This window comes from Ischnura elegans, chromosome 6, assembly GCF_921293095.1.
Source record: "Ischnura elegans chromosome 6, ioIscEleg1.1, whole genome shotgun sequence".
Taxonomy (NCBI): domain Eukaryota; kingdom Metazoa; phylum Arthropoda; class Insecta; order Odonata; family Coenagrionidae; genus Ischnura; species Ischnura elegans.
In genome coordinates, this window is record NC_060251.1 from 14,573,359 (window position 1) to 14,645,447 (window position 72,089).

General features: G+C 38.1%; 1 protein-coding gene across 2 annotated transcripts; it reads left to right on the plus strand.

Annotated features, from left to right (window-relative positions):
• Window positions 1-14,297: 14,297 nt before the first annotated feature.
• On the plus strand, window positions 14,298-42,336 carry LOC124160727 (ctenidin-3-like). Of its 2 annotated transcripts, none has more exons than XM_046536715.1 (3): window positions 14,298-14,443; window positions 29,024-29,159; window positions 41,663-42,336. In XM_046536715.1, exons 1-3 carry the CDS (start codon window positions 14,426-14,428, stop codon window positions 42,169-42,171), a joined length of 663 nt encoding a protein of 220 aa, XP_046392671.1. In that variant the 5' UTR covers window positions 14,298-14,425; the 3' UTR covers window positions 42,172-42,336. The 2 variants fall into 2 exon arrangements, with proteins under 2 accessions (XP_046392671.1, XP_046392672.1); XM_046536716.1 differs by having other exon boundaries at window positions 41,675-42,336.
• Window positions 42,337-72,089: the final 29,753 nt, after the last annotated feature.

Below are 72,089 nucleotides of genomic sequence, written 5' to 3' on the forward strand. Positions count from 1 at the left end.
CAATTTTTCGGATGGGCGAGGACTACATGGACCTGCCAAAGTTGGTTTTTTCATGGTACTAGTGGGCTTATGTTATTATGGGCGTATATTATGTTACTCTTCAAACTCCATTATGGATAACAGTACTAATTTTTCCTATCCTACCCCTCCAATGTGTAACGCTGCCTCTACAAATTAAATCAGTTCAAATATCTTTGAACGACATTCCCATTACATCGATGACCCCTGTGACGTCACCAGATAGCTATTTCATCTGCGAGATGGATAAAAAGAAGTAAATTTTGTGGCATAATTAATCGTAACATTGTAGATGCAGTGGCTCAGTTACATTGAATTAAAACAGAAGATTGGCCAACATGAAACACTCCTTGCACCTTTTTGTGTTCAATTTTACAGTATTTATTACGCTTGGCGAGCACAAAACGTAAACAGGTGCATTGTAAATGCTATGTAACTTTTAGTTGATCCCATCTCTCCATAGGTTTTTAGATGACGTCCTCCCCCAAGTTTGTATCCAATGCCTTCAAGGTCTTTCCAAATACCGTAATATACTGTAAAAAAAGGGACGAAACCAATCGGCGTGCTGAAGAGCTTTATTTGGGTGCAAGTGCGAATGTAGTAGTGCGTCTCTGGAGTTATATTCCACAACATAAATACCATAAGGTGTTCTTTGACAACCAGCACATATCATTGCCCTTGGTGGTTTACGTAAACAAATGAGGAATTGAATCACTAGGGACATTACGAAGAAACAGAGTACAATGTCGGAAGCTCTCTTTGGAAATAGATTTGAGAAAAAAGGGACGTGGAACTTTAGAAAAATGTACCACGACAGAAGAGGGTGTAGATGTGTCATCTGTGCAATGGATGGATAACAAAGATTTCACTCTGCCCTCAAATTCATTGGCCAGCAGTCACTCAATCAAGTCAAAACAAAAGAAAACAAACAAAAAAAAACAGAAATACACGAGAAAAAGAAAACATACTGCCCACAAACGATAATGATATATAACCATCACATGGGAGGAGTAGATCTCCTAGACAGCATAATAGGGGGATTAAAATGTAATAAAAAAGTGGTACTTTCGCCTATTCTACCACCTTCTTGATGTCATTGTGATCAACTCACGGCTATTATATGGATGAATGTTCATTCATAAGCATATCGCAAAATACACATCTCTAGCAGACTTCAGAACTGAGCTGAGGATTACTCTGTGCAAAGGGGAAGAAAATAACTTTTTGCCGGGGTCCTCCCTAGGTCACCATTCCTGACATTGCTTGCACAGTCAGACAAAAGCAAGAGGGAAAAGGCAGTAATCCTCCATCCAAAGATGGAAAAAAAAATGATGAAGTTATGCAATCCGCAGCACAACAAAACGCCATCAGTGCTCTTCATCATAGCGAGGGTGTAGAAGGGCCCATTATTTGGATTGCGGGGTGCATAATATGCAGGAGTTTTCTGGTACTTCCCGTTACTAATATCTCGAAAATTATTGAGCGTTGGTGGCGGAACAAAAACTGCATCTCATGGGTAACCATTTCCTATCACCTACCCAAATTTGAACGAGATCTGGTGGTGACACTTGAATGACTTCCTTTGCAAGTCAAGTCGTACACTATTTGTATAATTTCTCTCCTTTCCTTACAATTACTGAGTGATCAGGGCCGGCGGCAATGAGAGACAGGTGGGGGTATTCGCCTGGTGGCCTGGATCAAAAATCGATTCAATTATAAATTTGACTGAAAGCAAGTATTAAAAAACTTATATAAGGTACTTACGTATGAAATAACCTGAAAGTGCCTATATCTCGTCTAAAGTGAGTAAGGGGTGGGGGGATTTAGGATAGGATTTAGTGGCTCACATGCATCAGTAATCCAGGGGCCCATGAAAGCCATCACCGGCATATATGATATCATTTAGTCTTTTAAAGAGGTAATCTGTGCTTTACATAGGCTTTAGAAAGCACTAATAAAATAGGGTGACCACTGCATGGTGTGCCATATATGGAACGGCTACTATTTTGCAACTTTAGTACTCAAACTTTTGGAAAAAAATTTTTTCATTATTTTTTCCATGAACATAAGCTTAAGGTACGTACCTATGATTTATTTCATCAATTTTGAAAAAATCATGCAGTGAAGGGTTAAAGTTGCTCAAGGAGCAGTTGGGCTGTATCAGCGCTGAGATGACGGGCGTTGCCATGGATCAGAACACTTCCGGAAGTCGGCATGTCTCTTCTTTTGTTTTGAATGGGAATGGGTGTAATGTTTCACTCTGAGTAGCTGCATTAACGCAAAAACTCTCTTGTATCGGCATAAAGGTGAAGACATGTAAATGCAGAAGCCATTCGGGGAGTTTTCTGGCTATCGCTCCGCAGTGCACACTTGGCGGGAGAATCAATTGAGGCAGTGTAGTTAATGAGATTGCTACTAACTTGAAAACTAACAACTCACGGTCAGAAATAACTTCAACGTGTGGTGCAAAGAATGCGCAGCTGTCCTATCCGCTCAGTACCCGCCTGTCGCTTTTATGTTGTTTTTGCCGAGCGATCGAAGGTTGAAAAAATCCTCCCTCGTAGTTATATTCAATAACTGATTTTAGTAATTGATGATTGAAATTTTACATATTTTTATTGCAATCACAATCAATGATGCACTTCAGAAAACGTTGACGATTGGTGATAATCAAGAGGAGACTTACGTCATAAAGCCCACAGCTGACAAAAAAAACGAGCAATCAGTACGAGTTTAAAAGACCAAAATACTCCAGCAACACAAAATATTTTTTGCACCCCTAGGTATTATGAAGGCAAACAAGAAACAAAAGCCTTTTCTCTTTCATCTACAAACAATCTCATCTCCAATATAGCCCCCTGTTTATCCAGCATCTCTGTTTACTTTTGAATTCTCCAAAATCCGACGATTCGGAATCAAAATAGAAAATCGTTCTCCTACGCGAAGAAGCACTAGCGGGGGCGGGTGGGAGTTTGGGGGGAGAATTCCGAAAACCCTTGAGGCCAGTCCACCGCTTAACATTCAACGCGGGAGATCGCAAAGCAAGCATTTCTTCAAGCACTGCCGTTAAAGGTAGCCGAGGAGGAGATCAAGGAAATGTAGGAAAACTTTCAATACAACCCCGTTTACGATCACTGGCGGCTTGCCCATAAGAACTCTCGGGCGCCGCCCCTCCCAAACATTTTAAAAAGGAAAAAAAATCCCATTCCATTATAATTATACATGTAACTAACCAAAGTGTTTTTTCCATCGCATGCATCGAAAATGTAGGAAAAACACGCAAAAAAAGTGCGAGAAGTTCGCATTTGTAGCCGCGGGGCGCTGGCCACAACGTCCCAATCCATCACCGTGCAGTTATTTGAAGAGTGGTAGTGGTGGGGGCTGCTGGTGCTATGACGCGTCTAAGCTTGTGCCTTATGGAAGTCTGGGCAAGGGGGCGACAGAACTGCGATATATCGTATAGAAAACCTGTTTCGATTCGATTTTTCCGGAGCCCCAGTGGTCCAACGGCCTACCCAACATAGAGGCGCTGGTGTAGCCTGTTTTTCTGAGCAGTAATGAACTGGGGGCTGCCATATTGAATCTCGATGTAAACAAACGTGATATTGAGGCTTATTGATAGTCATTAGTGTTAACTGCAGACTTTTTTTTATTGCTTACAGTGTCCCTTACGATTTTGGAATGTGCTCGATGAAGGATACGAGTCTCAATGATCTTGGTTATTGCTAAATTGCGTGGGTATGAAATGTATTTGGTGATGAAAATGTGAGTAATTCTGTTTCCTTCATTATTCCATTTTGATTTCAACCTGTGATTAGCTAACCTTTTCTCATGTTTTCAAAATTTTATGGTGTCTTGTATTCCTTATATTTCAATATGTTTGTCATTGTACTTGCAGTTTTTCTAGTGTTCAAACTACTCATTTATCGCTAGTGCTATGCTTTCGTTTGTTTAATGCTAATCATTTTGTTGGTTATTTATGTAATTTGCTATTTCAACTCTGTCCTTTCAACTGTTTAATTGAGCATTATTCATTAAGTGTTCTACGATGTTTACATTTCTTAAAACTTTAATCTCTTTCATTTTGAAGTAAGAACTTAATTTCTACTACATTGGTATAAAATATTCTTCACTTTTCTCGTTTTCTACTTTTGGAATACTTTCTTTCGTATAAGTGATGGATATTAACTTATAAGAACCTTTCATTTTAAGACTCCTCTGCCAAGATATGTTGTATATCTTAATGGGTACTCATCATGAACAACTTCCTACGAAATAATGTCCTCCTTTCATAATTAAATAATTATCTTCCATGAAATGATATCCAAACTTGCATGCTTATTTCTAGTGAAGTATTGTTATTGTCTATGGTTTCAGGATTAGCATTATTTTCCCTGTACCAGAGCTATTGCAAGATACATCTACCTCAAGGAAAATTGGGTCACCCTCTTTGTCTGTGGAGTGTGGAGTGTTTACTTAAGTAATGGAATCTTTCTCCTATTACGCAAAGGCTGCTCATCTCATGTTGTCATTGATATTTGTTGCTTGTGCATCTCATGTGCTTGTAGAATGGTTAACTTCGTCAGATTTCATCTCTAGTATGTCATATTGAAATTGTTATTGTTGTATTTATTTTGCCAGTTATTGTATCAATAAATACTAATGTCCACTGAAGTAAGTTTCCGAGATCATTATTCTTACCAACCACCAGATCGCCAGTTGACTTTGTACATTAATCTTGTATTATGGTTACTGCTTTAGTAACCTGGGAAGTTCTTCAGGAAGATTTTCCTACATTCACTGCTTTTAAGTTTCTCGCAATTGCAGTATAATTATTAGGCCTGAATAGCACGCTCTATCGTGACGCGTAAAAAAAATTAAAACACGCGCCGAGATGTGCATTCAAACTTCGCGGCAGCAATGGACCACTGGCATAGATGGCACTGATGTATCAAAACCTATACGCATTATCCTTATGGGTATGTCGCCCCCTTGGTCTGGGGACGCCGCCCGAGCATGCGCAGAGCGACGTATCTAGTGAGGTGACATCGCCGCGCCGGCCGGCGGCCGTATGATCTTGGTGTTGCAGTGTTGCAGAATACCTTGTTATGGTGACCAGTCGACTTATTATGTGTAAATAGTTTTAATGTAAATAGACCTAGTTACTGTTAGTGATTGTTAGTGTTTTAGTGCGGTGATTGTATTGTGTTTTAGTGCGGAGATTGTATTGTGTATTAGTGAGTTGTATTGTGTATTAGTGAGTCATAATGGTCTCTGGATTGCCTTAAAAACTCACTAAAATATTCAAAAATTTGACCCTCCGGTGGAGTGTGCCCCTCCTAGCATTTGACTCACGAGCCGCCACTGTTTGCGATTATCCCAGAACTTTCCGAGCACTCGGCTACCTGATAGCCACTTGGGGAGGGAGGGGAGGGTATTCTTCCCACCCCATTCCTCCTAGGGTGGCGTGGGAAGCGCTCCCGCCCACTTTTGAATCACACAGTAGGTATAGAGTGGAATCGGCGATGAAGGGGTAAGAAAGCGAAAGTAACGGATACGGGGGTTGGGTGCCTATGACCTCACTTTTAGACCTGTGCGCTGACCTTACAACTCCGGCGTCCCGGTGGTATTTGCTCGGCGCAATGGTCCAGAGACCAAGAATAAAGGGCATTGACCCAAAAATAAGCTTTCTTTCCGAGTAATTTCATCCGTAATGGGCAATGTCTTAAGCACTCTCGTAGTTACCTACTGGTCTGACCGCGTGTCGTTGTTCTGAGTGCTTGGCCTGCGTCCGGCGAACGAGCGCTTGTCTGACAAAGGCAAGGATGAGTGCTGCATGCCTGGTTAGGCTGTCCCAAAAAAACATTTTTTTTTAATTTCAAAATCGTCAACCGGATTTCGATGACCCTCGGGAATACAAGGATAGGCAAAAAAATCGAAAACCTTATAGTAATTAGTTAGCGAGAGGCACCTAAATACCAACACCCTTAACTTGTCATACGATTCCCCGAAAACTGCTAAAATAAGGGTAACCAAGGTAAGTTATGACCCGTAGGACAAAAATTTCGTCGGTTTTTGCGTATCTTCCACCGTTTAGGCTTTGCGGCCCGCGCAGCCTGGCGCCAGGAGTGGCGCTAAGCGATGCGGTTCGCGCGACGCGGCGCAACAGACGGCTGGGGCCGTCCCCTCCCCACCCCTCCTCCTCACCCACGGTCGCCCGCCATGTTCACATGCTTCAGTGACACTCTCTCTCAATTTCAGATTTTGAACTCGTTTCGTAGACCAATTCATGTCGGCAAGTATGGAAATCGACCTTAGCTTTATTTTGGAAAATCGTCGCAAATTTATCAACCTACTGAGAAAATTATTCAACAAAGCTAGATTTCAGTTGAACTATCTCTTTCTACGCACCCTCATTTATGATTTTTCGAAATTTGGAAACGATTTGCAGCAAATATTGATTTTGTTCTTCGTCGTTAGTAATAGGGTGGTTTCCTATTATTTTTATTGCCTAAATCGAAATTTGATTATTACCCCTGGAGTACGTATTTCACACTTTTAGATTTTTAAATGACGATATCTATTGTTCGCGATTAAACGTAAAGTGAAAATTTTCAAGCGCGCGAAAACGCGACGGCTAAGTAGGAATGATGGGAAAAGTCCGTGTGACGTATTTCTGGTTCCCGCAGCCGCTCTGTGAGGTGACCTTGAGGTGAGGCTTGAGCGCTGATACGACGCAGGCTGCTAGCAGGTAGCGCTTGGCTTAAATAAGGGTAATAAATGCCCTATCAAACGAAGGAAACTTTCCGAACTTAGGCATTCTTAATGGGTGATTATTAAAAATGTTTCCCTGAGGTCTGTGCCTCATGCATGCATTGGTAATCTCAGACGATGTAAAACTCCTATCTAGTCGTATAGAAACTAGGTCCCTGTGACGTCACGCGGAGTGGCATCGCATGGGCGCCAATCTGGCCTTTTTCAAATGAGGTTAAAATTGACCATTAACATTCGTCTAAACTGGGATTTCTAAAACTAAATAATTTGTATATTATGAATACACTAATGGTGGGTAAGGAATCGCAATCAATGCATTTCGTTTTTTTGATGAAGGAAACTACCCTATTGTGCAATTGAATTCTGTGATTAGGACCACCACCCTCTCGGCCACATCATTCACCACCTTCAACTGCATGATATGCTGTCAAACTGGGATTACCTGGTGTTGGCTTGCACGGTACCTCGTAGATGTGGTTGGGACAGGCCATTCTGAAAGTGAGCGCATTCGATACTGCCAGCGTATTCTTAGGACGCAGCTAAATCTCCTCATGGATAAAAGGAGATTATCGGAACAATGTACTACATAGAGCGGCATGTTGTGTTCTTCATGATTTGAATGAGTGGTTAAATAACGAAAATAATAGCAAGATGAGTGAGTTTGTGTCCTGCGATACAAAGATGTACAAGTTTAAATGTACCTAACCATACAGAAAATCTACTGTGTAGCAAATCTGCCATTCAATTGAAAAAAAGGAATCAGGTAGAGAAATTAAGTCGATTAGTGTAACCGGCAGTGCGATTCCTAAACCTGGTCTTGAGGTCAGTATTTCTCACTGTTGTGTTCACTAAATATAGGTTGCGTGATTACCTGGCAGTAGATTTTTTACGCTGGGAAGGGTCCTCTTGGTATAGACGTTGGGGACAATTACGAAATTGTTAGTTCTGAATATATTAAAAGATTGCATCATATCTTGAAAATATATCCAGGTTGTGAAATGTACTTGATTTGTAAAGATTATTGGTTGGTGATTCGAGTTAAAAATAAAGGTTTTAAGCAAATTAACCGTCATAAAAATGCATGCATTGTATAAAGAAACACCTGGATTGGAGTGGGCAATAAGTAGAGGTATGTCGTTCACAAATGAATCGCTCGAAATGAACGATAGTGGATAATCGATAAACAACAGGTTCCTCTAAAAAGGCTAAATATCACCAAATTCATTGAGTTTCAAAAGCCTGAATTTTGTGGCCCGAGTGAAAATTTAACATTTAGGATAAAGGGTATCTGATTCTCGTTTGCTTTGAATTGCATAGAACTAAAATGTATTGCAAAAGCATAAATTTAACCTAACATTTCGAAAAATAATAATTATAATAAAATGAATACAACCAATTAATGATAATCTTTAACCGCACTCGTATGCCTGCGGATGCTGGAACTAATTTGACCGAAACTCTATCATTATTTTTTCCAAACTAATTTAAAAAACAACTTTTAATGCTACGAAGTTAACCAATTAGACATCATAAGTGGGAAGGAACCGAATGATTGAATCGTCACTCTGGAATTAAACTGTTCAAAATTGTATGAATTAATGATTAAAATTAATCCGTTGGTTGGTTGCTGGAGTGATACATCTGCATGCCGAATCCGCCGTGCATGACTCGTTCTTTCGAGGTGATCCACTCATCACAATTTCCTTTTCCCAATTCCCTTCTTCATGAACCATCAATGTTCACCTGAGTCAGATCGTACCAGATTCATCAGATCATTGTATGGTATTTTTAAAAGGCAGATTGGATGTTTCCAATGAAGGTTCGGTTGCTATAATTAATAAATTTCTATCTCTATGAACTAATTTTGACTCAGTTTGGTAGATGTATTCGAGGTTGACGCTGTTGAAATATATTTATGTCTTTGTCCATTCAACTATGATATGAAGTCAAAATAACTTTGATCATATACGCATGCGTCTTGGAATCGTGCATTTGGTTCAATCCGAAAAATCGCGTATTTCTGTGATTTCCTTTATTAGTATTATCAAATATTATTAAAAATAAAGTTACAAGTCGACCGTTCAGTTGTTTGGAGACACACTCCGCGCCATACCCAAGTTAATAAGAAAGAAACATATGTATGGAGAAACACTTGAGCAATATAAACTTTACTTCGAACATAATAACATACAAAAAAGACCCTTGCAATTCAATATTATTTAACCTTCTCATGAAGGCCTGCAGGTTACGTGTGAAAGATACAAAAACTACCTTTAGTAGGCCGTTCCAATCCCATATCGAAAAAAGCTTGACAAAACTAATATCTTCATTATTATTCAACGTAGATCCACGATTTTTTTTAATTTTGATTATTTTTACCTCCATAATCCGCATCTAATGTTATATTTGCTCTAGAACAATCAGGGGTCTCTCTAAAAAATGACGGAAAGAGTAAAAATTCACTAATTTTAATATTAAAAGCGCTGCAGGTTAGATGCTTATTATATTCATACAAGTACTATCAATGACTTAGAAACTTCGATCCATCACCCTAAACAACTTTACCGTGATGTCATGACGCAGGCAAAAATATTTCACAGAGTTAGAAAGCTGTTTCAGAGGGTCTATTTTGTGCTTGTGATCTTTTCCTGATAGATAGTGCGGCTCTTTTAAATCTAATCGTGATGCCTATCCGCGCAGAACTCTACAAAGACTCTATTATGACCGATTCGAAGGATGGAATCATTTTCATGAACCGCGAAATCCCGTGAACCGAAGCCTCAAAATGAGTCGTGACTCCCACCTTGAGCATTTGTAGCGTGCTGCTTCTTTCGTGTGGGTGGGAGGGGGAAGAAAGCGAAAGTGATGGGTTGAGGGGAAGTGGATGAACTCACTAAGGAGAGGGATCCGACGCGAAGCCCACTGTGGCCGTGAATCACAAAAGTAGACGGATTCTACCGCGCCCCAATGTCGCACGGAGGGAGGTTTACAATGAATGCAGCGAAGGGGATGAGGGGGTTATTCTTATGGAGTCGTCTGGAGACAAACGTGCAAGTGCATAGAGATGTCGTCTTATTCAAAGAATGGAGGAAGCTCAGACTATGCTGTCCTTACTAAAAGCTATTTCAATCCGTGGACCCTCGCGACAAATTTTAACAATTAACACACATAATGAATTTTTTAGAACTAAATAATTTTACATATACTAAAGTTTAATACTTATTAAGGTGGGTTCCCATGATGTATTTAACCCATTATTCCCCGGACCGTTTGTGAAGCTTTTAACTTCGATTTTTTCTCGTATTTTCAGGATTATTTTGGGCTAATAAAGATGAATTAAAATAAATATATTTTGCATCATACCATTCTAGCAGCATCCCCTTCCTTTATTTGCTTCCCTCTTCATTTCAAAGTATTAACTTCTAACTCACATTTTACAGTTGTATTTTAAACAAACGCCTTTGACTTTAACTCATACGAGCTCGAGCATTACCCCGAATAATTTCCTAACTCTCATTCAGGGCTTCAACTCGAGCGCAGCTTAGATAGTATAGGGTACCGCTAACCTCAGACTAAACGAGAGGTGATTCATCACACATACGATACGATCACCCTTCTCACAATGGTAGACGTGAGTACGAGAAGAAAATAGGGATAGATGCTAGGCGAGTTGGGAAACTTTAAGGACTCCAGACCAAAGTACAGCCTTATTTTTCTAAGTCGACTCGGAGTAGTTTTTTTCTGATGACGTGAAAAAAATCCTCTGTTTACCTTCTCACAATGGTAGACGTGAGTACGTGAAGGAAATTGGAGAAATAGATTGCAAAATAGATTTGAAATGTCAATCTTTCCTCGTACTATCAAGGATAGCGATGGTCTCATCATTGATATAATTTATGGCGTCTGTCGCTAGGAGGGCTCATTACATTTTTTTTTCTTTTTCACCGTCATAACTTTTCATAAATTAACTATATGAATTAATAAGCGTTGGAAATTTTTGCATTTTCATGGATGTGCACGTATTTTTTAAATTACGTGTAATATTTTTATAACCGTGTGGTGCTCATGCGGAGATCCTCTTGAATATGAACATTTACTGAAGGAAACAGTTTTATATGTGATAAAGGTATTGGAAAGTGTTAAAAAGAATTCTATTACTATGAAGTTTTCAAGTTGATATGCTGAAGTTTGAAACATGGATAAGAGACAAAGAAAAAGTGGTCAAGGGGAAGTGATGCACTCTCTTAAAAATCTCACTTCCTTAGTGCTTAATTTTCATCGATGAACTTTTCCTCACAACACACTCCGGAACGAAACAAAATGAACAATGCACGACCATTCAAGGAAGCGTAACAGCTCACTTAGCGACCCCGTGCGAGGCCTTGACTGTGACAACCACCGGAGAAATCCCACAGACAAGGATTGCATCAATCATCCGAAACCTCAGCTTTACAGACGGAACACGATATTCTGAAGGTTGAGCCAAGACAGGTCATAAAAGGCTCCAATTAACTCCACTGTGTCAGTTGGTTCCACTGCCAAAAAACGTTTCCATGAAGAAAAGCGAAAGAGCTGAGGTGTATTACTTTACTATGCCTCAGCGCCTGTGAACCCGGAGTTTTAAGGCTTTTGTGAAAATATAGAAAAAAACTAAAGAAATAACCACTCAACTTGATATATTTGTACACATTGAATTTATTTATATACTCATGGTTTTTGCGTCCTTCGATGCAGGGCCTTTGCTATTACTCCGCCTGTATCTCACGTATAAATTTCCCGACTAATCTTAGTGTTCCCCCTTACATGATTACGGGACATATTACTCCTAAAAACGACAGAAACTACGTCGTCCCTTCTTCAAAGATACAAAAAGCTACCCTTCTTTGAAACATAACATCAAACTCTCTTATTATAATCCGCCGCTAATTAATTGTATGCAAACAAATAATTTTGTAATTAGAAAACGTCATATCAAATATTTTGATCAATTTCCCGGAGCAGATCATCACGTGGTTACAAGAAATGATGAAGAAATAGGGAAGCAGATCAAGAAGTGATGAATTATTCTTAAATACGTGTTATGACTAATATATTAAAAAATTAATGGAAGAGTAAAGTCAGCTACTGCATTTGCACATTATCATATCATGGTTCAAGTACTTAAATAGCAGCGATGGTAGTGCAGAAGGCAATGATCAAACTTAGACATGGGAAACTGCAAGATCATGCCTATAAATGTGAATTCAAATGTTAATTTTAATGCATGACCTTTGGGCTAAACAAATAGCTAGCAGAATAAAACAGCCTACGACTTATCCAAGTTGGTCATCGCATGTCACTCTTTCGAGCCACAAAATATGTAATATTAGCCAAGATACTCAGGTGGAGTCCTAAGTAACATTGCTCATCATGACTGAAAAATACCGACTATCAGTGATGCAGCTGCAAGGCATAAAAAATTACGTAAAACACGTATTCGATCTCTTCTGGTGCGATAAAAAACGGAGAAATAGATTAGGTAAAAATTTATCGGAATTAAAAACGAAAAATACGCTAACTGAAAACAAGAAGAGATCAATAGAGGTGAAAGAAAAAGGAACGTTTTGTGAAATAAAGGGGAACATTTTGTGTTATCTCTGTGAGATGACGTTTGACAGTGATTAAATTCATGATGGCGTGAGTAGAGTAACATTTATGCAAGCAGTCTATTCACAAAACAATAAGTTTACTGCGTTTTCCTGGATTTCCCGAATAACCAAAACAATTTAACCTCTAAATCAATTATCTCTTCTTAAAAAGTTTAAGCCCCACTATTTTATTCCCTCTAACCCAGATAGTTCTAAGTGTGCAATAGTACATTTGTTAGGAAAAATGAAAAACTGTGAAAAGTCACATATTATAGACAGTAGCGTAGCCAGGAATTTCGTTCGGGGGCTCGAAAACCAGGGGGGAAAGTTTTTGAAAAACAGAATACTAAGTAATGAGTTTTTAACTAATTTTAGCACTTTTCATAATCGAAAAAATTTCATTTTTTAAAGAACTATTTTGTAAATTTCTGAATTTTCAATATTTTGTTTCCTTCTATAAAGGAAAATAATTGTATTTGCATATTTCGGTTGGGGGGGGGGGGTCCGGACCCCCTGGACCCTCCCTGGCTACGCTACTGATTATAGATATGTGTAAAAACGGTTTATATTGCATCTAGTTCCTCCAATACGAAAAACCAATCCTGCAAAGACAAGGATACGTAGTAAAAAAGCGCGTCATGCTTAGCTGTACACTACACAGTGGTCGGAAATCTGGCCAAAGGGCGCAAAAAAAAACTGGTCCAACCCTCAAAAATAATTACATGAGTACACCAGTTGAAACTTTGCACATTTATTGACAGTATATTAGTGCACCTTATGATGCATACAAAATTTAATTACCTAGCTGTTTTTCTAAAAAATATATTACCTCAAAGTTGAACAAAATGTTTAAAATGCCAGTAAAGAATTTTTTCATCCAAGATTCATGTTCAAAATAATGCTACCCTTTTTAGCATTTTCTTTTTAATATTTTCGTAAATTTCCCGATTTTATTGGCAGTCAATTTTTTTAATTAACATCAACACAAAAATTTGACAAAAATCAGGGTCTTCTATTTTGTCTTGAACTTGGATAAATTGCAATGATAAGATTATAATTTTCAATTACTACTGATAATAATGAACCGTTCGATGACCCTTAAGATTTTTGGTTGCATTGCAATTTTACACAAATCGTAGCATTTTCTTTAAAATACTGAACCTCCGAAAAAATTTCACAATCAGCCATTTTGCAAAATTAGCTCAATTTTGAGGCCATGTACTCTGAAACAAAAACTACAAATGAAAAACGGTAAACGTAATAACTTGCTTTGATATGATGACAACAACTTTGAGGATTTTCACATACTCAAAAATCATTTTGGAGGAAAATATTTTTTTTATGGTGACAACAAACGTGAAAATTTAAACTCCAGTATTCATAAAGCTATTTTTTTTTAGGTTTCTGCCAACTTTTTTTCCGATTTCAACCCACCGTTCGTCAGGTGCCTAAGGAGAGGCCAGGGAATGAGCGATTGCCGGAGCAAGTATTCGAAGGCGTAGCACGAAAAGTGAGAGTATTATTCCTGGGCTTGGATGGGAGGGGCACTTGGGGAGTAAACTGTTGAGACAGCTGAAGGCGTTGCTCCGCATAGGAAGTTTGTATTCGATTCGGTTTATCATACTCGCGCGTGCGTGCAACGCTGTGTGTAATATTATTTTTTTATGCTCAACTCTTTCTTTCTCTCTCAAGGCTCGGGAAACTCCGAGACGACTCAAAGGTGTCCTTAAAGGCATTCCCCTCCACCTTTACCTCCCCTCCATGTTTAACACTTCTCCCCCTCCCTCTGTTTCAAAGCCCCCCCCCCCCACCTTTTGCCATCGGGGTTCAACCCATCCGTGCCCACGGTCGCGGCCGCCGTATAAAAGAGAAGCTTTTCGCTCAAGAACCAAGCACTCGACGCCAAAGATTCGTCGAAGGAAGTCCACGGTTTTTCTCTTCGTTGTCGAAAGAGGATACGCTGAGGGAAGATCGTCATTTGGGTGCCTTAACAATTCAACGCAACCATGGTTACCACGAGTCCGGTGAGTGCAATCACTTTGGGGTACTCCATTTTATTCTCATATCCTATCCGAAAATTATATCACCGAGACTGGCTAGAGAGATTTGTTAAGTTTTGCCCAAATTAAATGTAAAACACTCCTAATTTTCTTTGGCTGTACTAATATCGCGGCAGAGTTCAGTGTCCTTGCTTTGTTCACAACTGGCATTAAAAAGGTCATAAAATTAAATTACGGGTGAGAAATTCCCAGAGACTTTATTTTTGGCAGAATATAATACTTTTGCCAATTCTGCTGTAAAATCAAAAAACGCAACACGAGTTTTTCAGTGGTTGGTTATCAACATCACAATAAGCCAAGTAAAAGCCTGGATAGTATTGCTTTTAAGCATAAATTAGGAAAACAATTATATATTGATAAAGTATAACAGAACGAAGTAAAAAACTATAATTTTTCGGAAATTTTTCTCAAAATTTTCGATTGGCTAAATGAGTATCTATGAGAAAAAAGTACTCCCCGGGGATAATTTATAGAAAATTGTGTTCCGTTTGAAAAGTATGTCTGTCAATTCATTGTTTTGATAGACTTATTTTTATTTCACCTCTATTGCCCTTAAATAAGAATCAAAAATGTCTATTCAAGTCGCTTACATTAAAAAAGTGAATTAAAAAATGAATTGAGGTAAATATGCGACTCATTATAAGTATTAACCTACATGATGGGCATAAGTAAAATGCGTATTATGTTAAGATAAAGAATAATTCGTCTTTTATATGCGCGAAAACCCCATTTAAAAGCTGAAGATGTTTGAGAACGTGCAGATAAAATGCATGTGAGACATTCGCGTCTAAAATATAAATGATCTAAACCAAAATCACTGTAAAAATACGCGATATTTGTAAATTTATCTCACAATAGTCTTTAAAAGAAAAGGTCCGACTAGGCGTGTGATATAGGAAACACTACATCTACTATTTATCACCCCCTTAATAGTTTTGTCTATTATACTCATAAGGTATTCTCATCCGAAAACACTTCAGTTCGTCTCAAATGACTCACAGTTCTCTCTACGCCGGCAGTACAACAACAACAAGGTTTTACTCTTCGTGTTCGCTGATCGTTAAAAGTGGACTAATCTACTCGTCAAATTACGCAAGATACGCACCTGGCCGTTAAAGACTAGAAAAAATTTGCATCGCCAAGGAAATGACCACAATAGGGGCCACTGGAGCCACGGGTCGTTTCGACATCCTCGGTATTTCTCTTCTTTGTCTTATCCTTCATTGTTACGGCGGCGATTTCTCACCAGAGGCAAATCGGCGTGAAATCTCTCAATCTAACCCAATAGGCGCATTGCATGATGGGCATATTCATCTACATCTGCATCTACATACTACTCCGCAAGCCATCAAAAAGGCGCGTGGCAAGGGGTGTTAGGACACCTGCCGTCTTGCATAAAAGGAAGAGCTTTTAGGAAATTAAGAGTAGCATTTATTAAAGTCCTTCATGGTTCGGGGGAAAAACAAATTCGCATATATATCCATTTTGCGAAATATCTCTCTTAATTTATCGCTTCTGTCAGACCTGGAAATATAGTGGGGCTCTAATATTAAGTTCTCCGTGTCGCTTTTAAAGATATCCATTCTCAATAGTTCAAGCAATCTAAACCTAGTGCGCAGCCTCCGAGTGTCCAGCGGCTCCCAGCCTAATTCGCTTAACATCTAGGTAACGCTGTCCGCACGGCCGTAGCAGGTTTTGACGAATCGCGTAGCCTTCCTTTGTATTTCATTCAGTTAGCGGATTAAGTATTTCTGCACCGGATCCCAAACGCTCGCAGCATTTTCAAGGTGCGGTTGGACAAGTTCGAAATAACACCTTTCTCATCACTTTCTCTTTCTCATCCGAAAATATTCCCGGGATACTCTTCTAAATCCTAACTTATTTAAGGGTCTATCACAAATATTCCTTGTAAGTGTTCTCCGAATTTAATACATTGTTGCAGTGCGCTTATATTTTTTTAAATGGACTCATATTTTTCCCATACAGCATATTTATGACACGAATAAAAATTCATTATCGAAATAACTAAGCATGTAGTCACTGAATCCCACAGTATACTCGTACCTATACTACCTTGTTCGATTGAATTTTCTCGTAAATTCGGGATCGGTTGATAAATCGGTTTGGTGGTCAGTCACCACGCCTGGTCGAAAAACTTGAGAACGGGAAATTCAAAATTAAAAAAGAGATATTTAAAACACTGGAAACATGACGTTGAAATACATTTAAAAATCTGTGCAAAATATACGATAAACTAAAGCAATTATCGGCATTTTTTCCTAAGTCAATGATCTCTTTAAAAGAGGTTAGAGGGGGACATCTTTTGTATCAATGACGTAGGAAACACTTGCTATAACAGACTTCCCCAGATGACCTGAGTTCGAATCCCGTAGAAGGAAGAAATAATGCCCTAAAATACTATGGTTATGAACAGCGTGTATATTATGCATTTCACATAATCCTTTGCGAAACTTAAAGTATTCTTTTCAAGTATTCAATAGGTGTTCTTACGGTTCATTCTCAGCAAAAATGTCGGGCGATGAGGGACTAACTATCCGTATTATAGCATACCATAAGAACATCGAAATACCCGGGTTCGAATCCCAGTCGATTCCAACGATTCTTTCGAAGCAAACTATTATTTGATATTATTCAAAGGAAATATATATAACAAGTTTCATGCGAACAAGTTCTGAGAAAAACGAATACGGCAAAAAGAAAAAAAAAGTGCTGCAAATAATTCCAAGTAACAAAGGTTGGTACGCAATGATAATTTTAATTGGAGTTACATGGAGAGCCTATGTTGCTCATTAGGAAACATTTCAAAATTCCTTTTTGCTTTAGGGCCTTTGGAGTTTTTTTAATCATTACCATTCGTCTAGAATATAAAATACAGCTTTCTTCTTGATTTGAAATCAATGACTGCATTACAGCTGAGTGAGTTCACAAATTGTACGCGAAGTCAGGCACCCACGCCATTTCGCCCTATAGAGGTTTTCCCGTAACAAGCACTCAAAGAGCATTCAAACGCTGCATTCGTCTCATTATTTGCTAGATACAAACATTCCTTTCACGTAAAAGTCAATTTTTTTGCTGCCTGAAGGTTTTTTATAAATATTAAATGGAATACTTTGAAAGTGCTCATAAAGGTTGCTAAAAATATCTATCATCAATATAGTATGACTGGTTTGAGTTGTATCTGTTGTATTTATTAACTCAAATAACTCGTAAAATTCACTCCATAAAAGTACATCCTTCCTTTAATGTGCTTTATCGGACTCAATTTCTTGTTACTTAGGCCTTATGAGTATGAGAGATTTTTATATAAAAATAATTTCCCCATAACAATTTTAGTTAATTAGTTGAAGGATATTATTTCCTCATCCTCATTACAGCATTAACTATTTATTAAATGGAGCTCAAATAATATACTAAACACGACATTTTGTATCAAATAAACTTTAAATCTTTATGGGACTAAACAGAGAGCGTTGTCGAAGAAAATAGTTGGAAAATATACTATAGGTTTTGCAAAGGACCATGTGAAATGCTTTGCATCCAAACTGCTTATTATTAGACTGTTTTAGGGTATTATTTCTACCTTGGCAGAAGGCGGTAGGATGTCAAAAATTACATTAATTTAATGGGTGTTCTACTAAATGTTTATCATGTTATGCAATCTTGGTCCTTTGATCTCATTGCAATTAAATTTACAAAAGACACTAATAATGATATTAATGTCCCTTTTGCAATCTTAATATGGTGGCAAGGTTTGACTAGTTGCGTATTTTTAGCAATTTTTTACCATAAACTCAGCATTTTTGCAACCGATAACTGCAAAAAAAATTTAAACTCGTCTACCACAACACTACACCGAAGTATACATCTGTATTACGATATTAAATTTATTTTTCAAAGCATTCAGTGCGTAAAATGTCACCGTCATCAAAATTGCTTATAATAAACATGCCAAAATCATAAACTTGCAGCAAAGTTTAGTCAGTCATTTTTACCGATTTTGAATGCAAAATTCAACTGTATTAAATCGATAAATGTAAATTGTATGTATTTAACTGGTACACGTAAACTCTACAATGGTGCAAAGGTAAATAAGGGAATTATGAACACATTTTTTTTAAAACGAGAGTACGCAAATTGGGACCAGTAATGAGGCTATTCCAACGTTCGCATGTTCGTTACATTATTCAAAACGATAACGATCTCGCTTACATTAGAGGACAGGTACCTTTCACATTTCTTCGTTACATCATCCGGAAACGTAATCCACGTGCGTTGCGAAATTAAAAAATAAATCAGCGATACATATACGCATTCGAGGCTTCCCCTCAAATTACGTCGTCGACGTTTTCCAAAGGCTTTCCTTACACACCGGCGCTTTCAATTCTCAGGTCGCCCACGTGAAGCTCCCAACTCGGAGGGATCCAGTGACCCCAATATTCGGGTGTAGTGATGACGACGAATCATTGTATACTTCCCAATTTTATTGCATAGAATATATAAAACACCTTAGCTTTGATTTAGGTGCTTATTTTTTTCCAAAGACGGTACGTAAAGCACAGAGAACATTTCAACAAACGGCGTCCTTTCCGCTAAAATTATCCACATGTATAAATTGAAGCCGTTGCTAACACATACTCCTTTTCTACATCATATGCAAGGGTATAAAAATAAGGGTATAATATATCTAATACATTCTTCTATCTATCAGGCATGGGTGGCTCTACAGGGAGCAAAAGAAAATCCCGCCACTGTAGTTCTACGGGTCATAGGAACGCGCAGGTCTTTCCATTGCGACAGGGTTGTAGCCCAAGGAAAAGGGATAGACTTGTGGCGAAGTGTAATTTTTAAACTTGCCAATGTGTTTGGGGATTCCCATGTCTAGAGTTTAAGGTAGCCGACGGATCCTTTGCCGGAGATCTATTCTGGGATTAAGGAGCATCATCCCTGAAGAGAACACCGGTGGAGAAAAGAAACGTTGGCTACTTAAACTTTTAGACGCGGGTATCCCAAAATCAATAGCAAGTCATACATGATGCGCGAAAATTTTAAGAATTATGTAATAATAATAATATCATACTTATTTATCCTGGATAACGCTCAAAGCAGCAGAATTTACAAATCGTTTAAAAGAGATTTCACTTCAACTATCAATGTAAAAGTAATTCTAAATATAAAATAAATGTACAGAAATATGTTGAGATGAGAAAAAAAATATCAAGTGGATAGAAAATAACTAAAACTATGAACCTCAAAGCTAAACTCTTATGAGCACAAAGAACAAGGTAATTAAACTGCGTCATCACGGATTAAAATAATTTTAGGCCTACATTACAAAATAATATTGCTATGCAAAAGGTATTTTCAAAGTGGCTATTTAAATTTAAGTGCTTCGCATTTTCTGGGAGGAATTTCCATATTTATCAAACTAAAAAATACTACTTTGTACCGAAGGTAAATATTATTAACGGCAAAGGAAAATTTTCATTACATATTTTAGGGAATTTGTGATTCCAGAGTCAACGGTTATTACGGTTAATTGTGTAACTTGAGCTTTTCTGTCTAAACTAAAGGTCTTTTATGGGAATTATTTGCGCGCATTTCCATTATTTCATACTTACCTATAGCTGAGGTGAATCCCAGTTTACTACAATCTGGTGTGACAATGACAAGCGGTGGGTCGTTCACACTAAAGCGACGTAACTCGCCTTGGGATAAGTTAAACCGATTCATGCGTGATATAGTAGAAGTTTGGCGTATTGAAATGAAAAGTAGTTGCGCCTTACAGCAATCATTTAATTCGCACGACTCGTTTCGGCTCAAAGGGCCATCATCTGGCACAAGACCACTAGATTACTAGAAACTCGTCGTACGCATTGAAGACTAGAAACTCGTCGTACGCATTGAAGACTAGAAACTCGTCGTACACATTAAATTATTGTGGACACTACAACTACCTTTCACTTAAATACCACTTTGGGGTGGTCATTAGTAGATGAAGATTTGATTTATTTTTTGATCAAGCCAACGGGAAGTAGGATAGAAATATTATACTATGCAGTCGAAACCCGAATTTCCTCCGAAATCGTTTCGCTGTGCTGTGTCCGTCAACATAAAATAATGAATATGCGTTCAAATAATTCCAAAGAAATTGCAATGATGTACCATCATTCGACATTTTCACTCGTACATTTTCGCATACTCCTAAGCACTGTTTTAATAAGTATAGAAAAAATGTAATAGAGTTCAATGAAGACTATACTCTCAAACTTTTAATTAATTTCAATTGATAGTTACTGCTTAAAAAGTAATTTTTCTGGTTACTTTAACGATCACATTTACTTATTATTTAGCTCCTGTACGTCATGCAATCGCTATCAATATTTCCATAAATTTTCATGGAAATTTCGTTTATTATTCCCTAAATTAATTATCATCAAATGTCCGTCTCGCAACCTGTTCAACTGTTGTTACGTCGTTTCCCAACGAACGAAATAAAGGTAGGTTCATGCTCACGCAGAGAGACAGATTCCCTTTTCACGTCGCCCACGGGATAATGCCTTGCTGGGTGGGTGACCCTAATTCAGGTCGCGTTATGACGACGCTTTATACCTGCCTCCCTTCTGCCCACTCAGCCATCCTTCCTTGAGCGCGTTATCGCCGTTTGCCGCACGCCCACTAGCCGCTCTCCTCACTCACACATGTGCACGCCTGGGAACAACGCTTTCCCAACCCTCCCCCGATGGCGCGTCGCAACAAGTAGGTGTACACAACGACCTCTCAGGGAACACAAGGGTGTGGTACAGACGTCGACGATGGGTTAGGAGCGGAAATGTGACGTAACAACGTAAAAGTAAACGAATTACCGTCAACCGATTTTATCGGTGATAAAGCGGAGGTTCAGCATATTGAAATGAAAGCTAGATGCACTTTTTGTTACAAACATTATTAAATTATTGTGGAAAAGTACTACTTACGGATATTGCAAAATCATATTATTTTACACCGTATGCAAATTATTACATTACTATTTATTACATTCAACCACCCCTCATTACACAATAACATAATTTTGCAAAATTATTGTGGAAATCCCATATGTCCCATTGTGGAAGTCCGCTCACCAATGCTAATATTATTGTGGAAAAGTGCTACTACCTTTCATTTCAATAAACGATTTACAGTTTACGATTACATATTTGGTAAATATTTCTTGTAACCGAAACCTATTTAAAAAATAGGAATTTTTACTAGCATTATGCAAATAATCTCGTGCTAGTAGTCCTCACATTCAAGCAAGCACTACATTTAATAAACAAGAGTGAAAATATTGATTTCACGCGATCTGATCGAATCAAACACCATATCTACAGAAGTAAATTTTTATGGAATATTATTTTTATGTCCAAGGTGCCTAAATTAAATATTAATATTGTTATTTTATGCAATGGAAATAGGGAATAATCTAAATATTTGCTTGCATGTTAGTACACCCTATTTGAGGAAATATTGGCAGCGATTACATCATTTAAAAGAAAAATAACAAGTAATTGTAATCGTTATAATAATCCTAGAAATTAATATTTAAAGAGTGATTTGCACTCGTAATCAATGCAACATTTGATATATCAATAGACCACGATCACATTTTTCAATGCTTATTCCAATACTGGTTAGCAGTATGCGATGATGTACGAGTACATATCTTTATAGAAAGATGACACATTTTTTCACTTCCTTGGGAACCATTTGAACGCATTTTCATCACTTCATGTTTACGGAGAGCTAAAAATTAATACGGGAAGCTTCGTGTGCCAGTGTTTAGAGCGTTTGGCGCCCGATCGAGGAGATCGAGGATCGGGTTTCAGTTCCCGTTTGGAGCCTCCGGACTCCCTGAATCAAATCTTCTGATTGCAAGGTGGTCCACGGAAAAGAATTCACCCTCAAACTTGAATGTATAAAATTCGCACGGCATAAATGAGCCAAAATAGGACGCGATAATCAATTTTTAGCAAAGAGCATGAAGGTAAGAAAAAATATATTATTTGATTTCATGCTTTCCCCTCGGAAGCTGCTTCAAAAAATTTTCTCGGGTCGTCCACCGAGTCAGGGCATTCATTTGACCGGAAATATGTTCTATCCTCCGCTGACCAATCGTATGTCACTTGACCCTTGATGCTACCTCTAAAAGTCGGATGAAATAACAGGGATTCATCTCGCATTAAAAATGTTCCTCGAATCGAGGATCGAAACGTCGTTTCAAATAAATGCCATGGCCCGAGAAAACTCCTTGCAGTACGAAAAATAACTGTAAATTTAAATAATTAAGATTAGACCGGAGACACGCATCATCCATTAAAATACTAATTACTTATTAAATAAAATGACAATTAAATACTAAAATCCTGGAAACGCTGGAATTTTCCCCGTTTTCTTTTAAGATGGAAAAAAGCTACTATGGAGAAAATAGTTTAAATACGTTCCATATGCCCTCCTTAATGAGGCCAAATCCTGTAATATATATTCACCAATAAATCACTGGTTACAGTAAGTCACATGATGCCCAAAGGAGGGAATTATCCTCGAATTTATACGTATCGCGCTTATATGGAAGAGCTGAGATTGTCATAAGCTAGTTTTATTCCGAACAATACCCGGTGAAAATAGCAATCCTTGAAAATGGGCGAAGCTCCCGAATTTCAACATTAAATTGGAGGCGAAAGCGACGAAAATGCTCACAAATATTGTACTCTATATCAATTCCTTCAAAAAATAATGAAAAAATAATTAGTAAAGCTCAGAGGTATCAGTCGTCAAAATAATTAATCACATTTTGCTCTTGTGAGTGATCACTGGAAAACGTATAGTTACTTGAGCCAAATAATTGGATGAAAAAAATATTTAAAATCACACATTTTTTAAAATTCACTGCTTACTTTCGTTCACTGTCTACGCTCGGAAGTATCTCATGATTAAAAAACGGAGTTTTGGAAACAAAAAAAAATATTCGGTCGATGTTTCTGAAGCAAAAGATACAAAAATAACTAAAATAAGACAAATTTTTCCATTCTTTAACATTGTGTGCAGTTGCAGTGGTGATAATTATGATGTCACTATAAACAAGAGGGAAAAATTTTTATTGGAGAAACGAACTAGGGTGACATAAAATATCTCACAGAACGAACCAAATAATGAAATGTCCATTTCTATTTCACAGATTCAAAAGAAATTTTTTTGTCGAACAGAGAAATTTTCCCTAAATTAATTAGCTCGAATTAGCCAATTACATTGATTCATCTCTATATTTAAAGCCTGCTTGCTCATAATTCAACGAAGTTATCAGAATATAATCTTGGGGTGTTTATTGCTGTGATAAGCACCCACCTTGTTCACCTGAAAATAATTTGAGTCGAATTCTCACACTAAAAAAAACCCAAGTTCGACGTATGTGGCTTAATTGGTACTTTTATGACCGTCTTGAAGATATTTTTACGTCATACTAAAATCCTGAGGCGCCGAGGTATTGATTTCAGCTCCAGAGAAGACCCAACGCTCTCATTAACGCACTTCCCTCGAATGATCTCACTGTTAAATCCCTACAATTCATCGACCCATATAAACGCCATTCTCCCGATCAATTACACACGTCACTTATGCACACTTAAACGGGTAAATTTATCCACTCATCGGTCATATGATGTTGATGAAAGGCGCAATTAGCTATTTAATCGTGTATTCGGCGAGACTAGCCAATTCGTTTGACTTCAGCGGCACTGTAAATCTACTCTTGCGTCAGATATTTACACGAATCATGCGGATAGGCCGTTAATCACTTCGCCACTGCGTCAATGACTGCCAGCGGATAATTCCTCCCATGGTTCCTCACAACTTTGCTCGGCGAACTAAAAGCGAGATACCAAAAGAAAGAACCCGAATACTACCCATGCTATCATCAAGTAGTCATATTCGGATTTCTGGGGGGGGGGGAAGGAGGAGTCTTGCCCTCCAACTTAAATCCTAATTTATCCGAGCAAAGTACGAAACTTGCAAATTCAAGTACGATGAAAACAAGTATGTACATCGAAAGCTTAGATACAATTTAGTCTGCTTAAAACGCTGTTTTCAGAGGCTGATTTTAATTTTTCTGGAGCATTTAGGGGCTATGAAATATTCCGGTTTCACTGGCGGTCTTTCAATAGCTCCTAAATCCGTGGCTATTGCTGCACCCCCTCTCCCCAATACAAGACTCTAAGCTTGGTTCAAGCAAATAGAGCATTCGAAAAAAGTCAAACTACATCGTAGGTAATATTTCAAACTTCGTAAAGGAGAAAAGCTTTGCAATAACCAAAGATGAATTATTTCATGAAAAGAAAAACATTTTTTGACCTCACCAGGATCCGATAACGTACCTCAAGACTTGCAGAAAATCAAACCGATAATCGGGAGATACGGGTTCAAATTCTTTCCTCATGATAAATGTTAAATGATTTTTACGGTTTTACAGTTTTATTCTTGGATTCGGTGTTAAATAACGAGCCATCATTCATAAGGTCTACAAAAATGATGGATAAATCAGTTGAAACCTAGGTTGCGTAAGTTTTGTTTGAGTGTAGAAAATTACAAACTAGTGTGTTTATCCATCATCATGATTGAAAAATTCCACCAAATTAAACCCGAGGGTATATTTTATATCTAGCGTTAGTAAGTATTCGAGTAAAAGTAATTGCACCACTTATGATGATTACTTTTGCAGTAATTTGTGCTTGTAACGATTAATTTTAACTTAATGTAATTTTTATTTCTAATTCACTCCTTACCCTGTAAAAGGAATGGTTACTTTCGTTGTAATAGTTATTTGCTCGTAATCGACGATTATTACAATGATTTCACCGATTTACCTAATCCTTAGGATAATTCGAGTCCCTTAGTAACATAATTTGCTTTTTTGAGTTGATCCACTCTTATTTTGTAGCCTACCTATGATGGATACAAAGTATGAAACCCCATTACTTGTTACAGCAGTTATAAATTTTACGTATCGCAAGTTAAATTGCTACTTTGGCAATTTCTATGACTCAAATATTCCACATTTTTACTTCAATATTTGACCGTTGCCAGGTGATCACAAGAGTGAATAGTCTTATAGGAAGAAATCGTTATTGTAATTGTGATTTTACCGATTTATTTTTTAATTTGCACTCGTAATTGATTACCTGCTTTATGAAGTAACTGTCATTGAGCCCAGTTGCCAAAGCCTAGTTTGCCATTGTATTCTCATACCTAAATTTTTGGGCTCCGTCCAACTTCTAAATGGCATTTTTCCCCATTTTGACCCCACGCAAATTATACATGCTCACACTGCTGCTACAGGCGAGTGAAATGTCAGCTTCACCAAAAAGGCTATTGGGGACATTGAACGCCACCACACTGATGCAATTTTAGTGGAATGTGACTTTCATATGCACAGCACTTAGCAGCTCCATTTGGAGAGAACTACGTAGAGATTATCCATTTCAAAATAATTCCGGCATAGGTAATTACGGAATGCGTAGAGCAATGCAGAAATTACTAGAAAAAATTATTTTTTTGAAATGACAAAGAGAGCACACGGATTTGACAAAGGCTTAAACTGGTCACAATTATGTCTACAAAAAACTTTTTAATTTTAATTTGCGAAATGTTATTCAACGTTCGAAAAGGAAGCATGACATTACGAGTGAAAGGGATTAACTGTGAAAGCTTTTCCCACAGATAAGACATTTTCCCCCGTACTTTAGTTTTTGCGGTAGCGTGTGCTAGAATGTCACCCGTCAATCACGGCAATTGATTGAAAATAAGGCATTGCTGTCTTTCAAATAGATAAAATGATAAAAAAGAATGACAGAGAGTGGCAAATATACGATTATGCTAATAAAACTCACACGTTCAGTGGTTCAGCCATAGAATAGTTTTGCATATGTGCGTGTTCGCATTGCCATTTCTCGGCATGTAAGAATCAAAAAGGAAATAAAGATAGGTTAATCTTTTTCGATAATACATGAATTAATATATAATTGATAGATTTAATTGTGTCCAAATTCTTCTAAACTTTGAAATCTCTGAGCTTAATGCAAAAAATAAGCATCAGTTTATGGAATCCATGTCACTGTCAATCTATTCGATATATTAGCTTAACTAGGAGTATGATTTGGGGGATGGGATACCTGAGGGGGTGCTCCCTCCCCAGGCAACGAGGGTTCCCGGAAAAGTTTTGAAAAATGACACACCTGGAGATACATTTCACATCATTTTGGCACTTAAAATTTAACTTAAAGCAAATGCATTGTAAACCAAAACTAGACTAGTTTTAAATATTCTTTTTATTTCTCTGAGCCTTTGGGGGAGAAGATCTATCCCCTCATCCCCCCATAGTTACGCCACTGATTCGATATATCCGTAATGACCAAGTATTCATCATCATATTAATCACGGCACGGTTCCTGTTGACGTGAGATTCGAATTGAAAAGGGCCAAGTGAACCATACCTTGATCGCAATAGAATAGTAATCAATTTATAAGGGAAGCGATATTCACAGAATTCCAAATGACCTGCGCTAAAAAATTTTAAAAGCGAATACCTAGAATTTGAGGCAGGATTCTCAAACATGAGGAAGATTTGAATAAATGTTCGTTCATATCGGATCAGATCATACTTCGTGAGCACGAAGAGAATTAAATTTCAACTTGCATGGGATACCATGAATGCCGCAATAAGCATTCGGATTTATTGACAAACAAGAACGAGAACTAAGCTGAGGATTCATAGAGAGTAGTCAACACAGAATCGTTGAGAATTTTATTTCATACTACACGACAAGAGAAGGCATGGAGAATAAAGATATCTTCTTGTTGTATTGAAGCAAATATCCGTATTGAGTCAGAAGTAATTTGAGATGAATAAAACCGGTGAATATCACGTACAGATATACTTCCCTCCGTTTATTGTTAGGCTAAAAACTTTTCCTAATTGCAAATAAATCGGTTTTGAAGTAAAAACTAAATGCAGGTAAGTTTTTCAAAATCTAATACTTTAACTTTAGATACAACTGGTCATTTTTGGCACTATTATCTTTTTGTTTCCCGCTACAGGCACATGATTTTATGACCTTAACGATTAATGCAGAACCTTGTCAATAATTTACTTCCTATGCATTGAATTTGTAATTTATATCTCCTTCCATATTAACTCAAAATCACATACATACATTAATAACAACAGTCACATTGGCTTCAAAGCGTGAAAGAAAATATTCCCACGTATATGGTTTCCCACGTTAAGTTTCTCCTTGAAAATCTTTTATTTTATTAGCACACGCTACTCTCAAACAAAAGACAGCCGTTATGGGACGGAAATGATTCGCAGCGTCACAGTAAGCTCATTCCATAATTAGAAATATCACCCTTATGATACGGTGATATAAGTTAGAGTTAGGAAACGAAATTAGCATCGCTATAATAACGAGACTAACTTCTACTATGACAGGTTTTCAGAATAATAGCAACGGTGAACATAAATTCCCAAACTGCCTCATTCTCCGGATTTTTCTATTTCTTAATATTCACAGTAAAACGAATGTTCTTGCCTTAATGAGTTACCTAAGAAATATATATGCTAAGACTTCCCCGCCGCTTATTATAACACTAAACGATCAGAAAATGTTTTTTATTTTATCATATAATTCCGAGCTTCAACCTCATGATAACTGTGATTTCAAAGTTTACATGAGAGAAACGATGAACCACTTCCTCTAATTTTCGAATAAACTTCATAAAGTAAGAAAAATGAGTGATTAAATACTTAAAAGAATGCAAATCCTATTTAAAACAGAATGAAACACTTCACAACTGAAATCCAACTCATTAATTTCAGCAGTAACCCATAAATTACGTTTCAGAAATATATCCCCGCTCTGTGACTAAATTCTTTTATTTTTTATTAATCAACTTCGGCCTCGACAATATCTTTACATAGAGGCAAGAGAAAAAATCTTAAAAAATATATCTACATGAAATATGTCGTCGGGCAATACCGATGTAGTAAAATCAGAAGATTAACTTAAAAGAGATTTTCAGTCCACGAATACGGTCGCATGGATACCTACAGCAAAAAGAGGTTAGAATTCAAGGTTACTATTTCATTTGAGCATTGATTTAACCCATTGAATCACAAATATCGAAGTTAAATCATACGCAGACTAAGACATCCTTGTAAAAATTCCACTTATTACTTCCCCGGTAGGTACTTCTACGAGCAAGCCTACCAAGTATCTCGGTATCTAGTAATTGGAAGAGCATAGAATGACATAAGGCAATTAAGTTTACTTGTTGTAACCTTGTTCCCGTTTTCTCTGCCTCGCATGCAACAATGAAGTCCCCACCGCTTAGCTTAATTGACCAACCTTGTATACGGATCGTAGTGTCCAGGAGTTCCTCTTTTAAGCGGTCATTACATCATCATCACTATCTTGTTCCCCTACTCTGCCACAGGTGCTGCTGATGGCGCTAGCAGCTGCTGTCTGCGTGGCCGCTGTCGAAGTCCAGGAGAAGACGGCACAATCATCCATCGCCAGTGCAAATTACGACAAGGCTAACGACGACCTGGAAACACAACCGACCGCAAGAAGTGAGTATGGAGGGGTCAAGTATGAATCAATCCCCAAGCGCCCCTCATAAGGGAACACAGGGTATCGTTAATTGTTTGGTAATCGCTACTAAACCGGAGATCGTTCCGCCTTAAACACCTTTAGTGATTCAGTGTTGACGTTTGAACGACTATAGGTGGGCTTATTAGGGGGTGCGAAAGTTCCACAGAGAAAAAATCATTCGCCTTGACCGGGATAGTCGTTCCCGATATTATATTAGAGCCCTTTAAAGTATCTAAAGGGCTCTAATATAATATCTCGTCTCGCTCTTAAAGATACCTATTCTCAATTGCTCAAACAATCTAAGCCTATCTTCGCGAAACCTCCGTGTCTCTTTTGGCTCCCAACCTAATTTGCTTAACATCTGTGTTACGCTTTATCAACGCCCGTAGCAGTTTTTAACTAACCGTGCATCTTTCCTTTGTATTTTATTTTGTTCATGGATTAAGTTTTCCTGCACCGGGTCCCATATGCTTGCTAAATATTCAAGGAGTGAATAACGCTTGCAAATACAGACGTCTTATCTAACAAACCATGAATCTGCAAAGAAATTTGGAAAAAAAGTTGATGTAATATTTGAATGAGGCGACGACAACTTAGGTCATTTGAGCTAGAGGGAAGGGTAGGTAAGGAAGGGTGTAAGAAACCCGCGTCGACATTACCTTGCCCTTAGCGATAGGAGCCAAGAGGTCCACGGCTTGACGTCCCAGCGAATGAAATGATCTCCACACAACACTCAAAAAGCAGGCGTAGGGAAGCCTCTGAGAATCCTCTGCCGCAGTCGGGATTGGAACCCAGCCCCACGGGGTGTAAAACCAACGCTTGAGCCACAAAACCAACCCTATCAACAAGGTAAAAAAAAGTTTACATAATAACCAACATTATAAAGACATTTGATTGATAATTTATAAAAAATTAATTATCATACCTATTTTTCGTCGAAGCTACCTGGAAATACGAACTATGGTAAGAATCAAATGATAGTGGCTTAAACATGAGCAGCAAGTGCCACTGCCAAGGCTGATGTCTAGGTAGCCTAAACGATGGCCAAATTTAAGCATTAGGCCAATGGGCTAAGTTTGAGTTGATCCCCACGAGTGTCTCAAAGGACACAAAGCGACCAGGACCAACTACAAAGGGGCTTTTGAGACAAACCTCCACTAAGATATCATAGCTTACTATTAAATAATTTAGGAGGAAAAGGTTCAATTACTCTTGTTTACCAGCTAACCAAAAATTACTATGGTAACTGATCGATTATTTAATCAGAAGATTAGTCACATTAACTATTTGTCAAAAAGGTTGACCACTTGAAGACAAAAACGATGGCAAAATTAAGTAATAGGACCATATGTTAATTGCGAGCCGAGTGCCGCATGCTTTGCTGAAGCTACGAGACAATTAATGCAAGACGTAAACAGAATCCTCCCTAATTATGAGACAATTACTAAAGACTGTGAGATCATACAAACAAATCAGCTTCAGAGAATCATAATTTGGGTACGACCAACTACGGGGAAGCTCATTAGATAAACTTTGACTGGAAAGCATGAATTTTGGGTAAAACAGTTTCACCACCCTGCTCTACATACTGCGAGGAATCAAAAATGATATTTGACTTATCATTTAGTCAGAAGACAAATTACAACACCTCTTCACCGACAAGGATGAAAACAAGGAAGCAAAAAGGAAAGCATAAATTATGTACCACTGCGTTAACTATGAGTCTAACTTCACAAAGTGCCTCCCAGCACTAAAGGCTGAACGAGTAAAGAGGAAACAAGGACCGGTTTGTCAGTTAAGCGGTAATTATACCGGGTTCAAGGACCTTACAAAAGCAACGCAGCTTCAGCTAATCAACGCCAGAGTATGGAGAGGCAAGTTAGGAGGCAAACTTAGGGTTAGAAAACACCGCCACCGAAATTTAAGCGAATTGTTCCATTCCTCAAGTTTACATGCTATCCAAAAGATATTGTTCTTTTTTTAGTCTGAAGAATAATTATAAGTACTCTCAAGGTATGAAGTTTTCTCGCGAAATCTACCGTCACACATAATTATATTCATCACCAGCGTTTCAAAAAATCGAACAATCAGGTTACTCCTGATCAAACAAAGTAACCTGAGAGTAGCCTGATTGTCGTATCTGTTTATAACATCTTAACGGTTTCTTTATTCACGAAAACTAACTCATTTGCCTTGATACTACTTAGTACTCTGATACGTTAGAGCATCCTGCAATCATCCCATTTCTAATTGCCCCAGTTAATCATAGTTCCACCCTGAATTTATGTTCACCCTGAATCATAGTTCCGAGGGAAATGAATGAATTTGAAGTCTTATAAGTACTTGCCCACCCACGAACACAATTATGCATAGTCTCATGGAATGTAATTGAGGGGATTTTAGGCGGCTTTATCGAGCGCAAACAAATAATTGAGTCTGAAGGATGACCGAAACAATGAAAAGGATCGCAATTAAAATATTAGGGTGACCATCGACTAAGGCTACGGCCACCATTTGGAAACTGAATAACCATATCCGCCTACTAATCGGCAGGAGCAACATTCTCTTTTGTTGACCACCTCTCCCCACGAAATGGACACTTGCAACCACTCATTGGTACCAAACATAAGCTGGAATGCTAAATTCCAACGCAAGACGATGCTTAAGGTGATGCGGTAGTGAACTTGTGAAGAAATAGAAACCCATGCTAGGCTTTCATTTCTGTCTCATTGCTCGAGAAAAAAACATAGAATACATAATACCTTACTCTGAAATGAACGGTCTTGTAATTCTAAACGAAAAAATAAATAAACGAATAATATACATAAACAATGAAATAATAAAAAATGGAATATCTAAACCAAAATGATGTATTACATGCTCTCATAGCGAAATCATTTCCAAATTATTATTAACGTAGTTTACGAGTTCGAATAGGTTTCCATGGAGTATTGAAAAAATAATCTCCTCTCCCTTTGTGGACTTCCCTCTTAAATTCACAATTAGACCTACTCCCATTCATTTTATCTAAAAAATCCTATTCTCTTCCTTCCTCTCCTTAGTTTAATTAAAATTCCTCGTTTCACAACGGAGTTCATTAAAATGCACACGTAGGTTATTTCACAAAATCTATCATATGCTTATGGGAATCAAACCACAAAATTAGAAGCTTGTTGCAGAACCAGAAAACAGACCCATATCGCAATCACTTATTGGCCGGAATAATTAATTTCTCCCCAACTGAGATACCAGATAAAGTTTCATTAATATCGATGATATTAATACGAATGGTTAAGGATTCGTGCAGGAGTGCCGACTTACAAAAAATATTGGGGGGGGGGGGCAAACCGGGGATCTTGCCCCAGGGAATTTTATAAGTAGTGAGTTTTAAGTTTTCTAAGCATTTTGGAAGAGTCATATGATCAACATTAGAACCCTGATTACTCGAATCTCGATATCTGGACACTCCGGGGAAAATCGACAAGCCTGACACATTTTTTCCTCACACCCATAACGAATTATTGAGGGGGCTCGGGCCCCCTCAGGCCCCGTGGAGTCGGCGCCGCTGGATCCGTGAAGAAGCATTCCATGGATGCCAATTTATCTACTTGGGCTGAAAAAATCATTTTTCCACACGGCCAAGACGGTAGCATCACTCCGGAGGGAAACCTTCCAATATGCAAGGTGGAGAAAACTTGTGCCATGGCATTTTAACCCTAGATAGCCGATGTCAGGATGAACCAAAATTACTAATGATGTTTTAGACGATAACTCACTATTTTCAAACTACAGGAACGTTGAGCCAAGCACTCTGATTGGCCGCAAGTATTTCCAGTTGCCAAATCGGAGCACTTGGCTCAACGTTTCTGTAGTTAAAAAATTATCTCGTTTTCGACCTAAATATGATTGGTAATTTTGAATAATACTGACATCTACTCACCACGGTTAAAATTTTGTGAGAAAATTTTTCTCCATCCAGTATTTTGGACGAACGGGAGGAAATATTATAAAATTAATATCTATGACACACAATCCACATGACTGGAATGACCAAATTTTTAAAATAAAATTCATATAATTATATTGGGTAATTAATCGTAGTCCCTAGGCTGAGGATCTTGTTGTACATGCACCACGCTAGACCCAGTTCACGGCCCCTGAGTACCCGAAATGATTAACTTGTTCGAGCCTAATTAGATGCCAGATCACGTTCCGTTAATATCCACGACCTTCGTAAGGAAATGCACGCACTCAGTGGCATATCCTTGAGCATATCAAAGTTTTCACTCGAGAAAATAATTTATACCGAGGACGGAAGCAGCACCACTCGACTGGGAAATCCTTCGCATAAATTTTCCACGGGGGTAAAAAAAGGAACAGGGATGAAAAATCACGAAAGAGTTCAGGGAGCGCACCGTCCCTCAACGGATGCGACGTCCGCGAAAGACTCTGTATAATCTCCACACCCTCCTACGGAAAAAATTTCTAGGATGAAAAATCTTCACATAGAAAAGGAACATATTTTTTCCGGGAATAGGATTCATGTAGTGGCTAGAGTGTTGGCTTCCCACCATGCGGGCAAGGGTTCAAATTCCGGCGGTGGTAGAGAATGCTCGATCCCTGCTTGAATGCTATGTGGCGGACAGTGGATGGAGGCCCTCCCAGAGCCTCTAGAGGATACAAACACAATGGCTGGAAACCAAGTACCACGAACGTATTCGCCCAGTCATCCTCCCAGTCGCAGAAAAGTTTCTCGGGTTTTCCACCGGTTGATGTCGTCCATGTCTCCCGACGTTTCGATCCGCGACTTGCTGATCATCCTCAGGGGATCTTCCGAATCGGAAGATCCCCTGAGGATGATCAGCAAGTCGCGGATCGAAACGTCGGGAGACATGGACGACATCAACCGGTGGAAAACCCGAGAAACTTTTCTGCAACTGATACGCCGGGAAAACCTAAGATCATACATCCTCCCAGTCCTTTACGCCCAGTCATCTTCGGGAGGTGATAGGGTAGTTTCCTTCATCAATGAAAACGAAAGGCATTGATTGCGATTCGGTACCCACCATTAGTTTATTCATAACTTACAAATTATTTAGTTTAAAAAATCCCAGTTTAGACGAATGGCAATGGTCAATTTTAACCGCATTCGAAAAAGGCCAGATAGCGCCCATGCGATGCCACTCCACGTGACGTCACAAGGACCTATTTTCTACACGAGAGGATAGGAGTTTTACATCGTCTGAGATTACCAATGCATGCATGAGGCACAGAGCTCAGGGAAACATGTCTTAATAATCACCTATTAAAACTGCCTAAGGTCGGAAAGTTTTCTTCGTTTGATAGGGTATTAATAATCCTTATTTAAGCCAAGCGCTACCTGCTAGCAGCCTGCATTATATCAGCGCTCAAAGTCTCGCCCCAAGGTCACCTCACACGTCCGCAGCTAGAACCAGAATGACGCCACACGGTTTTTTCCCAGCATTCATCCTTAGCCGTCGCGTTTTCACGCGCTTGGAAATGTTCACTTTTCATTTAATCGCGAGAAATATATATTGTCATTAAAAAATCTGAAAGGGGGAAATACGTACTCCAGAAGCAATTACCTTTCGATTTGGGCAGTAAAAAAATAATAGGAAACTACCCTATTGGAGGGAAGGGGAAAAAAGGAAAGAAGTGCTGCCGCGATAGGAGTCCGCCAAAACCTCACGGTTGAGGATAGGGTTGGAAGGGGTAGGGATATCCCAACGCCGTCATTAGGACGACGCTGGCCACCGCTATCGAAACCATAATTTGATGCATCTAGGAAAGGAGCAGATAATTCTATGGGGAAGGAAAATCTCAATTTTTCCGTAAAATGTGTGGAGGACATTTCAAGCGCAACACTCCGTCCGTCGGATGGGACGTCAAGCCGTGGTCACCTTGGCACCTTTCATTAAGAGCAGGCTAATGCCGACGCCAGGTTTCTCTCCGCCATTTTTAAACCTACCCTTCTCTCATGGCGCAAATGGCCTCATCCATCGGCCGCCTCCTCCTTATACCATACCAAAAATGTCCACTTTATATTTACTACCCGCTACCGCTAAAATTATCGACCCAGGGCGTCGATTCTCGTTCTTCATTCGTCCGGATCTTCGCTTCGCCATGGCAACTCGTAGCGAAGCGAAAATTTTGTTAATATTTCTTCTCCTTCCATACCCTTCCCTTATGGTGCAAACGATCGTAACTGTCGGTCGCCTCCTTCAAATACGATACCATTTTCTATTTCTACGCACAGCAAAACTTTTTTTTTCAAGATTCCTCGGAAACGATAACAATGCCCCCGAGAAAACATCTCTCTATATCTCTGCCGCTCCTTTCAAGATGCTCGCGAAGACAAAAAGATTTATTCGGACCTCCGTCAGCGAGGACGGGACAGGCAAGATCGGTCTCGAACGTTTATTAAATTGCGGGGCACGTAGCGCTTTTGCCTTGGTCCGCACGAGAATGACGGGGAAAACCCCGCGGCGTCCGTCGAGACGCCGAAGGAAAATTCCGCGTCCCACCCATGACGTGCATTATGGATTCTCACGAAAAGCTCTCAATCCACAAGTGCGCGGACGAGATATACATATATATTAAAGGAGGAGAAGAAGCTGCTTTAGATGACAAAAGAGATGAAACGTCCCGCTCTGGGGTCAAGGTCATCTGGATCCGGGTCATGGACGCACATTCTGACACGAGTTTAGCATCGCATTGTGATTCGGGAATCACCAAATAACCGATATAATGAATTTGGGAAGTAGTTATTGAATTTATGAAATCTTCTCAGGTTTGGGATCGATTAAGGATAGGTAAAGGATGGGATCGGTAAAGTCTTTTCCATGCGTTCGCAATTCAGGTAAACAGGATTTTAGATTTTAAAAACAGTCATTATTAATCAACTGCATTAGTGATATCCTGTATGATATGGGGTACGATGTGGTGGAAGTTCTTAATATCAGCAAAATTAGATATTGCTATATTTCCACTGAATTTTATTTTAACACGACACGTTTCGCTGTTACAAACTGATAATCTTGTTTTTAACAACAAAATGCCTCGATTCACAATAATTCCCAGTGGAAATATTGCAATGCCTAATTTTATTCAATAATATATAAATAAAATAAGTGGGATTGGCTACTGAATAACGTACGTGCATCCGTAAAATTATTATTATGAAGTATAATTAGCCACCGATGTATCCTTATAGAGTTCCGCAAGTACAGTCTTACTGCGAACTCCTTTAGAGGGTTTCTAAATTCATTGGCTTTGACCTCAGATTCGAAATAAGATCTTCCGTTGCACCAGGGCTCTCGCAAGTGGGCCGAGATGAACTCAAAAGGGAGACACTTGCGGTGACGTCCGCACTGCAATATCTCAGTCTGTGGTCAGGGCCGCCGTGCCGTCTACATCTGCTTCATGGGGGTGCAACACGCGTTGTTAGCAACAATTAGGGAAACGCTATATGTCAATCAGGTACTTAACCCTAAAAGATACAGTGTCCAGCGGGATACGGTGGAAATCTTTGATATTCAGCTTCGTAAAACCACTTGTCTTTTTCCACACACTTTCATTTAAACCGACCACGGTTTCGGCAACTGGTGCCATGGCCTTTACCTTGATAATGGCACCAGTTGCCGAAACCATGGTCGGTTTAAAAAAAAAAGTGTGTAGAAACAGACAAGTGGTTTTGCTAAGCTGAATACTTAGCCCTCTTTAAATAAGCGAAGTCAAATCTGTGGTAATTAGATCAAATAAAATGATATGCTTAGTTTATTCCATCAATGACTGACGGGGCTGGATAAAATTCAGCAAAACCTGGTTGTTCTCAGGCTCAGAGTATGATAAATAAAGGAATTCACTAAATGCTGATCTATCAACGAAGGAGTACGTTGTATTCCAATTTATAAAGCGTTCGTAACGAAAATCCATTCTTGTTTTATTCCATTCCGCCTTGAAAATTCTCATAGATCCGAAAAGTATTTCATTCTATGATGTCGAAATTCATTTCATTAATACCATTAAAGACTTGAAGCCTTCGTGATGGGTTTCTTGTGGCGGGTGCTGAAGATTAGGCATACGAATAGGGCGAGAAGTGAGGAAATGTACCGATGAACAGGAGAGGAAATGGATATAATATTTTCTCCATTATTACAAGCGAATTTAGGAATGGATAGTCCTTTTATACAATTTACTTGTAAGTAAATTGTGGATCACGACAAGTCAGACTAGGATAATAAATAAATAAATTTATTGGCTATAGAAAACTCCTTCAGTGTCTATGTAGAATGCAAGGACACTCAGGCTCTAAGGTTATAATTCGTGCAATAATTATGCAATAATCAAAATACATTTGCTACACAATTAAAAATTGTTCTTTCTAATGGAATTACTACCTTTCATAAGAATATAATTTAAACAAACGTTTTTTTTATTTTAACCGATTTGATATGCTTCAACTTTTTGGTATTATAGCAAGAACCCTAAAGAATACGTCGTACCATTAGTTAGCATTACGTGAGGAATATAACGAAGAGAAAAACTAAGGGATAATTCCTTCGAGGGAGAGTTAAGAGAAACAAGAACATCAGGGAACTAGATTAGGAAAGGGATAAATGGAGGATAAATATGTATACCAATCTTAGTTCTGTAATACTACATGTGCATGACAAATTCCAGTACCAAATTTCGCCAACAGTTTAGCGTTTTAGTTTAGCAGTAATTGTTCTCGCCAAGATAAAACCGTGAAGAGCAGCTATTGTAACTTTAGCATTATTGTCGATTGAAATATTTTCGTATGGATTTTAGGAAGCAAGCGCTGCTTTGCCTCCAGGCGATGCAGTAAGGATTCACTCACAAGGGAACTCGAAGTGGGTCTCTCGTGACACAAGGAAGATTCCGTGATGCGCATTACGATTTCCCGCAAAAAGCTCTTCCAACTCCACTCTACAGGTGCGCCGAGATTTATACACTGAGGTGCTTCGGGAGTCAAAAGCATAGAAACTACACTATGATATCAAGGTCATTACGGTCCGTATCATGAGTGCGCAATACGCGAATACTTCACCTTATCAGCTACTAGGGAATTGGAAGATGTCGGATGCATTGATTTGTAAGTTGAGTGCTACGCAATCCCTTAAGTGCGAGAACTTTCACTTCATCCGACTCTTAACTAAATCAATGAGTTAGGATTTAGATGCAAGTAGTGCAGCAGTAATTAAGTCAGAGATGAGTGACAAATTTTGAACACACTTGAAAGGCCTAGTAAAATTATGCACCCTTATACTGAAAAGAACCCCTAACGTGTGATTAAGCACGCGCAAATCAATTCGAATTCCATGCACCCATCCTTCAATTTCCATTCGCCTTACGCATTCTCTAAGCTACCTGCAAAATGAGGGGCTCGGTCTCTTAGCGGTGCGTTTCACTCCTGACCAAGGAACCAAGGATCTCATCGTCCGGCGCCTTAAAAATAGCACGACAAAATTATCGAATTAGTCAGGGAGAGAATCCATCCAGATGGCGTAAAAATCACAGGCCTTTGGCTTGGACCTCAGAACGCGTTATCAAACGCTTAGACGTCGGAGAAAAGGAAAATATGTCGGATTCTGCAGCGCAGTTCTGTTTCTCTGGTTCTTCTGCATGGATAATGTACATTTAAAGCCTGGATGATCTTACAGCCCAATTTTTATTTCTCGATAACTCCAATTGAACTGGTAAAACATTTATGGTATTAGTTACAACTCAACAGTTTCTCAAATGATGTTTGAAAATGCATTTTAATACATTGTTTAAAGCACTGTTTTTCGTTAAACAAATGAATGCTTTCCTCTTTTGAATATTTATTAGTTAAATATTTAAACAAAATATTCAGTGTCGGATGATTGGTTTGTATCAGAATGATTATTAATAATAGCAATATGAAAATAAGTATTTTTAATATTTGCAAATCCGACTTAATAAAAATGCATGTGTAAATAAAATGTAAATACTCACATGAAATTCATCATCAATTAAATTTTTAACATATTTAAAATTATCAATAAAAGTTAATTGATTTAAATAAATACAATACAAATAAATATCTTTTTACAGTGATCCATTTTTTATCACTCTGGAAGATGAACAGATAACGTGAATATTGATTCAGAGCATGCCTTGTGAATGTATCTTTCTATGAAACTCTTATCTTTTCAAAGAAACTATCTCTCTTTAGGGATATGGGCCTTATGTCTCTTGGCTGGGTATGAGATTATCCCTTCAAGTTACAAGATTCTTGAGAAAATGTTACGCAAAAGTGTCAAAACAGATTTCTCATATTAATAATTTACTTCAGGGAATAAACTTATGAAGCAGAACAGAAATCAGAGCTTGAAAAGTCAAATTTAATACCGCTGCCACTGAATGTATTAGGGCTCCATTTACAAAATATTAATTTCAATCGTATAAGTACTAGATAACCTCCAAAAATAAGATGCAAGCATTAAAAATACGCAAATAAATCACAATGAGAATGTAATAAAATTGATGAAAATTAGAAAACGAAAACAATGGCCAACATATCTCGCCATCTATCCATATGAATATGCATATAAGGTCAAGGAAGGTGAAATATTCGTCATTCAAAGGTTATCGAACCATTTTTGATGGAACGATTATAGTTGCTGATGCTTTGGAATATATTGAATCGTATTTAAAGTCTGTCACTTCGGCTTTCGAGGTCGTTCATCTCTGCTGATGTTTTTTTAGTACGCCCATCGCTCAGACCTCGCCTTAAAAATCCCATTCGGAGATGGGATTTATTCGTATCCCATCTACTCTTGCTCGATCAATCGGAAATAACCGGATGGTCCCAAAAAAATCAAAATATTGGAACTAGCAGTGAACCCCAGGCTTTCCTTCCATTTCTAAAGAACGAGCGTCATAAAAATTAGGGGCTATTTAATCGCGGGGAACAATACGTGGGAGGTAGAAATGGTTGTACAATTACTCTTAAGCTACGAAACGATTCGTTGCAATAGAAATTCAACTCGAAAGATTTCAATTATAAATTTTAATCAATGTGGAGTCTAAAATTTAAGATGTGGCGCTTTTCATATGCATAAAAATGTTCTTTTCTTTTACAATGAGTAATGTAATATTTTACCAATCTAGCTTTCAAATTTTCTTCTTAGTACCTAACATTGCTTCATTTGGACTATGAATTCATAAGCATCACATTTTTTTAGTGTACTTGCATCAGGTTAAGAAATTAAGTGGCGTACGTAAAAAGGGCATAATAGCACATAAATTGAGATGTAACCATCGTCGGTTTTAGATGCATCTCCAAGTCAAATCGAAAACTGAATGCATCCGAAATTTCATTTAAATGCAGGGAGTAATGAATGCAGTTACGAATTGGGTGTCTACCAAAAAATATATCTAATTGACGGAGTGACAGACAGAATTGAGGTACGGATAAAAGCCTGTTTCAAGAACTTTTGTGAACTCCATCAATATACTAAGTTATTGAATACATCCGGCCTCGTTATCAGCGATATGAAGTCCTCGCATGCCAAACAAGAGGTTGCGGGTTCGATTCCCATCATTGCCTCAATTCTGAGCATGGATCTTTGTGTACCTATAGTTGTCAAATTCTATTGAAAAAATCGATTTAAAATACCAATATAGTGCTTTTTTCGGTGGGATGGTGCTTTTTTTAATATTGTGCTTTTTTTCTATTTTAAATTAAACGAAGATTACGTTGCCGTGTCTCGAATCCAGTAACTTAGCGACATGTATAGCCTTAGCGACAGGTGTAATGAGCCTTCAAACACTGCGTCAATTCAACATATTATTTACTTAACTCGTATGTATCCGCGGTAGGTCCAAGATGAATAAAGGATCCCAGGTTCTCCAGCAGCGTTGACTCAAGGAGGAAAGTGTTCCGTAAGCTATCCTGCTTTTGATTTCAGATCGATGGCGATAAAGCCTGGTTACTTATCATGAGTTAGAGGTAATTAAGATTAAGCCGTTTAACAGCGACAGTGGCTACACAACAGTAACGCGTGGAACGAATAGATACCAGCCACTCAGCGTTCAGCGTAAGATCGACTAGGCATCGAACTAAGCAGGCTTCTCTCCTTAAACCTGGAGCTGAAATCAGGATGACCTTCGAAGCTGTTGCCTCTTTTAAGTAAGCAGCAGGAGAACCCGGAATGCGACACTCATTACACCATTTACTTATCCACTTCTATTTTGTGACGGCAACTCAATAATCTCCTTCGAATTCACACTATCCTTTTATGACATGAAAAAGTACACATCTATGGCCTTCAATGTTAATAATATTTGTCCAAGCGAACACTTTCCTTTTCGACTAATTTTCCATCCTGCCATCAAGAACGAGAAATGCTCTGGATAAAGTGTTCCGGTTGCACTTGTAGTTTACAGCATTCATGTGGAGATCACCTCTTAGTTTTCAATTTAGGACTTGGTGGCTACAACGATGGTCTCTATGGCGGCTTCAAACCCGGGTACGGCGGCGGCGGCTACAGGCCAGGCGGAGGTTACTACGGAGGCGGCGGCTACGGAGGCGGCGGCTACGGAGGCGGGGGCTACGGAGGCGGAGGCTACGGAGGCTACCGTCCGGGAGGCAGCGGAGGTTACTATGGTGGCTCCTACGGAGGAGGTCGCCCAGGATACGGCGGATACTATGGAAACAACTACGGAGGTTATGGAGGAAACGGAAACGGTTACGGTAGCTACGGCGGGTACGGAGGATATGGCAACACCGGCTACGGAGGATATGGCAACACCGGATACGGTGGATATGGCGGATACGGTAGCGGTGGATACGGTGGCTACGGTAGCGGTGGTTACGGCGGGTACGGCAGCGGTGGTTACGGCGGGTACGGTAGCGGTGGTTACGGCGGCTACGGAGGGTATGGTGGGAACCGCGGTGGAGGTTACGGACTGTACAAATAACCGTTTCAAAGCCGAAAAGTAACCGACCAGCTCCAAAGGTCAATCCACTATGCTTGAAGGCAACCTCTCCTCATTTCCTTAAGTTATCTCATCCTCCATGTTAAATGTTACACAACAAATGTATCAAAAAATATTTTTGTACGAAATTAAAATGTTTGAAAACAATATCTCTTTTTGCATGTAAACAGTATTCTTCACATTGCTGCTACTTTAAAAAAAATTGATAAGCCTCAATATTGAGCATTACTGCCACAGGTATTTTACACGCATTCAAAGGTATACTGAGAAGTCAAGAGGTAGGGACAACGGTAAGTATAGATCTAATGATCACTAACAAAATCATAAATAAACAAACAATTGCTACCTCGAGAGATCTGGAAGCTTCAATGCATCGTCCTCTAATACCAATGAAGTATTAAATATACACTATTATAACTGCAAACAAATATTTTTTCATTCTCCGATAAAATCATCCCTTCCATTTTATTTGTTTTCATACAATAATTCCCTCAAGATTTCAAAATCCAAAATTCGTATTGTCATACCAAGTGTTCATCCAATGACATCAAATTTGATTGGAGTGGATTCAATTAGTCAAGTACTTCAACATAAAATAATAGGAGTAAAAATTAGTCCATTTTAACGTTTTGTATAAATAATAAAAACAGCTGAAAGCGGTTTTACCTTTTGGGTATATTACTTATGATGATGGAAGGAAAACACTTCTTTATGAATTTTTAAATTTACCTTGACAATAACTACGGGCATGTTTCATTAAGAAATTAATTGCTAAAGAGGTCCTTGTATCATCCTTATGATTTTTTTAACGATTTAAATAATACATCACAATCGATGAAAATTTAATGATCCTTCGGAAAAAGTTAAAATGGAATTATTTAGGATATAAATGCAGAATAATAATTATAAAAAGCATTAAACCCCCGAAAACTTGCTCATGAAAAGGAAATTTAGAAAAATTCACAAACATGCTGGCATACAAATTGCGAATTAGTGAGTGTTGCGAAAAATCCATTTCGGTATTTTTTTTTCGGAGTAAGAAAACTGGAGTAATACATGTTATGACATGGTGTAACACATGAAGGTGCATGGAGGCATTTCTAGTTTGGTACATAAAATAAAAAGGAATGACATATTCTGAATTCAAATTAATTCAATATGGATAGGCAGTACAAGTGCGGTAACAACACCGAGAAAGAGATTGCAGCCATTATTCTCCGTCAGGCGCACGATTCCTTATAGTCCGACACATAACAACAGAGGATGGAGCTGACGAGTAATTTTGAAAAAGTTCGAAAGGTAAATGGAATTTTCAGCACTAATATTCTCCTAAGTTCGTTTCCAAGCGTCGAATCTCCGAGCAATATTTGTTATGACGTCGTGCCTCAAACTGAATAACTTAAAATTAAAAATTTTCGAATACTGCCACCGGGCCGATATATCAGCCTTCGCTGCTTGTGCGAAAACTGCCACGGGCAGATTTATCGTCCTGACTTATTTCACTTTTTTAATTTCGCGACTGTGGCCTTTTTCAACGGCTGCCGTCTCGTTTATACACGATTAAATATATATATTTAGAATTGGGAAAAAACCTACATGTATTAAATAAAATTAAGTAGCCGAAATAATTTAAAATCTGAAATGCAGCAAATTCCGGAAAATAGCCTTGACAGTCTTCGCAAATCCCACCTGAAATGGGCTGGCAGTAGAAGGGTTAAGAAAAGTTTCGCTTAAATTGATAAAATGCAATAATATTACAATTCAAAATCAGGACACAGTTCAAGCGTGCAAAAAATCATTATTTCTTTCTTGTGATTGAAAAGGAAAGACTTGGTAAAGCTATTGCCGAGTATTCCGAGATAAGTAGTATATCTCTTGCCTTTCCGTTTGAAAATTTTCACAGCTCCTTTTATTAATGTTGGTGGTTGTTTTCGGGAATTGCTGCACTTCTCGTCCCGAGCTTATATATGTTTCGTTAACCCATTGTTGGCCCGATTTTGAATTTTCACGGAAGGCGATAGCCGTTGGTCATTATATTGGGCCAGGAACCCTCTCCTTATGCGGCTGAGGTTATATCCATCCTCCCTATTGAATTTGTTTGGCCTTTTCGCTATCTCGATGGATTCACGTATAAGACGCGGATGATATTCTTCCGTCTTCGCCAATACCCGTGTAGCGTTAAACATTTTATGCCCAGGGCTGGAGGCGAAATGTTCAGCGACCGCTGATGCATCCCACTGATGTAGTTTTAACGCTCTTTCATGCTCTTTAAGCCTTTGGGAGATAGAACGCTTGCTCTGTCCCATGTAAATATCTCTTAATAATTATTATTAATATTAATTCTTATCTCGTAATATCTCTCTCGTATTATCTCTTGCCTCATGCCTTCCACGTTTTCACCGCGTTCATGGTATAGAATAGTATTTGGAGGAAGCGACAGAGAGCTGAGGTCATTTGCGTTATGAGGGAAGGGTGTGGAAGGAAGGGTGCAGAGAAACCCGGCGTAGGCATTAGCCTGCTCTTAACGAAAGGCGCCAAGGGGACCACGGCTTAATGTCCCATCAGGCGGTCAGAGTTTTGCACTTGAAGTGTCCTCCACTCAGTATCCAAGCAGGGATCGGACAGTCTCCAAAAATTCTCTGCCACCGCCGGGATTTGTACCCGAGCCCACGGGGTGAAAAGCCAACTCTCTACCCACAACACCAACTCGATCCCCAGAATGCCTCACCGACCACTTATATTTCGCCGGCATTCCCACTGGCATCTTCAAGTAGAAAGTGGAGCTTGATGAAAAATGGGCTTGTATACAGCGAATATACGCTGGAATAGAACAATATAGGCTCATACTAGTCCATTTTACATCAAACTCCTCTCCAAACCTGAAGAAGCTGGTGAGATTGCCGGTAAAACAGTTGTCATGAGACATGAATATGAAAACGAGAAGATCTCTGCATTCTGAATGCAGAGATCATCTGATCAACGCCGCGAAAATCTTCGAACCTACATGAAAACGAGGATATTAAAGCGATGGAAACCCGGAAACTATGACAGCATCTCAGATTCGGTAATTACTCAGAATTTATTATTATGGACACTGTGTCGACTAAATGAAGTTATTCACGGGGTAATATCATTAATCCATGAGTCATATATATTCATCCGAAAGCAAGCTTGGCAAAATTAACTCGCAAGAAACTGAAGATACATGGTGCCGACATTGAATGTTATCATCAGATACCAAACACTAAGGTAAAAAGCACATTTATTTATTCATGGTCATATTAATTATTATAAAATAATGAGGAAATAGCACGTCTATGCTTTTCAATGACGATAACTACCAAATTCCAAGAAGTCACGCCTTAGACAAATGCATTTGTAATTTTAATATAATTCTTATTCAAAAATTGCACTCCGGCAGCATTACCGAATTCATATTAAGTGATTTGACTTCAATTACAGGTAATTACTCAAAACTTAACACGACAGTGAGACTAAGGTTTGTTTTTATTACGATTGTTATGGTATAAAGTATAATTACACAATTTTTTCGCCTCAACAAAATTATCATTCTAGTTGTATGCAACATTTTATCAACGGTAAGACCTGCACCCTTATCAGCGTCTCTGGAAAGTTATGATTTTAAATTAAATTTCCAGAAAAAATTACTTTCAGCCGAAGTCTTTTGGAAGTTTCATGAAAATTATATTTCCTCCCTTTCCGACTTGAATATCCTTAAACCCACTGCAACTTAGTATGAATTGAAACTTTGATAAATTAAAGTCTACCTAGGAAGTAATTAATCATGAAGAGAATATAGAGTAGAACACACAGCACTGGTCATGTTAACAAATCCACAAAACTTGGGTAAGATACCTTAGGAGGGACATTAGAATTCTCCCAGCTTAGTTACGGACACAGCTGTAATGACCCTCAGGCCGGCAGAGAATGCAACTTAGATCCATCAACGAGAAAATGCACGTCAGAGGAAAAATTGATGATGGAAAAGGCCTTGCAAATACTATGCCTCGCGTCGACCGCGAATTAATCTCGTTACCCTGTATAATCTAAACATCTATCGTGAGTCCATTATTTTGTTTACCAGGAGGTTCAGTCAAACTTTTGAAGTGTTCCTCAAACTTTTCAGTACATGGATCCAAAGTTCTGAATGATAGATCGCCCAAGATGGGTTTTTTAATCCACTCACGCAGACTTGTCCAGACATTGAGGCCAATTAAAAAGATGACATCCAGCAAGATAGCATCACTTTTATCCATTAAGACTCCATTATTTACAAATGCTACGGCGATGGAACAACAATTGATTATAATTAGGCTGGACCAGATATAATGAAAATTGCGAACTTCAACGCCAGATAGCTACATTGAATGGGGCTAAGGGAAGAAATTGACTAAAAATAGAAACTTGTTTATTTTCAAGTGATCCACGTCAACCATTATCCAACAATACATGAATTTCTGCGAAAACTTTAATAAAGACGTTCCATGTTATTCCGCCAAGGAATATTCACAACCTGACGGTAATTACTATTTCTCTGATCTATCAAATAATCTTAAAGAGTTCTCGATGATACTTTATGGAGTATAAGGTCAAAATTTCAGTGACAATGAATGGAAAAAACATATTGAGTAACTGATTGGATTCCTTTCACTCTGATAGGCACAAAAACCAATTTGAAAAGACATAAACGGGGGACACAGGCAAAAGTAAACATTGCCCTCACAGTTGATATTAATTGAAAATTTTCCTCGTCAGCTTTCAACGTTTGAAATGTGAATCAAGCTGATCTTTCATTTTACACTCAAGTTTCCACCACAATGCAATTCGAGACAAATTAATAACATGTCTGAAGCATCCACTACGAGCATTAATAAATACACAATAAAATTGCTTTATGACACCTAAACCTGGAAAGAAGTCATATGAGGCAGGTACAAACGAAGTTAAATATATAATGTATAATTTAAACGTTGGACAATAACTTACTTGATATATTCTTAAATAAGCAAAAAAATTATCCTTTCAAAATAGCTACGATTACGATCATTCTTAGCCATTTTTCAGCACACATCAAAATGGTCAGAGAAGGTAAATAACGACTACATTTGTCTAATTCCTACGTCATCGACACGAGACGAGACAAGAAGATCTCGCGGCAACACTACACGTCACCATTGTATAAAAAATATATTAAGGTTTAACATGGTGGAATCATGATCACAGAAGAACACGCAGACCTTTTTCATTTTCAGCACTTTATTGAAACTTCTACCGACATAGATTTCAACGGATAAACGTTGATAACCTTGAGGATGACAGTTATTTGTTGAATCCTAGATCTGCTTACAATTAATTCAATTATAGAAAATTATGAAGACATTTTTGTTCTTCCATCACAATTGCTACCATTGTAGCCGAAAACAAAAGTAAAGCTGAATATACAGGGTGTCCCATTTTAAGTTCCCACCCCGAATATCTCGAAATCTAAGCAAAATGAGAAAAAATGTTTCAGACAAAAGTTAGAGGGTTTAGAGGGGGACATACGATGGTGACTTTGAAAATGACCTTGAAGTCGATTTTCAAGGTCAAAGAGGGGGTAACTTCCATTTCTTAAATAGAAACCCATATTTTTTATTGCAGGATCGTAATTTACGGAAAAAAATACAAACTTCTTGTTGGAAACTTTTTATTGAAAAATGTATTTTTCCAGAGTTTTCTCACAAATTTCGCTCATCTTCGCGCAAATCTGGCCCCCACCGAACTGGTTCATTGGGTTCAATTTCATGAGCGGGGGGCTACAGGAGGAACCCTCGCGGATCGCGCCGCTCCCGGAACAGAGAAAAACACGGTAGTTTCACAGCAACCTAGTATCGGGTATTAGTTTTTGTGGTAAAATAATAGTCTAGATTTTCTCGTGGTCGCAATTTTCTTTGGTAAAATATTTGTTCAGGTGTTACCTTCGTCGTTTCTAACTACTATCGTCACAAAAAAGGTAGAAGCTGAACTTTAAGCATGAGTATAAAATCGTATCAAAGCTCGATAGGGTCTCGTCATATTTCTGTTTACTAATTGTTTATTCAACTACAACAATGAATCATGGAACATTGTTTAAACGTAAACATTTAGCTTCTACGGTCGAAAGAGTGAATAGGAACACGCGAAAAACAATGAAAACAGCGAAACGGTCGTCTCCTTCATCTCCTCACGGGAAAAATATTTGATTGGTGATTTTCGTTGTAATTTTTATAGACAGAGCAACATCTTCGCATTACGAATGCTTTTTAAAATTAAATGTTACCCATTCCTTTATTTTAAAAATGGTAGAAAGGTAAATTTCAATTTCCGAGGTGTGGAGATGAAAATGAATATCGCAGTTACATACGAAATATGTAAAAAAAAAAGTTCTAAACTTTTCATGCAAGGAAATGTTTATAATTCCTCTTTTTTAAAATAAACCTGAAAGACGGAAATCGCCTCTCGGCTATGCATACTAAAAAGACGACTTTCGCCTTTTTGGTTAATTTTAAGTAAGAAGAACAATGTTTGTGTATTGAAAGAAGACAATGTGCCACCAATGATTTGTAAGGTTGTAATAATTAAAGAAATTCACCGAGGCCCACACTGTTTAGTGAGAATGGTGACCGTACAAACCCCATCAGGACAATTTAAGAGACCAATCTCAGAACTGTATTTTGCCTACTTCAAATAAGTTACAAGTTATTTTATGCATTTCTTTTCAGGAAAAAGTGTTAATATTTTTCAGCAGCCGTATAAACATTTCCTTACATGAAAAGTTTAGAACTTTTTTTACATATTTCATATGTAACTGCGATATTCATTTTCATCTCCACACCTCGGAAATTGAAATTTACCTTTCTGCCATTTTTAAAATAAAGGAATGGGTAACATTTAATTTTAAAAAGCTGTTCGTAATGCGAAGATGTTGCTCTGTCTATAAAAATTACAACGAAAATCACCAATCAAATATTTTTCCCGTGAGGAGATGAAGGAGACGACCGTTTCACTGTTTTCATTGTTTTTCGCGTGTTCCTATTCACTCTTTCGACCGTAGAAGCTAAATGTTTACGTTTAAACAATGTTCCATGATTCATTGTTGTAGTTGAATAAACAATTAGTAAACAGAAATATGACGAGACCCTATCGAGCTTTGATACGATTTTATACTCATGCTTAAAGTTCAGCTTCTACCTTTTTTGTGACGATAGTAGTTAGAAACGACGAAGGTAACACCTGAACAAATATTTTACCAAAGAAAATTGCGACCACGAGAAAATCTAGACTATTATTTTACCACAAAAACTAATACCCGATACTAGGTTGCTGTGAAACTACCGTGTTTTTCTCTGTTCCGGGAGCGGCGCGATCCGCGAGGGTTCCTCCTGTAGCCCCCCGCTCATGAAATTGAACCCAATGAACCAGTTCGGTGGGGGCCAGATTTGCGCGAAGATGAGCGAAATTTGTGAGAAAACTCTGGAAAAATACATTTTTCAATAAAAAGTTTCCAACAAGAAGTTTGTATTTTTTTCCGTAAATTACGATCCTGCAATAAAAAATATGGGTTTCTATTTAAGAAATGGAAGTTACCCCCTCTTTGACCTTGAAAATCGACTTCAAGGTCATTTTCAAAGTCACCATCGTATGTCCCCCTCTAAACCCTCTAACTTTTGTCTGAAACATTTTTTCTCATTTTGCTTAGATTTCGAGATATTCGGGGTGGGAACTTAAAATGGGACACCCTGTATAAGTAAATAAAAGGCATATTATAGTATATTTTCAACGAGCATTCAAATTATTCACATTATTTTTCTTAAAATATTGTTATCGCGAGGGATTATGCGTGCTTGTCATATATGTGAATGTCATAGGGTGAATTCTATTGTTGTAACGATATAGACGTCAAATAAATCGTCAAGTAAACGACCATAGAAATTATACCCACGACCAAAGTCGAAGACTGACGCTTATGATCCCTATGACATTTATGCGATTGATACCCTGGGTCCTACCTCGTGTTACCCGGATGTATGTGATCACCAAGGCAACTAATCCAGCGACACGATTCTTTGAATAAGATTTCATCGCGTGATTTATCAAGGATCGTTACTTTTCTCCCTACAAATACATTACGCAATACTTTGTCTAAAGGAAAGATAAATTAGGTAATATATTTAGTAAAATTCATATGATCGAAGAAAAAATCTGAACGCGAGTATACGGCAAATGTGATATATTTATATATAAATGCATCTTTTACAAAACCTTGCACTACGTGGTATTTCAGGAGGAATCTTCAATGCTATAATACTGCAGGAGTTGATGGGGCAGAAATTTGAACCATTTCTAGTGCATAGACATGGGGTCGCAACTCCTTAGTTACTGAGCTAAGGCAACGTAATTTTATTTTGGATTCAGTTTGCAGTTACCATGAAAACGGTTTTTCTTAGTACATTCTGAATTTTTGGACATAAATAATTAAAGTCGGATTATTATTATTATTATCTGAAAATATCTCAAAATGGGTCATATTGCGAAATTGTGTTGTTGATACTTACTCAAAGCCTCCGTTAACTTAAGGTCAAGTTTTGTTGTTTCTGGCTGTTATCTTCGCACATGTTCGTCCAAACTTAATTATTTAATGTCCTAAATAATCCAGAGTATTAAATAAAATTTCGGAAACGCTGGATACCCAATATAAACCGTTATGATGGTAACTACCGAGTGTATTCAAAAACTTTTTTCGTTGCCACTGCTCAGTAAATAAGGAGTTGCGATCACATGTTTATGGACAAAGAATACAAAACAATGTTATCCCCGCCACCTCCTAAAATATATCAGCTTTCTCCTTAAACACCCGCTATAAGTGAACTTTGACCCTGTGACAAAACAGTATAGCTTAAACTATCGTTAAACAAGGGAAGAGGAGCTGTATGACCTCAGTAGTAAAACAGAAATTTCTCTCGCAGTCCAGCCTAAGGAGTGAGTGTTTTATGTACATGTGTGAGAGGCATCTAAACCGGGGCAACCTTAACGAGGTCCCTTAAACCCTCGCAAAGTTTTCTTTGGAGGTGGGTGAGTGTTTGTAAAGGGTTTCCCGTGGAGATGCAGGGGTTGGTCACTGCTGTGAAGTATCCCATTTCATCACAGTAATTTGTTTCGTACTTGTGACGTGATCCCTAACTTTACGCCCAATGTAGATAACTCTTCTGTTTCAAATTTCCGTCTCACTAAAATTTCGACGAAAACCATTCAAATTAAATTTTTAAATATAATACTGCTAAACTACTAAAATATTTCTACGCAAAAAACTAAATTAGTGGAAAACATTGAGCAATGGTCGCTGAAATTGCCGGAGTCTGTGTAATCAACAGAATTCACTGGATGGGTTTTGCAATACAAATGATTATTTTAATTGTATCGTTTGAATATGCTCATTTTCAAATCAATTCAAAGTGGAGAGTGCTTTACGCAAAACCGACGCATCGAATGACCAGCACCTCTCTGTTTAATATCAATTTTGCAAGCAATACAAATACGAGAGACACCGTTAATGGAGGCATTACTAGATAATAAAGGGCACTCAGACGTAATTCAACCAAAACTGTAAACGCGAAATGGTACTATTAATCACTTGTTTGTAAACGAATATGCAAACTCATCACCATTGGACGAGATAAACACATAGCCTCTCACGGTGATCTTGTCAACGAGCTGTTACTAATGTACCTTTGTAATGGCGAAGTAGTTAACGCCACAAAATTTTTATATTCAATCGGTAGCATGATTTTTGACGATCCCAGCAATGGCTTCACCACCCTCATGTGACATTATTAGCGAATGGAATTATGATACCTCAAAAAAGTGCTCACACATTGCCTCTGAGAATCGTATGACGTTCGTTTATTAACGCTTTTGAATTACCACAAGATATAGGTAGTATTCCTAAACCTATCATGAGTATAAATAGACCGATGACAGGACGAATTAACACAGTGGAAATGATCGCGGATGTAACTCAAAACATGCGTATAGACAATTCATACATACTTACTTTTTACCTTACATAATTAAATACATACTTACTTTTTACTTTACATAATTAAATTGGAACTTTACATAAATAAATTCACACTGCTTCGATTGGTGTATTGAGTACCACTCATTTACTTACTCACTCATTTCCTAATTCTTCATCTATTTTGGATGAAAAGTTACGTAAAAGCAAGTTAAAAATAGAAAATACATTCATAATAGACGTACCTTTCCTCAATATAAGCACTAAAATGAAATCTGTAACTATTAATTATAATACAAATCTATCCCTTTCTTATAAGATAGGGACTGAAAACCTCAAGAGCTATGCCAGGCTTTGATGAAGAAAGGAGATACTTTTGCATCAAAGCTTTCCTCCAAACGAATTCAATAACTTATTACCTAATTTAAGGGTGAAAATAAAATGTAACAAATTTTACGACGCGGTACTAGCGGTCAGAGTCACTTAAATGTCATCACGTGATTCACTGGTGTCCCTTCACGTCAGTGGTTGAGATACTTAACAAGTATTTTGCCGTGTTACGAATTTCACCACCTGGAAAATACCTAACTTGGTTTCATAAAACTTCATCCAATTCGAAATAACAAAATTACTGGCCTCAAACTTAGCAAAAAACCAAATGAAAACAGGTTTCAGTCCGGGAATCCAATCTAATAAATATGCAAAAGCGGATGCTCACCCATGTTTGAAGCGAGGAAGGGGACAACATACGAATACCTGCAGGGAGTTTGTGACCCCGCGGATAAAACAATGATTTGCACAAAAATTTTCGCGTCTGGTGTAAAAAAATCATCTCACCGCACATTCCAATTTCCCGAGCCAATTTAAAAAAAGACGGCACACATCCCGATTCACCGCGCAAAGCCCCCGAGAGACTTGTTTTCCACAAAATGATAACTAAATTGCCACAGCAGAGGAATTTCCTGCTGTACACATCTCTCTCCCGACGCTTTTATCGAGCCTCAGCACTTGGTGCCACCAAATGAATACATCAGGTCACATCAAAAGCGAGAGAAAAAAGATAATTTTGAAATAGTGAATCTCATGACTTGGGTATCGGGTATTCTATGGTGCACAAGGTGGTTTGGATCGCTATAAAACTCCATTGAAGTCCCAAGATCGAGACTCTGGTGTAGTTATGAACTGGTAAAAGATATCATGGAGGGCTCAAGAGTGCATTGTTCTTCTCAGAATGTTTAGCGGCAAAATTAACGCCTTTTCCTACTATATCAATATCCATACCTACAAACTAATCAAATCTGGGTACCACCTCCCTCCCCCAAGAAGCTCAAATAATAGATGAGATTTTTAATACAGCCCCGTTATCATTACTCTCGTTTTGTCTTGTGTAATCATTAACAGATTTAAATGTATAGGGTGATTGAAAAGCTTTTCTTCCGCACGTAAATTCAGGAATAAAAAGTTATATCCTTGTAAAATACAAAAAAGGTAGATAACCGAGATATTATAATGCAAAATTCATTAAGGACGACAGAGAACATGCCATGCAAGGATGGAAATCAATCGGATATGTCGGTAAGGAGAACAATCCTTACTGACATATCCGCTATTGATCGCGAGTTAAGTGTATAAAGATAGCGCCCCTTGGACTGCGACGCTCCCCTTGTAGGCACGTGCCTTGTTGCCTTACTGTAAATCCGGCCCTGATTACGACAAATTTGAACGTCGTGGCTTCTCGTTTGCTTTCATTTCGCAGAGTCATCCGCGAACTTCACTTTCACACGAATATGTGACTGTTCAATGCAGGACCGATCTACTGATTCTAAAGTTCCTTCTGGTGAAACTGCCGTCTCCCTACAGTGGTGTCAGGTAAGTAGTCGAGTCTCAAAATTTCAGTATATATATATCGATTTTTTTTACTGCGAAAGTATTAGGAGTTGAATTTGGTAATACCGGATTAGGATTCTAGCACACTAACCATTACACTACAGGGTCTATCACATCAGGGGGATAAATACCTAACATGAGGTCGTTCTTCAGGCTTCATTTCTTGCCTAGAAATAACTTAAAGTCCAGGCTGAAGGGCACAGGTAATATACTACTTATAGGCCTATGGGACAATGACCCAAGTATCCCAACTACATGCACACTGCCTCACCAAATCACTCGCCTATGAGACTTTACTTTGTCTCAACCTCCTTCAAACCACAGGCCTACAAATAGTGTATCTGCATTTCTTTGCCTAAAATTAAAATTCACTACTGCGAATTTTTCATTCATAAAAAAAATTACATAAAATAAGAAAAGTTTTGTACTTAGATTTAAAAAAATAACTTGTTAAAATAAATTTTAAAAATAACACAAAATTGAAAATGATAAAAAATAATGATAGTTAACAATTGTTATTAAGAAACAATTTTAAGAAATCAATGCTCCCTTTGTTATACTTCGTCGACTTTATGTTTTTTAAGTTTCATTTTCACGCAAACAACACTTCAGACGACAAAAATATACGCGAGCCATTTTTTTTTACTTCTGCTATCTGACTGGTTGAGGTGAGATTGGCTCACCGCTACATTTCATACATTCGCGCCTTCGGCGGTTCCAGTGAGTGAAACTTCACTCAGACTCAATATTGCATATTAAGAAGTGAATTCTACAGATCAGATTGATGGGAAATATAAGGCACAATAAACGTTAGCTAGGCAGTTTAGTCGCCGGGAAGGCACCAAATCTTTCTTCCCACATCGAGCTCTTCGCTGCTGTTATAGTCCATGCCTCACCACAACCGAGAAGCATGTTCCAAAGGTATGAATTGCTTCCTGACTTCAACGCTTTCAGTGTAAATGAATGCACCATTTTTTCCTAACGTTTGACGTTTGTGAGGACTGTCGCATTAAAATTTTAATAAATACACCAAAACTCTGATCAGCATTCCGGCTGGATCGGCTGAGGGCCAAGGTAAGTAGATTGACGCATAATGAAAACTGAAATCAAAATTCAAACCAAATTAGACGACTTTAAAATGTTTGTGCCGAGGCCATCTCAGGTAATTCACAGTATCTGACCTTTTTTCCGATGAACGTTTGATGAATGGTAACTTTTCCGGACAATACCGTGGGATTAATTGCAAAAATTGTTGACAAGAGTCACATAGCAGGTTTTATTTCTACAAATGCTAATTTGCCAATTTCTGCCTACGTTCACGGTGATTAGATTTCAGAAGCAGCTGAAGAATTATTTTGTAAAATCGCTTTCTTGTTGAGTTATGGAGATAAGTAACAAAAATTACCGACAACAAGGGCAGTCGAAGAGTTGATGAATTTTTAGAGAAATTATATAAATTTTGGAATGTACCCGCAAAAAAAAGAGAAGAAAAAATTTAATGTCAGTAAAAAATCATTCATATAATTCCAATATCTATATAATAAAAATGAATTAATCTGCCTTTGTCTCGCTGAAACTCGAGAAATGCCGGACCGATTTGGTTAAGTTTGAGTTTAAAAACGTTCGAATCCAGGGAAAGTTTAAACGGTGAGAATACGTTTCGCAAGGCCCATGAGGCCCTGGAATGGGCCCTGACCGATTTTCATTAGAAATACATGTGAAGTTCGTTATTGATGCCTGCATACCTTTTTTTTCGCACATTTAAATTAGTGATAATGGTTGCATAAAGTTGAAGCATATGCTATGGAAAGTAGGAGGACATAAAGTCCAAATCTATTTGATCCAAAAATATTTTTAGAAAATTATTTTTAGAACTATTTAAAAATATTCCTAGCAACGGTTTAATATTTTCGCAACCTACTTCATTGCTTATGTTCACTTCATTGCGATTGACAGCAGTAAATACGGGCCGCAATTTACTCATACGTAAAGGAGGTGGACATGCTTCTTACAATCGCGCACCAAATCCTGAAGAAGTGGAAGCTTTACGCACAGTGATGAGGGTCGCAGTCAATGCAAGTGCTGCAGTGCAAGCGCATTTACCAGACAAACATAATTTAAGAAAAGAGATTCAACGGGAACGTACAAAGGTTTTACCGGCGATTCCTACCTCTATTGAAGACCTTGAAAGCGTACCTGACAGACTAAGACCATTATTGGCGACAACTTTATTATCCATGATTCTTACGACGATGACGATTACAACTTAAATTGTGGCAGGATTTTGGTTTTTTCTACTCGTGAGAATCTCAGAATACTTTTCAAATCAAGTATTTGGCACTTAGATGGCTCGTTTAAAATCACTCCTCTTAATTTTGGACTTTTTGGTTTGGACTTTATGTCGGACAATCGCTATGGAAAGAAAAATTTATACAAATTCGTATTCTTGCAATCGATTCTCGTTTTTCAAGTGATTTATTTCTTTATCATATTGCCCACATGCAGCATAGTTTGCCATTTTATAGTGGCACAGTATAACGAACTCAAAAAGTACAAACACAATCAAACATAATAAATTTAAATAAATAACAATACATTTGAAGTAAACTTAGTGACCTTAAGAGTTTCTATTAAGGTAGGAAAGAGCGCGGTTTGTATAGGAGTGGTTTTGGAAAGGAGAACGGGTCAATGAGATCTAGAGGGGAATTTATGAGGGGAGAGAGGCGGGAGAGGATGGAACGTTTGGTTAGTGACAATCTGGGAATGGGCGCATGGAGGAGTGAATGCGTTCGAGTGGGTCTACATGGGACTAAAAAGTTAGATTGGAGACGAGATCGGGACAGTCTATGGCAGAGTTTAGAATGCTATGTATTAGTTTTAAATCTAATTTGAGAATTAAATTTGGAATATTAGATATAGAGAGAGTTTGCAAAACAGTATCAGCGGACATATTACGAAGATGAGGGGCTCTGCACTTAACCATATTTTACGTGGATTTTGAAAAAAAAACATTCATAAACAGTAGGACTTCATTCTAACGTGCTTTTAAGTTATGAATTTTTAATAACAGACTGTATTGTGCCGTTACATAGGCATAATGCTGCATTCATTGCATAAAAACGTTTCATTTTGAGGACTTATTTACACAAAATTCAAATAGCACAACATAATTTTAGCTGTATTTACACAACTAATCTTATTAACGTATGAATTTCATGAAAAATCGTAACTTTTCCTTTATCCTGTATAATTGATCAATTATTTAAATAGCTCTTTTATAGTTTCACTCTGTTGTATCGTTAATAATTGTTTGGTCCCTTTAATGACGTTATAACCATGTTACGAATAATCTGTTCCGCCCCACCCCAACGTCACTTTTCATCTCACGTCACAGGCTCGCTGACCTGAAGCGTGGATCATCCGCGGTTTCCAATATCACGTAAGAACATGCGTACACAAAATACACTCACGCTCAACTGTTTGATTTCGCAACTCCTGTTGTTTTGCGAATCTTGCGGGCACGTAACTATATTGTTTCCTCTCTCCCGCTGAGGCTACCTACTCTGCTCGTATCCTTTCACCAGAGATCACGCGAAGCTCTAATGAAGTAAACGAATCGAGGAAAATTTACACAAAGCATCACCGCGCGACCTAACCGGGCGAAAACCAATGTTTTCCTTCCCCACAGCCGTTCCCTAGTTTCCTCTGGCCAATCACAATAATTGGAATTCTCGCGTAGCCACGGAAACACAGCAACCCGCATTCGATGCAAAGAGAGGGCCTAAAACTGTTAAATTCACCGAGGGCGAGAAAAATTGACCTTCCAAGTGATGGGTTCTGTCCATCTTGAAAATTAGGAAATAATAGAATACCTGTGAAAAGCTGTTGAGCATAAAATATACGTTGACTTTTGTCTATTACGATGTATATTATTTGCCAATATATTGTTGTTGCTCCGGATGCCTTAGCCGTGAAAAAGTATGTACCTACACCTTCTAAACAGAAAATTGCCAAAGTCTAATTACCCACAATAAATTCAAAGCTCATGTGAGACTTGTTTTTCGAAAAGTGATAACTATATTTCCACAGTAAAGGCATTTCTCGCTGTTCATATTTCCCTCCCAATGCAATTCATCCTCAGAGCTAGGTACCACCAAATTAACACTAAAAATACCGCGGTAAGCCGCAATGCCGCTTACATATAATAACCGCCAGCGGTCAATAGGGTAGTTTCCTTCATCAAAGAAAACGAAAGGCATTGATTGCGATTCGTTACCCACCATTAGTGTATTCATAATATACAAATTATTTGCTTTTAGAAATACCGGTTTAGACGAATGGCAATGGTCCATTTTTATCCTCATTTGAAAACGGCCAGATTGGCGCCCACGCGATGCCACTCCACGTGACGTCACAGGGACCTAGTTTCTATACGAGTAGATAGGAGTAATACATCGTCTGAGATTACCAATGCATGCATGAGGCGCAGTGCTCAGGGAAACATGTCTTAATAATCATTTATTAAAACTGGCTAAGGTCGGAAAGTTTTCTTCGTTTGATAAGGTATTAATAATCCCTTTTTAAGCCAAGCGCTACCAGCTAACAGGGTACTCGGCTACCCGCTAGCAGCCTGCGTCGTATCAGCGCTCAAGCCTCCCTCAAGGTCGCCTTACAAGGTGGCAGCGGGAACGACAAATACGTCACACGGAGAGATTTCCCGGCATTCATACTTACCCGTCGCGTTTTCGCGCGCTTGAAAATTTTCACTTTTCATTTAATCGCGAAAACTAGATATCGTCATTTAAAAATCTAAATGAGTGAAATACGTACTCCAGGAATAATAATATTTTATTTAGGCAATAAAAAAATAATAGGAAACCACCCTATTGACCATTCGCCCTTTTCTTGCGATCCTTCACTCATTTTCCCTCCATATTTGTATCAAACGAGTGTAGATGTGTTCTGATTATGTTTAACGGTTATACGTATCGTTAGGAAAAATTGAACTTTGCTATAAATATTAATTACACCTAAAACAATTTATTGTAAAATAAAAATAAGTCTCGCTTGCATAATTAAAAAATAAAACGTCATGCGTTTTAACACACTAGTAGCATTTCAAACACGCTATTTGCTGTAGTTTACTTGGTTAAAAATGCATATTAGAGAAAGAAGAATAAAAAAGGACAGCATTAAAATGAAAAACTACCAATTCGTTCTCTAGGTATGTATTTGTTGGCACGTTTGACAAATTTTCTGATTACGTTCACGTCGTTCACACATGTATTTGAGAGACACACGTCAGTGCTAAAATGAAATAATTTTTCTGGAACATCGATAAACATTAATTTCTGCACATGTAAATAAAAAAACGTGAGATGAGAGTCAGAAACCATGGTGCAAAGGAGATGCAAAATGCCGACATCCACACTTCCAAAGACGGCCAATGAAATCCAGGTGAAGCTGGTTTTACCCCATGGAAAACAACGCGGTGAAAACCCGAAAGATCAAGAACGCCACGGTAGACCTAAATTGACCGAGATTGTGGAATAAGACGCGTGTTTGAATATCAAGGAGATAGAAAAGAACGCTTTTGGAATGTGTCACTATGTATTTAATTTTATCGATCCTCTGAGTCCGTAATTAAATTTTAGCGTATTAGTAAGACGTCTTCTAGAGACCAAGCACAACGGGATAATGAGACTGACGTAGCGGGTGCCAATCAACCTTGAAATATATTCAAACACTTTCAATGAGCGCGTTGTAGAAAGTATCTATGGAACGTGCAGAATTGAGGTACCTATACCATGAGATGAAGCGACGATCACGGGAAAGCGAGACGGCATGAAAGCGAACGAGTTGATGGGGAGGTAGTTGGAAATATACATGACCGTTTATTACACTGAAAATGATCACCAGAAATGCCTCTGAGCAGCAAACCGTATCAATTTCGGGGAAGAAAAAACAACACACAACTTTGTGCCTCAACCGGTGAAAATTTCAACTGCTAAAATCTAGGAAATGTTTTTATGCTTTGTTACATTTGAAATAAATTGCATTCTTCCAATCAACTGGACACAAAAAAAGTTTTCACCGAATTCGTTCAAAAGATATACTTTACATTGGAGGATCTATGGGAATATCACCAGTTCTGGTGAACCAGATGACCACAGTGTGGATTGAACTGCGGGAATGGGAGACTGCAGCATCTATGGCGAGACGGTGATTGGCATGCAAGTTGTAACACGTCGCCGAAAGGGTATTCCCCGGGCGCTCACGGGCAGTCCCGCAGGCAACGCGGCGCGCAGGAGAAGCGGGGGTTCGGCGGCGCCTGGCTTGGTTGGCAGCAGCTACGCACGAACGGAACAATGAATTTCAGCTAAGCGAATGTTCATCAATACCCATAGAATGCTTAGTAGTCTTAGTTGCGACTGTTTACGACGCAACATACCTTGGTTTTGCTGATGTGTCTCTCCTTCACATAAACTGTAAATCATACGCAAAAAATGCTTTAAAGGCATGAGGTTGAAGCTTAAGTGGTATTCGTGTGTGGTGAAGTGCACGCTGTGACATTTGACGAAATGGACACTAAGGATCGGCAAATAGAGCTAACTTACGGTATCAAATACAAAAACGGTCAACCGACCGCTCGTGGTCATTCTAGGTAAAAGCTGGCATTTCTCTGGACATGACTTTTTCCCCCCAAAAGAACTTCATTTCACGTTATTTGTTTCAAAATATAAAAATGCAAAAAATCTCAGTATTATTGATCGGTAAATAACGAAATGGTACGCGAAAGAAAAACACGAACTGTCAATTGACCGTCTCCGTTCACTCTAGTGTTAATAGTATATCAAGTGAATCAAAAAAGAGATTATATAGATATATTTGCTGAGGTTAAAGACATAGGAAGGCCTCAAAGCAAAGCATTGTGGCTCAGCAGTGTAGCCCTTCCTTAGGTAAAAAAAAAGTCTAGCCGCCATCATGAACGCCTCAAAAAGCATTTACGCTAAATACAAAGGGATAAATACTATTCGTCCGTTATCACCCGAAGGGATGGCACCCGAGGAAAAAGTTACAGGCATAATCACCGTGCATCTACGGTACGTAAACTCTCTACATAACAACTGCCTGGGAAACTATCAACACCAGTCTTAATTTGCATGGGAAAATCTCTATAGAATCTTAAAAAGAAAATCAGCATAATGTAAACTCTTACTAACTCTTACTGGAGTGTTTGGCAGGGGACGATCAGTCACCAGCATGCAGCATGCAATGGGATGCATAATTCCCACATGCACACCACATGGTACAAAATGGTACACCACACTAACTGTCCGATGCTCAAATCGTGTGTGACTAAAACTAGAAACCAGACGAAACAAATTGAGAGATCCTACTCTAGAAAGTCCAGACGATCTACAGAGGAAAGAAATAGATTCGAAATTCGCTGGTGATACTAAGTACTAACCATTAGCATTTTTTTATGAATAAGCATGTATATTTTTCTAGTGTGTGTATAATCCCTGAATGTAAGCATTATGATGTGAAAGCGGCAAAACCTAAAATTTCTCCTTCCTCATCCAGCACTTTGAGGGTAAGGCATTTTCCACTTACAAATATAGTTGGTATTACTATATCCAAGGAAAATTTGCAAAAAAATTATTAACCATGCATGAATTTCACAACTTCACACCCCTTAAAATTAGTTTTTTAATGGTCTGCAAATTGCATGCAGCAGAAATTTGCAATTTGATGACCATTTCACGGGTCTCCAAATCATTCGTAGATAGCAAATTGGTCATACATTCCCCCGTGATACGCCATGGAAGTCATTAGAAAAACCAGTGAAAGCACTATTTGCCAAACATGAATTTAAAAGCAATTTTCTTTCAACACTCAATATAGCTTTTCATGCATATTTCATGAACAGTTAACGCAATGTTCTGTTTCATGTGATGGAAATGTTTATGCACATTTTCACACGATAGGTATTCAAAAAATAAGTGAGTCTTCAAAATTGTCTTCTGCGTTGATTGTTTTGGGAGCCGAAAGCCAATAAGCCGAAACAATGCCAAAGCATTGTTTTGAAGGCGTACCAAAAAGTTGAGGAAAACGTATCTCCCAGAATAAAGATAAATGCTTCATAATATATGGTGATTAGAATCGAAATCACCCACACCAGAATTTATATCCATTTGATGATCAATGAAGGGTAGTATTTTATTCAAAAAATCAATAAATAATTTAGGTGTAAGTATTTATGCATTCTGCAAAATCTTTAAAACACTTAATTATATGTCAATGTACAATTGTAATTTAAATTTTGTGAGAGAATTAGAAAATTCAGTTTTGGAAAATGAGAATACTTTGCGAGTCATAACTGCGATTACTTAAAAGAGTTAATTAAAGAAATAATTAATATCGAAAATCTGAATCATTATTCAGCATTTAATATATATATTATAAAAGTATGGATGTAATTTTGAATAAAAGCTGCGAAGTGGTTCGCCGACAAGCTGATGAAAATATTTACCTATTTGATATTGCTAAATTAAGAATAATAGGCATTTTCGTTGACCAAAAATAACTAGAATTACTTCTATGCAGAAAAACGCCGCAAATTGGTCAAAAAGTATGCGATGGATCAGCAAACGAAAAAATACGCGTCTTTATCAAACTCTTTCGCAATCGACATCGATTAAAAAATGGTGAACGAGGCCATTGAAAGTTCTTTATTTCCGGTTGCTACCGCGTTGGTTGTTAGGTGGTTACCTAGTTCGTCGGTTACTGGAGCGTTTCGCAATAAAAAAGTAAACAGAGCTAGAAAGTTCTATTCGAATAATTTCATAGATTAAGTTTGGCTAACACGTTTAGAATCGTAGTGAAATTCCCAATCGACCCCAAAGTATGAAGGAGATAAGAAAATTTAATAAATGTTCTCCATTAATGTGTAAAGAATGGTAGAGGATAATTCAAACATACATGCTTGTATTCTTACATATTTTCTGTTAAATTTGCTCCCGTTCTCTTTTCTGATTCTTTTAATTTATTCACGTCTGAGCACTTTGTGTGGCGATTCCGTCCCAAGTTTTTAAACTCCTGCATGAGTAATATTACATTCATAAATACACTTGTACAAGTTAATAATGACTGTATTTCCCACATCTTTAGCCTGAATGTACAATAAAGTGCTAGAAGAAATACACGTCCAACACGAAGATCATTATAACTCACTCCCGAACACCCGTCTACGGTAGGTGTTTCCATTAGGTACATCTATTGCGAAATTTAGAATCATTTGTCAGGCGACGTAAAAATCTTAAAATGCGATGTTCAAAAAGAAATACCATGAAATATTACCACAAGGGAACTTAACATTGTGAGTGAACTTATTACTGGGCTACATTGTTCAAAATAAAATGCGTATTCATACATTTGCCTTCCTGTTGAATAATATGTAAAATATTACGTCGAATTCTGTGAAATCGATGCATCCTGTATATCTTCCTATTACATGAACTACTTGTTGACTTTAAGACATGCATTACCGTGCATGTTACTAAGAGATGCACTTGTCCCTGAATAATAAATTTAATTTCCTATTTCTATTTTCTATGCAATCGTAGTATTTTCTCGTATTTAGGATAGGTCACCTAGTCAGATAAATTCGAAACTGGACACAACGGGTCATTGCAAAACACACATCGAGATTCGGGAGAATCCATGTGATTCTTAAATCTAAGGGACAAAAGTAGTCCCCCTTTTAATCCCGAGTAGACATCATCATCGGATGAAGACAACTTGGAAGAGCTTTAAGGAAGGTAGTGAGTAGCAGTGGCGCAACGAGGGAGGGGGGTTGGGGGATGAACCCCCCACCCCTCCCCCAGAGCCCAGAGAAATTTTTAAGTTTAATCCATTTTACTTAGTTGGATTGATATTACTAATAGAATAGTGTAAGGATTAATAAAATATCCCCGTAAAACTCACCATTTTGAACGATTTATCTTATAATTCTGCATTTATTAATCTCGCACCTACCGCTTATCCTGGTGGGTTTTCCATACCCCCACACACCAAGGTTTAATGACACCTAAACCCCTCCCCCCAGCCTTAATTCCTAGCTGCGACCCTGGTGAGTAGAGCGGCTGTTTGGAAGCATCCATTGAGAAGAGGACCATCCGATGTTTGATCATGTCTCCGCATTTAGTTAGAGCACCATTTTATTCCGGACGACACGAAGTCTGACTTTAACCGTGACCCTGAAAGCACTTGCTGTAAAGCCAGTGGGCAAGGACTCTTGTCACGTACGGCCCCAGAAAAATTCAAAACTGGTTACAAAAGCGGATCCCTGCAGGAAATGCATCGAGATCAACTAGTAAGACTCCGACCCAACCGCAGGCCAAGGATTTTCCCATATCCCTTATCTGCATAGAAAAGAAGGGATTTGGGCAAAATCAGAACCAACTTTGGATTCCGGACAGGATAAATACATTTTTTAACTTTTTTTAAATGTATAAAAAATGCTTCTTACTTATGTGACACACTAGCATATTAAAGAGCAAAATTATGCTTCACTGTGTAGCCGAGTCGAAGAGTTATTATTTTTAAGCGAGTGTAGAGCAATTTTTACTTCTCGTGAGTATTTAGTGAGCTATTTATTCATCATTATCACTCGTCCACAATCCTAGGATTGGTTTGACGCAGCTCTCCACTCAGTTCTCCAATCAGCTCATCATTTCAAACCTACGTATTTCTTCTCTTTCACATCTCTCTTTACTTGTTCCATACATTTTGTTCGAGGCCTTCCTTTTCCGTTCTTGCCTTCCTCTTGTCCCTCGGCGATTGTCTATATCAGGCCATCATGTATCAAGATGTGGCCTATAAGGTTTTTCTGCCTTCTTCTTAAGGTTTTCATGAGGCTTCTCTTCTCTCCTACTCTTCTAAGGGCTTACTTTTACTCGTTACTAACTCGGTCGATCCATTTGATCTTCATCTTTCTTCTGTAGCACTCTATACGATGTAAAAATCCTATCCACTCGTGTAGAAACTAGGTCCCTGTGACGTCACGTGGAGTGGCATCGCATGGGCGCCAATCTGGCCTTTTTCAAATGCGGTTAAAATTGACCATTGCCATTCGTCTAAACTGGGATTTGTAAAACCAAATAACTTGTATATTATGCATACGCTAATGGTGGATAACGAGTCGCAATCAATGCCTTTCGTTTTCTTTGATGAAGGAAACTACCCTATTGGAAGAACGATACGCGGTATATACAAACGATCGTCGGCTTCGGTGGTGGCGGAGATATGTCCTCGCCTACCATACCGAAGGTCGCGGGTTCGAGATAGGTAGCCCACCTGGATAGGTAGCTTCTTCCAGGGCATGGTCGTGTGTGTTCGTCAGTTGCTGATTGTGTAAACTCCCGATGTAAAGGCCTTATTGTGCTTCTTTAGGAGGTAATTGAGATAAAAAAAGATCCGTCAGACTTTCACCGTTTCACGTTTTAAATGAGACAAAAAAAGTTCCGTCAGACTTTCACCGTTTCCCCTTTTACATTATACAGGGGGGAAAAAGAATATTCAGAAGTGGATGAAGGGGAGATAAGGTTCACTACGGATGGAGCGCATAGGAGAGAAGGTAAGCAAAGTAGTTTCCCACGCAGGAAGGGGTACGCGTGGGACCCAGGGGGGTCGGGTTGGACCCCCTCGGGGAGCTTCGTGGCAATCACGAGAGTTAGAGGTAGGAAATGGCTTCGAGGGACGGATGGGGAGTGGAGAACCGGAAAAATCGAAATGTGGAAAGAGCAATTCCGGGAGCAGGTAGATACACTATTTGAATAAAGACGACGGAATGAGGCTTCGTCTCTAGAAAGGTCACGGATAGAACAATCGCGTGACCCGTCAACGTCAATGAAGAACTTATGTGAAACAACTTTTCTCTCAACACATGCAACGATTTTTTTTATTTCAAAACAGCATTCAAATTCGTGATTGAAATTCATACTTCAGATTCTGTTTCAATGATACAGGCTTAGTTTTCCTCCTATTTCAATGAAAAAAAAAAATTTTTGTTTGGGTCATATATCATGAAAAGACAACAACGCGAATGATGAAGGATCTGGTACCTTCCCGGCAACCTTGTTGATGAAGTCTTCACGAATGAAGTCTTCAGTTTCAAATGAAACGTTGACAGCAATATCAATCTTGACCGGGCTGATTTCCTGTGAAGACTTCATCAACAACGCGAAGATTGATTTGAGGCAGTTTTCCATATGGCTTGCCCATAGGATAACTTTTCATATTTTCGCAGTTCTTCCCTTCTCTTTTAAACCAATAATACATTTTCCTATGCCACACACTCGAGGCATTCCTATACCTTTCTTTCCATCCGTGACTTATCTTCATCAGGCCATTGGTCCTCATTATGAGGTCGATTAGAAAATAGGAATTATTATCAATCTCTGCTATGCCTGAGAAACATTCTAGCATCATTACCTGGGGATTGTACTTATCAAACCTTTCAAATTCCTCGCATGTAATTCACACCTACGCATTACTTCTATTTCACAATCTTGTTTACCAGTTCCGCATTAATTTCTCGAGGTATTCCTTTTCTGATCTTTCCAGATGGCAAGAACACAGAAGGAAGACCTCGTCCCTCTTGTCCCTCGACGATTGTCTTCATCAGGCCATCGTGTTAGATATAAACTATTGTGTTTCTTGTCAAGGTTTTCATTATGCTTCTCTTCTCTCCTACTCTTCTTAGGACTTCCTCGTAACTAACTCGGTCCACCCATTTCATTCACATCATTCATCGGTAGCATCAAGTTGGAATAGCCAAAAATACGTGATAATCCTTCATATTCAACAACTGTCTCAATTTTTACTCGAAGAGGCCCATGAAAACCTTTTTTTTCGTTTTATTTTCTCTTTAGTCGAATTTCTTTCGTACTTTCTACCTTATATGGCCGACCCACGAGGACCATCTTTGGTGCATGGCGATACATATATTCCTTCCGCCTCCGATTCTTCGGTATGCCTTCTCGTTTTTAACCTTACCCTTCCATTTACCTCAATCTAAATCTAATACTTATCATTTCTCTCTCGACAGCGGATGTTTTTTTAACAAAGCGGAGCCAAATATAAGAATCGTAGAAAGCAGAAAACGTAATCAACTACGGAAATGGCTACTGATATTCGGAGAAAGGAGATGAAGAAGCAAAATAGATTTAAACGTACTTATGACATGACTACATTATTCTGAATATTTCAGCAACGAATCACATTGTTTCAAGTTTGCATAGCAGATGAAATAGAACAGATATTATCTAAATATTCGGTTCAGAGTAATGATAATATTTGTTTTGAAATGTATCCAGCGGTTATTATTAGTCACCACAGATTCGGAAAAAAACTGTCTCAAGTTAACCATCGTGAATATCCCAGACCGCAAAGAGGGAGATTCCCCTTAGCTATAGTAACAAAGTGTTTAATTTCTCGACTAAGATAACCCTGAAATACGTTGGATGAGAGGAGCGAGGTTTCATGATAATATTCGCTGACAATCAGGCCCTAAATAGCGAACCTTGGCTCACACACTTTATTCTAGATAACCTCAATAACTCTGAAATTAAATTATTAAAGACAGATAAATCATAATTATGTAAACCATCTACAGAGAAATTTTCTTTACAAGGCTAAATATTTGGCAATTAACCAGGTAATAGCCAACGAAAGAAATATTTTTTTTTATTTTGACAAAAATCTCCTACTTATTTTCATTATAGGTTAAATTTATAATTTTTCATATATACTGCAAACTAAGTTTTTTTGGTTGTAATTAAATTTCGAATCTTTACGAAATTACCTATTTTTTATACGAAAATAAACGCCAAATTACATGCTTCACTCCAGAAAAACTTCCTAGACATAGAAGATAATTTCAAATAAAATATTTTACGTGCGCTACAAGAACTATAAGTGTCGTCTTCCTTTTTGTCACATTCTGTTCCCTGCATTCACGAAGCTTCTGATGCATCGGATATTGGGAACAGTTCTTCCAGCCGAGAATTGCAAACATTGATAGGTGACCTTTGTTGTGAGTGTGATGGAAGAAGCCACTAAAATGTCGATACGAGCGTGTCCTTTCCAGGAGACGAGAAGGCAGGTCGGGTGCCCACTTTGCATTCTGTATTGAAGAGGAGGTCAGTCGTACATCGCACATCGTCATCAGCAAAAGATGAACGCGTCAAAGCGCAAGATGACCCCATTCACATCAAACGCTTCCTTTGCAAATAAGAATCGTAGCAACTAGGTAGGAAGCAGTCATGAAAAAGACCCATATCTATTCAGATGCAACGACCACGAGGGATATGTATGGATGGGAATTCTGTGGTCGTCCACCCCCTGGAGGCAATGGAGTCCTGCGTATCCTCAGTGATCAAGCCCGCATCCCCCACTTCACGTGTAGGATTTGAAGTCAGCTGACCTAATTCGGAGCCAAGATGGGTCTCACGGTGATAATACGGGTGCTGCCATGCGTGAATGATGTAAAACAGGGGTGTAGATAAAAAAGGGAGGACTGAATAAGAGGAAAATAAAGGAGGAATTATGCATCGTGGCATACAATAGTTGTGACGTCACGATTCCTCAGTATTTATAAAACTCCTTCAAATTATTTTATTTGGCCTTTTGACCTCTTTGTTCACGTCTTATCTCTTAAAACTTTTATTTAACAATCATCTTCTTTTATATAAATAACAACATAGCAACCTTTCCTAAAACAGACAATAAAAAGTACAACATTAATCAAGGAGAAATATATCAACATACAAATTAATAAAATAAAAACCAAAATAACAAACAAAATTAAATTGATAAAGTTATGTAAGATAAATATAAATGAATTTCAACTAGCGAAAGATCCACAGAGAAAAAATCATTCGCCTTGACCGGGATAAGGCGAATGATTTTTTCTCTGTGGATCTTTCGCACGATTGAGCATTGCGGGTGACTCCCGTATAAGTTATCACCGTGGCTAGTCCCGGTATACTTTAAACTAGAATTTCAACTAGTTACGGCGTTATGCTATATTATTATAGGCCAATTAATGCCTCTCGATGGCATGGCCACAGCCACCTAGAGAGAAGGCCCGATCGTTGGCGTGTGACGTCACTCATTTTAGTGCTACCACCAGAGCAAGTAGATGCTGTCTGCGACGCTGGTTCAGCCGCCGTAATGAAAACATAATTGATACCTTATTTACTCACTCAATAAGAAAATAGTTGTCGGGTTCCGAGAATATACTTACACGCACAAATAAAATATTTTTCAAACTTATATGATTCGTTAATAATGCGTCTAATCCAAATATTTTATAACCTCCCGTCCTCTAGAAAATGGAAAATATTTTGCCACTGATTCATTGACCCATATCCGTATCTTAGGTTATGTTAGTTAAACAAGAAGTATTTACGCGGAAAATAGAATGCTTTTTGTTAAGTTTTGGCTTAAACGGTTAAAATCCTACCCTAAATAAGATTTTTTAATGATAAAATTGCCAGTGAAACATAATACCGTTGATATATCTGCCGTTATTTCGCTCGAATTAATCAAAATCCAAGCAAAATTTTACGCATAGTCAAGCCTCAACTACTAAGACGTACGCGTACCTAGCACTTAAGTATTTGAAATAATTGGTATGAGCAAAAGTCTCAATTTCACGCAAGTAGACGTCTCCATCTGATAAAAAATCTGAGAGTCCTGCCAAATCACCAGCATATATATTTGTATAGAAAAACATTATATATATCTCTAAAATCACACTGCAGATCTTACTTACCGTGCATGAATTTCATCACCACAAGTAATTTTATAGTGGCAGGAAAAAAGACCACAGAAATAAAACAGGTATTTTATATTTTCAATGGTCAATCACAGTGATCCTAAAATTAATAAATAAGAAAATACAATGTAAGTTACTTGGTCATTTCATTTCTGCATTCTACGTTCCGCATTTTGCATGAGATTATATATATAATGGATAGGCTAGTAAATATAGGAGATGATTATATACCCCGATGATATTTTTATTTAAAACTAGATCATAAGATAATTTGAGATGATGAAGGTCGGACACCGTTAATTTCCGGCTTATTTCGCCACTCACGATTGTAAGAGAAAAACGTATTTTACGGCGGTTCAGAGACACAAATAACTGTTATAAGTTCCTGACGAGATTCAATGAGTTTGCCATGATCAAATGCTTTATGTATTGCATGCATCTTATCAAGTAATTATAGTAGGTCTAACGAAATGATACATAATCTGATGTTAATCTTAAAGCAAGAGTGGCTAAAAATATGTGTGCTTTCCTCCTTAAAGAAGGCACTACTAAGATCCTAAAACCTCGGCTTATAAATCCCAGTAACTCCTTCAACTACACGTTTACTGAACGAAAGAATGCAAAATGACTACTAAAATACCAGAATGTTCTAATGAACTGCCGCCACGATACTTTAAATCACCACTTTCAGAACTGGAGTCATTCATTGACATCCCCAAGCCACATCTGGCTAGAAATTACATCCAAATAATTACAGCGAGAAAGGTTACATACCATTTGTTTTTCCTGTTGGTGAAATTGACTCTTTATCGCCCAAATCCACTTCGTCTTCAACTCAGGATCTTGTGAAAAGATAAAAACTTGAGCTTTGGGTCTACTCGTGGAGTTTTCATCGCATCACGGCACTCCTCACGTGCAAAAACTCACTAACACACGTTTTTTAAGCTCAGCGAGTGAAATTCAAGAATAAAGGAAACTTCACTACCCTCAGAAACTTCAATTTTCACCAAATAATACCACATAAATCCCTAAAATGTGGTAAAACGTAAAATTAATTAACTCGTAAACAACGTGGACTCCAACGGCAGCCGGAAAAACACAGCACTTCTTGTGCTGACGTCAATGCTAAAACCGTCACTTGTGTTCGGGCCCTCTCTCTAGGTGGCTATGGCATGGCAATGGGACGCAGTAATACAATTACAAGCACAATTTAAAATAATTAAGTATAAAAAAACATGGGCTGTCCCCTCCTGCAGCGAAAACCGGATTTAATCACGTCTTTGATGCTTGACATACACAACCCGCACTTTTTCCTAACTCTAACTCATCTAGTGGCACGATATTACTTTTCCGAGTATTTGCATGCAGATGTCTTTTTTTAAATGACGACAAATGGTGAAGGCTCCTTTGACCACTTTATAATTGCAATATCAACTTTTAAATTAATTGGTCATAGGTAAAGATATTCGTTTACCAGAAATAACCAATACTTTGCATATTAGTGCATGCACTTTTTCTCTTTTTTACTTATTTTCTGATATAAGACAAAAAAAGTCTTTTTTGCAAATATCATAAAATTAAAAAAAGTTATTTTTATAATTTAATGAAGTACTGCTGTTAGAGTTGTAACATTTTCAAGCTGATCATCACAGGTCAACTATCATAATACTGGTTTGAGGCAGCTCTCTACTCAATTCTCTTGTCATCAAAACTTTTCTCGCCTACGTATTACTTCTCTTATCCTTCTTTAACTTTTCCATGCATGTTATTCGAGGTCTTCTTTTTCCGTCCATTCCATCTTTTTGTCCTTCGGCAATCGTCTTCACCAGGCCATCATGTGTCAAGATATGGCTCATATGGTTGTTTCGTCGTCTTCTTAAAGTTTTCATGAGGTGTCTCTTCTCTCCTACTCTACTTAGGACTTCCTCATTATTTACTAGGTCGATTCATTTGATCATCTCCTATAAGCTACAAATATTTTATTCGGAAAAGGTTTGATAGTAAATTTTGGACATGTTCACAAGCCTCAAACAACAATTTTAATTAAGGAATCACACACGCATGTTGAACGGTATAAATCCGCCGTTTTTTTTCTAAATGGCTAACGCTTTG

Coding starts and splice junctions, on each gene's coding strand:
- LOC124160727 (XM_046536715.1), top strand. Junction 29,160..41,662: donor AACACAACCGACCGCAAGAA/GTGAGTATGGAG, acceptor ATCACCTCTTAG/TTTTCAATTTAGGACTTGGT.